At 39.4% G+C, this 72,089-nt stretch overlaps 2 protein-coding genes across 2 annotated transcripts; both read left to right on the forward strand.

The window, feature by feature from the left end:
- Nucleotides 1-9,361: 9,361 nt before the first annotated feature.
- Nucleotides 9,362-26,611, forward strand: LOC135473200 (acid-sensing ion channel 4-A-like). The gene is made up of 7 exons (XM_064753043.1): nt 9,362-9,498; nt 14,527-14,694; nt 15,649-15,765; nt 17,090-17,211; nt 23,813-23,997; nt 25,661-25,720; nt 26,537-26,611. The coding sequence occupies exons 1-7, from the start codon at nt 9,362-9,364 to the stop codon at nt 26,609-26,611; spliced, it is 864 nt and encodes a 287-aa protein (XP_064609113.1).
- Nucleotides 26,612-26,634: 23 nt separating this feature from the next.
- Nucleotides 26,635-30,674, forward strand: LOC135472190 (uncharacterized). The gene is made up of 3 exons (XM_064751569.1): nt 26,635-27,341; nt 29,118-29,209; nt 30,140-30,674. The coding sequence occupies exons 1-3, from the start codon at nt 26,704-26,706 to the stop codon at nt 30,241-30,243; spliced, it is 834 nt and encodes a 277-aa protein (XP_064607639.1). The 5' UTR covers nt 26,635-26,703; the 3' UTR covers nt 30,244-30,674.
- The last annotated feature ends 41,415 nt before the right edge of the window (nt 30,675-72,089 follow it).

A 72,089-nucleotide genomic window follows, 5' to 3' on the forward strand; every position in this document is an offset into this window, starting at 1 on the left:
GCTCAAGATGTGACGGCCTATGATCTTAATAGTACTGAGCAGAGTGGCAATATCGCTGATAACAGATGCACGCGCTGTATTACTTGTCTATATAGGGTTCTTTGCTCCACACAGTGTAGGTTGGCACATGTACCAAACGTTTATAACAAACAAATCAAACAAAGGGTTGCCAACAAGTAATAATCGTATTATATATATATATATATATATATATACATATATATATATATATATATATATATATATATATATATATAATTCGGTCCTTAATTGTGTGGTTTACTGTTAATTCCTGCCTTTGCAGGAAAACAGTGCTCTATCTAACTAGGACCCGAAGGAAAATTTTAACTTTTCTCTAATAGGCAAATCGACATGGGTATTTTAATTTTCCTTTATAAATACAAGTGTGTAAATCCTTACTTTTCATTCTTGTTGTTTATTTTTTAGATAATTGGATACAAACTGACAAGCCATTTGAGATATCTCTGCGATTGAACAATGAATTAACCCTACGCCCATATTTCTATATTCTAGAGCCTTTCCTTCTCGAGACGACAGATGCTGTTTATTTACTGAGCTTTATCGATATACCCGTGTAGACGAAATAAACCCCAACTCCATCAAGTCTAATACCAGCCTGGACAATGTACATTGTTAAATTTTTAACTGGCACTTTTTCTTCCCTTGAGTTATTACGAACTTTCCTTTAGTCGGCCCTCTTTATGCAAAAGGAATATTTACACCACATTTATCCCCACTTTGAGTGGGTTTTAGATAAAGCTGTTAACTTTATTCATTTTCATTCTGAAGTAAATGAGGATGTCACTACACATTTACCTATCTTTCAGTGATCACAATCCGAGACAAATACGTTGTCATAACAATACCGATTGAAGCTCCCCTGAGCGATGCAACCTGTCACCCGTGCCAACGGGCGGCTTAGCAAGGCGGCAGAGCCACCGTTTAACTGTAAACAAAATAAGCTATTCCAATTTTTCCAGGGATGACAATTTTGGCTGTCTGTTTGATGGCGACGACATGAGAAGAAGAGGGAGAGCTTTATTATTTGATGTATAGCGTTGGTTAAACAGGATGGAAAAACTCCAGTCTATTTATGTAGTTCTCATTCTCGGATTACATTAATACGAATTAACAAATGAGTAATCGCAAACGAAACCACACGTCCGTGGAAGCACAGCTTCACGTAGGTATTTTAACCTCAGTCAGGGTCTAATTTCTGCTGCATACTCATGACATAGTGGTCACAGTGAAATGTTTAACACAAAATGTAATCAGCACCATGACTTCAAAGGTATTAACAAAAAAAAAAAACTAACAAAATGCCTAGATTAAATACAACGAATTTCACCAGAAACCCAGATTCTTGTCTGTTGGTAACTTATTTTTGCATTGATCATTTGTTGTTAACTGTAATTGGTCTGTAACTGAATAATTGTCTCCTGGTCAGATGTCTCTTGGTTACGTATCTCCTGGTTACTAGTCTCTTGGTGACTTGTCTCTTGGTTACTTGTCTCTTGATCACTTGTCTCTTGGTGACTTGTCTCCCGGTCACATGTCTCTTTGTGACTTATCCCTTGGTCACATGTCTCTTGGTGACTTGTCACATGTTTCTTGGTCACATGGATCCTGGCCACATGTTTCTTGGTGACTTGTCTCTTGGTGCCATGTCTTTTGGTCACATGTCTCTTGGTGACTTGTCTCTTGGTGACTTGTTTTTTGGTCACATGTCTCTTGCTTACTTGTCTCTTGGTCACATGTTTCTTGGTCACATGTCTCTTTGTGACTTGTCTCTTGGCTACTTGTCTCTTGGTGACTTGTTTGTTGGTAACATGTCTCTTGGTGACTTGTCTCTTGGTCACATGTCTCTTGGTTACTTGTCTCTTGGTCACATGTCTCTTTTTGACTTGTCTCTTGGCTACTTGTCTCTTGGTGACTTGTCTCCTGGTCACATGTCGCTTGGTGACTTGTCTCTTGGTCACTTGTCTGTAACTGCAAAAGTTACAGACAATAGCCTTTACTGTGTAATATTTAGTAACTTGATTTTCATTGCTGAGGTTAAGCTTTGGGGATACATTCTTTCCAGTATTAGATGAAAAAAACCCGTCATCAAGCAAAGCTTTAAAAAATCTGTATCGAGCAGGACTCGGACTCTCGTATATTATATGTAAATATACAACATTTATATTGAGTTCTTTCAAGTCCATATACTACATATGCTTAATTTTGGGCCTTCCTTAGGCTCAAGCAGGTATGATTACTAGCGCGTAAAATTTGAATTTATGTATAGAGTTTGGGTATAAAATACATTTTATTCATATTTTTTAAATGTCACTTCCGAGATGACAAAGGCATGAGAACGTCAGTTTTGGGCTTTCACTAGCGTCGACTCAAGGTCAAACATTGCCATGAATGTAATCGCCCAGTTAATAGAGTGCTGATTGGATTAGATTACTAATACCTTCTCCGGCAATCCTCACGAGTAATACTGCAGAAGACTAATACTGTGCACCGGATGACCTCAACACCTGAAGGCTCTCGAACCTCATACCACGATCATCGCGTCACATACGGGCACTGCCAGCAATTAATATGCTAATGCGGATGTAGATTAGCTGTTTAAGGCGCGTTGATAAATCAAAAGTTTTAGCATTTTATTTTCAAACCATTGCACATAGAATATTGAATTAATCACTTTAATTTTGCAAATGTTTCTTGTTTTGTTGCTCACGCTTGAAATCCTGTGGCTTGCATTTGTTTGCCCTTTGTTTTTCTGTATGTATAGCGAATGGTAATATGTACATGAATACATGAGATCATAATTAACTTGTCATTTCCGTATCGTACGTGGGACTTCAATGCTAAAGCAATTATTGTGCTGACCAGATACCCACGAGGTCATTTAAACTACCGTCAATCCTATTAAGTGGGATTTGAATATTAATTAAAGTGATTATTGTGCTGACCAGATAAACTGATAGCCGACCTAAAAACCATAGTGTAAGACGATATATACATCTGGGGTGTCAGTCTGCTCTTGATATATCACGCAATTATTGTATATGAGTGTTCTGTCAAGCGGGAGATCAATACGTATGCATAGTTTTCTGGTGATTTGTCCTTATTGAAACAAATAGCTTAGTTAATTGTCTTCTTTCAATACGGGTATGAAAGCTGCGTTCACGCGATGCAATTTGTAGTACCATGCAATTAAGGTACAATCAACGGTATCGCAGCGTGTGAACTATCCTGGGATTTTAGTCACATCCTATGTAGATAGTATGAAATACCATTGGCACTTTGTTTCCATGTATACGACAAAGATTTAATATGAAACGATTTAATCCATTGATATGAAGTTTATGGGTGTGAAGACACTGCTCATAATTATGGGTGCGAAGACACTGCTGTCATTGCATTGAGATCACAAAGGGCTAACTGCAAATAGCGATTTTGGAATTTTGCCTTATAAGTGATGATAATAATGGCCATTGTGTGGTTCTTAAATGTTCCAAATGTGACGGTTTAGTTTTAACATAACACTTTTATATAGGTGATAGCAATACTCAGTTCACAGGAACTAAAAGTAAATGTTTAAATTGTGTATCAAGTTTTGACAGGTCTCAGGTCAAAATACTTTTAGGGAATTATTATCAGAGCTTGAGTACTCCCAGCCAGTTTTGACGCGCATGATCTAACATTGTCAACCTGTAAGTTAAGTTCAGACAAATTTAACATTATTTGGACTTGTAATACAAATATGGATATAATAATAAACTAAATACTGAAACTCCATTTTAATTGGTTAAAAAAATCCCTTAATGGATTCTAGCGACTACAGCGGACAATGTAGTCATACATAAGAATGGACACTCTGTTTAATTTCCTCTTATTAAAGAATGAACAAAATGTCGCAGGCAAGGCTGGTAAAGGAATTTTGAAATAAAACAAAAAATATCCACGGGTATGGTTGTCAACTTGCCGTTCTGTAAAGGAAGTGTATACTTTTCCCATTAGCTGTTTACACACCCTCTAGTTTTCATTGTATTAATATCTCTATTGATTTTTGAAAAGTGAACAGAAAATTTTAGAATATTAAAAATATTTTTTTTATTTAATTAACTGTAGGTAAAACATGCATTAATGTTTTAATGTGTTTTAATCCCATAGCGACCAGGTCTAGCGAAAAAGCTATGCCCGTGGGCGTGACATATACACTAAAGCTAACAAAGTTGGCAAATGACAAAAGTTTTTATTTTTTTATAAGCTCTTGGACTTAAAGCTATTTTAAACACATTCCCCTTGGGCACTGACTCTGCTTGAATGAATCGTGTCATGTTACTGTCATCTGTGGTTTAACCAAGTCAAATCTCGCAGCGCTGGGGTTGTGTATACGTCCGCAGAACGACATACAGTTCTCTTTGTCTCATTTTCACAGCCTGATTGTGAAGATCAACCGAAGCGAATAATCCCCTTTTCCTCTCAAAATACGTTTGTTCTGCTCTGTTCATCTCCAGGAATGTACCAGATCCACCCGCCCATCTCGGTCAGCCATTGCATACGGTGTGCATATACTGTCACACTAGATTACTGTGTCGAATTTTGCTACTGGGCCAAACTCTGCCACAAAGACCATCTGCAGCGTATGTCGCGTGAACCGAGGCGTCACGCCTGATATCCATATACGGGTCGTAAACCATGATGGTTCATTCCCAGAACAACATATGTAACCCGTTCCTAAAGGAATATGTTAGAAAGAATCACATGAATACTAAATGTAGCTGGTAGAGAGTCAAACATAAAGTAATCCAAGAGAGTATATACTCTAGACATGACATCCAAATACAAATTTAAACCCTTAGTGCGTGAATGATGTAAATGTGGAGTACAAATATAGGTATCTCAATCCCGTCTTGATTACAGCTGTTCACTAAAGCACCATCTTGATGTAATAAACATGGATGCTTATGTTTAGAAGGAAGGCCCAAGTGCTAGCCTATTGTAAAAATTCTATGAACAACGTTAATTTACATCTCGGTCATTGACCAGGGAAACGTTAGATGGAATGACATGGAATTTTTTTTCTTTTTCTCTTGTTTAACCAACCATATACACTGGAACAGTTTACTTATGCAGTGACGTACTTTTGATGTGGCGTATATTCTACTTATACAGTTACGTATACTCTACTTATACAGTGACTAATATTCTCTGAATGCAGAGACGTACACTCTACTTTTGCAGTGACGTATGCTCCACTTATGCAATGACGTATGCTCTACTAATACAGTGGCGTATATTGTACTTATACAGTGTATACGTATACGCTACTAAGGCAGTGACGCATACTCTATTTATACAGTGACGATTACTCCACTTATGCAATGACGTATACTCTACTTATGCAGTGACGACCGTTTTTCTTCATGAAGGCCTTCAATGGAAGTATAGGAGAATCTTGGAAATTTCCTGGCATAGAATGGGGTTGAGCCCATGTCTCGTGTGACTTAACGAGTGAAATATAAAATAAATATCAAAGACTGGTCGTGCCTAACGGGTGAAATACGACATCTTATCAATTTACCCAGTTAGGGTATTATCCTTAGTGTTCATGTAAATGCTTCCTGGTACTTTGGCTTAAGCAGGATTGTAGGTAAAAATATGCAGTGATATGTTAATCACTGGCCTAGAATTACTCATAATGCTGCATTGCCATCACATTTAATACACAATCACACTGAAACCAATTCAAAGGGCACAGATCGTGATCCCAAGTCTCGTGGATGCTTAGTCCACCAGAGGAATCCCAGTTGATGCAGGAATACAATATACAAAACTACGGCTAAAGAGAGCAAGGTGAGGGCAATGAGGGCAGTGTGATTTAATTTGCAAATCGGCACAATGTTGATGGTGTGGTTTATTCTTCATTTTCTCAATTTTCTTTACTGAACTGTATTCTTTCTTCTGCATGTGATTATCGTGGGTAAATTTCTGTTTATACCCATCCTAACAGTTAGGTTAGAATCTGCTTTAAACAGGAAGTATACGTACGTTTACCGCTCATTCCTGTTTTAAACTTTGATTTTTAAGGAAAACTTTGAAATGTTTGGAAACACGTTGAGTAAGGAAGCTTCATGGATTAGATATCTTATTTATGTTATTTACATGGTCATAAAAACTGTTTCAATAAGAAATACGCACAAGGTGAACGCTGCAGGATAAAGATAATCTCTAGGACAAAAACTCTTCCTCAGCTGATACTTGTTTAAAGCTCTCTTTTGCAAATAATAAATTCAAAACTCTTATATTCTGTAAATGGGTACTTTGATGTTTCTTGAATTTAACTGAACAAATACAGAAGTTTGTCAAGTTTGTGGATCAAAGAATTACAAAAGGCTTGCTTGGCCACCTGCTTTATTTACATATATGACATTTCGAGGTGCTAAAGAAAACTATCATACCGTGATTCGCAATGCAAAGAATGGATTTAGCTTATTGAAGCTTACAAAGACTGCCTCATTTTGCTTACAACTAATTTATTCGAAAGACGGAAGGCGGCTTGTTTGTCTGATAGAATGAGGCACGCATAGAGGTCAAGCAAGCAAACAAACCTTAATCTACCAAGATAAACCGATTAGTTCGAGTACGAAAACTCGGCTACACAAGAATGAACGCTACATACCATAGCACGTTATTCTCGGAGCAACCAAGCGAGACTTTAAATGGAAGGGAACAATTATTGTCAACAATCCTAATAGAATTAATGAGATGCAGAATTCGACATACTGAAAAGATGAAGCTGTATGATAAGTGTGAATAAAATAAACTTGGCTGTCTGCGTGAATGAAAAGCTAACCAAGCCTAAACGAATTTTGTTTATGTATGTAATTAAAATTTTAGAATTCGCATACATTGATTGCTCATCCAGGTATATGCGGTGGATCATTAAATATGTGTGTATTTTATTATTCTAAGGTTTTAAAACACAATTAAGCAATTGGATTTATTGGGTTAATTTTTCTAGTTAGAAGCCCAACATATTCACTCTTTAGTAAATGTTTTAAGTAAAAGAAAGAAGCTGGCTCACGCAGCACTACAGATAAAACTATAAGTTGATAGAAATTTCTTTTGACCAGTCGTATTAATGGTCTAGGCTAGGCGACTAGGCTATGTGTATGTACATCTCACCATAACTAAGTGCACGTCTTACCCAATTATAGAAACGCGCCTTTCCCTTGAGACGGCGCTTACAATATGGCATATTTAGCATTCTTGAAAGAAGTCAGTTCTACCAGGTATGTTCAAAATATCCTTTAATGTATAAAATATACTTCCATGTATAGAGTGGAAGTTTCATTCGACCCTTTTATTCGTTGGGCTGAATCTATGTTGACCAGAGAGGATATTGGTTCAACACTGGAGCATATACTCGAGGATCAAAAACATTAACCCTGAGTGTCAATCAAGAGATGCCACCAATAGTCATAGACCATCTGAAAGAGTAAATAAGAGGAAATGTTTAATGGTGAAAATAAGACATTTGGCGCTTATTATATAAAGTTCATATTAAAACAGAAAAGAACATATCCGGAAAATTTCATCGTAAATCATAAACGAAGCAAAAATTAATGTCAGGTGATCTATTAATCTCAACCGTTTCAGCGGAATTATATGATTTAAGGGATGTCACTCATTCCCTATATTCATATACCTCTAAGGTTATCTCCCCTTAACAACACCGCTAGTTAAAGTTTACGTGAAGATGGCGAGTAGATTCAATGGTGAATACATGTCTATTGTGTCTCTTTTAGCTGTTGGTTTCTTATTGCAGGAGTCTTTTGTCAGCTGTTGGCCTATACCTGCTCAGTACAGTGCTTTCATATATACAACACACTGATTCCCAAATCTCGTCATGCATTTCTTCATTTCCAGCGATATTTCTTTCTGTGTTTTCAGTTCTCTAAAAAAAACTCTACACAGCATGACCACTATGTTTTTGATTCGTGGTTGCTGAAAGTGAAGTCATAACATTTTCTTACCTTGGTAACCTTCATGGGGCTGGGCAATAAGCTTTCCGTTATATCCAACGCAAACAAGATTCTGATATATTTTTTCAAGATTGAAAATAGCAGTGCAGACATTTATCGTATATCAACGGTATTATCCAATCAGTACTCCGTTTCTCCTCAGTTCGGAGGCAAATCTTGCACCTAATTGCCCAAATTGCGCATATATAACCTCTAAACACATTGCCCTTCGTTGCCCACAACATAATGAACAATAGCATTTTCCTAGGTCCAACTTACTGTTTCTCAAAAACCCTTCAAAGGACTTTTAATCGAATTGCTCAACTAATCAAAGCATTTGTGCTTAAGTCAGGCAAAAAATAGATTCTCTATAGGAAATTTCTTCCACATACTCAGAGTATGTATGCAAAAATGGTGGAACTCAAATGATCGTTGGCGGAAATCCAACAAAAATGGAAAAAAAACACGCATCCTAAGTCAAAGGCAGAGCATTGACTGAACATATTTTGTTTCAAATACAGGAAGAAAATATAAGAAGAATGCAAAACTACACATTTTTCCATGAATATAGCCACATTTCTTCCAACGTTTGCTGAAACCACAAGATTTTTGCATTTGTTTATGCCATTATGTGATTTGTGCAAGCCTATCCCAGATTGCCTGACTCATCAAACGACACTCACAGATCTGTTCACTATTGGAACAGTGCGGTGTTTTAAATTGCTATTGGTTTACTTAAGGCGTCTTTCTATCGATCAGTGACCGTATTCACTGGCATTATGTTGTCAACTAGCGAAAATGCGGGTAACCAAGCTACCTGCCTCAGTAAACCCTCCAACTGTTTAAATGTTTACCTTACAAAAGCAAACACATTATAAAACATTATAAAACGCAGATTAGACACATTTTATTTACTGTTCCAGTCGGAGTATTGTTCGTAGTCATCCCGGTAATTTGCACCGCCGTTTGTTTTACTAATTTATAGTAAAGAATTCATCCTACCTTTCCTCTGTCTAATCCCATATACTTTTTGGCATGGCGGACAGTTTTTAATGTTTGTGTATTGCTAATATTACAAACAAACGTGAACACTGGGTAGTTGCGAAATTCACGTCAATCATTTGTGGTGTTGGCTAGATTGCAGGTGAGCGCACAGCAATGGATTATACTCAATAATAATAGATAGTCATAAACGTTCAAATCAAGGACAAAGACAGTGAAGGCCGTGTAACGTAAATAAGTGTGTGCAGAGGGTCAACTACACACAGTGCTGAGCACTTGGCTTCGAAACTTCGAAACGGAACAACTTTTACAAAATGACCAAGGCCAGAGTAGATGATTTGACTGTTGCGAACCCTGGAATATCTGGAGAGCCAAAAGTCTCCGTCTCTGAAAATGTCAATATTTCCGGTCTTAGGCAGGTATGCGAAAAGGGAACATCATTTGCCCGGAGGTAAGTATTTGTTTTCTTCTACACCACATTCACATCACTACTAACCACAACGTACATGGACTCAGTGCTGGTCTTAGACCGGTTATTTGTAGATTAATAACTTTCATTGTTCGTAGGGATCTTGGTGACAATAAGGGGTCAACAAGGCCCGTAATGTCGATTACGTAAACTTACGTTTGTTAAGGACTTGTAATAACCCAACATGGCATGCAGAACTATACACCACATTCGGGGGAAAGATTGATGGTTTACCACGGTCGTATTGATGGTTTATCCCAGTCAGATTGGTGGTTTACCCCGGTCAGATTGGGGGTTTATCCCGGTCAGATAGGGGGTTTATCCCGGTCAGATTGGTGGTTTGCCCCGGTCAGATTGGGGGTTTATCCCAGTCAGATTGTCGGTTTAACCCGGTCAGATTGGTGGTTTACCCTGGTCAGATTGGGGGTTTATCCCAATCAGATTGTTGGTTTAACCCGGTCAGACTGGGGGTTTACCCCAGTCAGATTGTTGGTTTACTCCGGTCATATTGGTGGTTTACCCCAGTCAGATTAGTGGTTTACCCTGGTCAGATTGGTGGTTTATCCCGGTCAGATTGGTGGTTTACTCTGGTCAGATTGGTGGTTTACCCCGGTCAGATTGAGGGTTTACTCCGGTCAAATTGAGGGTTTATCCCAGTCAGATTGGGGGTTTATTCCAGTGCGATTGGGGGTTTATCCTGGTCAGATTGGGGGTTTACCCTGGTCAGATTGGGGGTTTGCCCTGGTCAGATTGGTGGTTTATCCAGGTCATATTGGTGGTTTGCCCTGGTGAGATTGGTGGTTTATCCCGGTCAGATTGGTGGTTTATTCCTGTCAGATTGGTGGTTTGCCCTGGTGAGATTGGTGGTTTATCCCGGTCAGACTGGTGGTTTATCCCGGTCAGACTGGTGGTTTATCCCGGTCAGACTGGTGGTTTACTCTGGTCAGATTGGGGGTTTATCCCGGTCAGATTGGTGGTTTATCCCGGTCAGATTGGTGGTTTATCCCGGTCAGATTGGGGATTTGCCCTGGTCAGATTGGGGGTTTATCCCGGTCAGATTGGTGGTTTGCCCTAGTCAGATTGGTGGTTTATCCCGGTCAGTCTGGTGGTTTGCCCTAGTCAGATTGGTGGTTTATCCCGGTCAGATTGGTGGTTTGCCCTGGTCAGATTGGTGGTTTATCCAGGTCATATTGGTGGTTTGCCCTGGTGAGATTGGTGGTTTATCCCGGTCAGATTGGTGGTTTATTCCTGTCAGATTGGTGGTTTGCCCTGGTGAGATTGGTGGTTTATCCCGGTCAGACTGGTGGTTTATCCGGTCAGACTGGTGGTTTATCCCGGTCAGACTGGTGGTTTACTCTGGTCAGATTGGGGGTTTATCCCGGTCAGATTGGTGGTTTATCCCGGTCAGATTGGGGATTTGCCCTGGTCAGATTGGGGGTTTATCCCGGTCAGATTGGTGGTTTGCCCTAGTCAGATTGGTGGTTTATCCCGGTCAGTCTGGTGGTTTGCCCTAGTCAGATTGGTGGTTTATCCCGGTCAGATTGGTGGTTTGCCCTGGTCAGATTGGTGGTTTATCCCGGTCAGATTGAGGGTTTACCCCGGTCAGATTGGTGGTTTACTCCCGTCAGATTTTTGGTTTACTCCCGTCAGATTGGTGGCTTACCCCGGTCAGATCTGACTGATGTAAACCCCCAGTCTAGTTTGCCCCGGTCAGCCTGTTGGTCTACCTTAGTCAGATTGGGGCTTTATCCCGGTTAGCTTGTTGGTTTACCCTCGTCAGATTGGTGGACCGCTATTAATTTGAAGAGAAACAAAACAATCAATCAATCATACACAGACTAGCTCAGCAATTCATTTGGCAGTCTTAACCAACTGGAGAGTTCCAAGAGTTTGCAATAAAGCCCCGATAAATGTATTCCTACATGTACACGACTTACAAATACATGAAGTGGAATAGGTTTACACAGCAAACATTGTCTTCAGTTTCTAACAGAAAGACAAATACACTCACAATTAATGTTCTCATTTTTCTTAGTGTCGACAAACCAAAAGTATTTTGTATGTCAGCACACGTGAAAATAAATTTCCAGAGAGTTGATATCCCAGCTTGATTTATACACCAACTTTTAAGCTCTTTCCAAATTAAGTATTTATTTATTTGATTGGTGTTTTACGCCGTACTCAAGAATATTTCACTTATACAATGGCGACCTGCACTATGGTGGGAAACCCCCGACCATCCACTTGTTTCAAAAGTAACTATGATAGAATGACGTCATAAAAAATGGATGAGGCATAACCGTGACACGATGAATTGTACAAAAATCACGCCCTTGGATAGGATAAACATCAATAGCATTTTTGGGTTTCAGTTCTTCAATAATTTTGATAGTTTTCACATGTAATGTAAACCGGTATGAAAACAGGGCAGACTTCTAATGGAGTATTCATCATGCACTGGAACCCTCGCCACGTCACTGCTGGTCTTTTATCGTGTTTATTCTTGGGGCTGCAAAACCTAAGTGAAAAAATATTTAAAATCACATGTTATTTACTAATAATAATGCAGCAAGTTAGCATATATATACTACCAGGCAAAAGAAAGGTTTCGCCGTATTTTTTGTCATAAAAACAGTAAAAGCGCGGTTCCGGGTTTGATTCTAAGCAGGACTTAGCGTATGACTGCATCGTTTCCTCTACCAGAATGTATCGTCAAGAAAGCAGCAATTGGAATTGTGAAATTGCGACCACATGCAAAACTTCCTTTTGAGGCATGGCTCGTGATGCACGTGCGGTAATGTTGCATAAATACTCTTGCTGGAAAGAGCAGACATTCAGTGACCGAAAAAACACAAACAGTATGCCAAGACAACGCAAGCGCAACGAGACCAGGCCATCGGTATGTCCACCATGGGAGTCTCGCAAAGTCACATTGCAAGAACGTTCAACTGCAGCCAAACCACCATCAGGAGGTTGTTGATACGCTATCAGCAGACAGGCCAGACCCAAGACAGACCAAGATCGGGAAGACCGAGGGTAACAACTGCGGCTGAAGATCGCTACATCCGGCAGATCCACCTCCGAAACCGATTCCTTTTTTGAGAGAATATTTCACAATGATTTCTGTTTATGAACCAATCTTCTTAATTCTTATATCTGCCTTTGTTTTTGTTTTATGGGCTCAAGAAGTGGGTGAAACCTTTCTTTTGTCTGGTAGTTTAGTAACACCCCATCCCCCTAATCCAGCACACTGGAGTACCCACTGTTTACATTTCACGTCCTTTAACAGTAGCGTTGATGTTGATGTGGACATCATGGATAGGCTGAAAATTTTGTTTTAGATCAATTTTGTGGTTCCCACTGCTAGGAAACGTACAAAGGCTCGCTCAGAACTACATCTGTCTGAAGGAAGGAGACACCTTTGCCGCCAAAGTTATGTAGTCCCATTCCTGCATTTGCAATGATGTATTGTGGACAAACTGGTGACGTAGTACTCATGTGTTACAAGACAACAATGGTCAGTCCGGCTTGGACCTGAGTTGCCATTTCGCGGGAATATGCACCCAATTGAATTCACTATACCATCAACGAATTTGTGATAATATGTCCAGCCGTTTTACAGGACCATCTTGCCGGTATTACTCTTGGTCAACTCAGAACTGACAGCTCATATCTGCCTGAAGTAGCTAAATTAACAATATCGTTTACGAATTTTTATGAAGCACTTTGTATAATTGTTGTACAGAGCTATCTCACTAGTGTTGTTTTTCGCCAGCTCAGAACCATATCTGCCTGAAGTAGCTAAATTAACAACATCGTTTACGAATTTTTGTGAAGCACTTTGTATAACTGTTGTACAGAGCTATCTCACTAGTGTTGTTTTTCGCCAGCTCAGAACCATATCTGCCTGAAGTAGCTAAATTAACAATATCGATTACGAATTTTTGTGAAGCACTTTGTATAACTGTTGTACAGAGCTATCTCACTAGTGTTATTTTTCGCCAGCTCAGAACCATATCCGCCTGAAGTAGCTAAATTAACAATATCGATTACGAATTTTTGTGAAGCACTTTGTATAATTGTTGTACAGAGCTATCTCACTAGTGTTATTTTTCGCCAGCTCAGAACCATATCCGCCTGAAGTAGCTAAATTAACAATATCGATTACGAATTTTTGTGAAGCACTTTGTATAATTGTTGTTCAGAGCTATCTCACTAGTGTTATTTTTCGCCAGCTCAGAACCATATCTGCCTGAAGTAACTAAATTAACAACATCGTTCACGAATTTTTGTGAAGCACTTTGTATAATTGTTGTACAGAGCTATCTCACTAGTGTTGTTTTCGCCAGCTCAGAACCATATCTGCCTGAAGTGTCTAAATTAACAATATCGATTACGAATTTTTGTGAAGCACTTTGTATAACTGTTGTACAGAGCTATCTCACTAGTGTTGTTTTTCGCCAGCTCAGAACCATATCTGCCTGAAGTAGCTAAATTAACAATATCGATTACGAATTTTTGTGAAGCACTTTGTATAATTGTTGTACAGAGCTATCTCACTAGTGTTGTTTTTCGCCAGCTCAGAACCATATCCGCCTGAAGTAGCTAAATTAACAACACCATTCACGAATTTTTGTGAAGCACTTTGTATAATTGTTGTACAGAACTATCTCACTAGTGTTGTTTTTCGCCAGCACAGAACCATATCTGCCCGAATTGGCTAAATTAACAACATCGTTTACGAATTTATGTGAAGCACTTTGTATAACTGTTGTTCAGAGCTATCTCACTAGTGTTGTTTTTCGCCAGCTCAGAACCATATCTGCTTGAAGTAGCTAAATTAACTATATCGTTTACGATCTTTTGTGAAGCACTTTGTATAATTGTTGTATAGAGCTATCTCACTAGTGTTGTTTTTTGGTCAGCTCAGAGCAATGTCTGTCTGAAGTAGCTAAATTAACAATATCATTTACGAATTTGTGTGAAATAATTTGTCTAATTGGTTTACAGACTGATCTGGCTATTGTTGCTTTTGGCCGGAACGTCTTTCTTGGTCTATCAGGTGTACAGGACCGTTAACTACTTTCTATCCGGACCCACCATACAGACAACGTCCACTGTCTACCCCTCTGATGTGCCATTCCCAGCGGTGACAATCTGTAACCAAAACACAATCAGGTATATCAACTGTTACTCTTTACAATGATTCTTAAAGTGAAAGATTGCTAACAAATGAAGCAATGCTCACTGGGCTGTCAACCGAAAGACTGGTAAATATATTTTCATTTAATTTCTTATTTTTCTTTATATTCATATATATATATATGTATATATAGAAGGTGTTTAGGTACTATAATGTCAAAGTTGTTGTCTCACTGTAAACAAAGCTTTTACATGTATTATTATTACCCACGAGTAAAAGATTATGTAAATAATGTTGTGAAAATCGCATGAAGGTGAATATAAAGTGACACCAGAGTGCCCAGACACTATCAATACGGTTCATAAAACCTACCTTAAAATTCAAACATCTAATTCCATCTTAAAATTTCCGAAAAAATCAGTAAAATTAACCTTATATATATTTTACACGTCTCGTTATGATTACCCCCTGAACGTAGGACTCATTGTACAACACATGTGGGAAATAACCAGTTCGTGCTTTTAAAACGTTTGTGTTACATTTGGCAATCAAAAAATGGCCCATAACTTGTCGCTCCGATTTGAGTATGCTTGCTTTTAGGCTTGCTGTGTTTAACATGTTTTTTTCCAGTAATGCACAGCCTTGATATGTTGATATTTATTTATTTATTTCATTGGTGTTTTACGCCATACTCACTTATTTCATTTACACGCCGGCGGCCAGCATTGTGGTGGGAGAAAACTGAGCAGATCGGTTGTTGCTTTAGGTCACCAAGGTGCCGAGTTTTCAGAGTTTTACCATGTTACCTACACCCGCGAACTTTTGATCAGTCACTAAGGCGAAATGTCATTGAATTGGGATTATCATTGAATTGTAATTTTTCACAGGATAAGCACCACTTTCTTTTCACCGTATTTTCAAGAGGAAACGTCAGAAAGATCACCGCTCGTATATGAGTCTTTGTTGATGTTAATGGCGTTACTGAACAGGAATGCTAGTCGGCTGGAGGACGTTGACTTGAGCCAAATGTTTGGAGGTAGAACAGATTTCACATTAGAAACATTCTACAAGCAAAGCGGTCACACCATAGAAAGCATGATCAAACGGTAAGCTGAAGTATAAAGTAAGAACTACATTTAAAATGGTTACCATTCATTTAGGCGAATGTGTAAGAGGCATCACTAAAGTTGTTGTCAAAGAAAATATTTCCAACAATGTTAGATCATGTTACTGCAATGTTGATTAATCACTGTCTTTGACAGTCTTCTGTCCGTGGCCTCAATCTCAACATCCATCTGACGAGACACGGAAGGATATCACAAGCACATGAATGTGGACGGAAAGACTGGCATTCGCAATTATAGCCATTATAGGCTTAAATTATCTTAGATAATGGGCACACCAATGATGTTGCAGATTGCAAATGTCAGTGACTGCCAGAATTAAAAGCGGTATTGGATATACCAATGATATTGACTTTAGAGCGGTAATCTCAGACTTATGAATGGTAATTGATATATCAATGATACTGACTGTCAGACTTATGAACGTAATAGATATACCACTGTTTTTGATTTTGCATACTTCAGTTATTTGCATGTTTAATCAGATATATACATATTACTAACTGTCAAATTTCACAGTACAATGGATATAGTATATAGTGTTTGATTGTCATTTTTTCAAAATGTTGACGGAAGTACCAGAGGCCAAGTTTCTGAGGATTCATAGTATTGGTAGATATGCAACGATATTTTCAGATTTCATTGTTACAGGTGACAATGTTTATTTTCCAAGTTTACAACATAAAACCGTGCATGTAGTCACAGAGTCTCGTTTTTGACTCGTTCTACAAGTACGCCCAAAATAGCTAGACTGATGTTATAGACTGTTGTGATATGAAGTTGTGAAATGTTTATTACCACCTGTAACTCGTTCTTTAGATGAACGCACCCCGGAAGGCGTTGTGATCGCTAAACTGATGTTACACGCTGCTGGTGTTATAGTTTGAAGCTTAGAAATGATTTAGCACCCTTGACTCGCTCTGTAGTCGTGAATACCCCAGAAGGCGTTGTGATATAACGAGACTGATGTTACAGACTGATTACGTTATAATGTTGAATTGTGAAATGTTTTTACTGTCTTTGACCCGTAAATACCCCAGAAGGCGTTGTAATGGCTATACTGATGTTGCACTCGTTGTTTACGTTGTGGTGTAAAACTGTAAAATCGATCCATTTGTCAGCCACACCGGCATTATCGTGGCGATTGTAACTTTAAATCACACATATGGATTTTATGGTGACAGAGATATGTGTTATTTTAATAAGGATATCAGGATATAAGGATCTGGATAAAGTATTAGGTAAATAGTGCCCTGAAAGGCTGCATTAGGTGTTGTACTGTGTGGCATTGTGGTCTTGTCTGCAGCTGTGTGTTCAACGGAGTGCCGTGCCGACGTGAATGGTTCACAGCTCAACTCACAGACGCCGGTCACTGCTACACGTTCAATGGCGCAAACAAAGACGGCGGCCTGCGGACGGCTTTACGTGGTGAGTGTTTCTACATTACTATTGCAATGACAACCGTAGGTTCGCTATCAGAGATAAATATCCATCGGTAAATATGCACTTTCTATTGATTCTGGGTTTACAGAGTCGATTCTCACTGGCTGGTGTACTAGATAGGCAAGTCCAGCCTATGCCGTGCCTAAGTTGAATTTTAAGTATGATACTTTTATTCAACTGTGACCAAGGCTGCAAAGTTTAGCCCATATGACCCTGGTCTCCATTATTAGCCAGTCAATGTCGATTCTGTTCCTCTTCAATGATCAACTCGGGGTGGGATTTCCGTAACTGAGCACAAAGACTCGGGAGCCTCCTATCAATGCGGTCGCCGTGAGTTCTAGTCCAGCTCATGCCGGCTTTCTCTCACGTTGTGGAAGGGAGGGAGCAACCTGCACACGGCCTTGGCCCCCCCCCCCCATCTAACTCTGCACAGTTTCCAGCCACCATAATTCTGACCATTGTCGTACAAGTAGATAAATAAAACAATAAAATCACCGCCAAATCGCTACAACAGACGAATAAAGCTTGATATATTGCATCCAAAATATAGACCAAATGGTGACCTAGTGTCAAACATCCGTCTATGAGACAAAACTCCCTCACTGATTAGGAAAATGCAAAGATATGAACGCGTTCCATTCACAAAGGCAGATCAATTACATTAATGATGATATTTTAGGACCATTTGGTTTAAAGTGAAAGACAGCATCTGACTAATGTTTATGTCCACTGAAAGATGAAAGCTGTGGACTTCGGCGATGAGCGCCCCAGTGATAAATATAGCTTTCAAGGAAATTGGACATACTGGAGGAATATTTCTTCTACTGCTTGAACTGTTGATACAGCAGGCCCACTATATCATTCCCGGTTCAGGTCGTAGCATCCGGCGACGTTGTTTCAATAGCCTAGCAGATGCACGGCCGCGGTATTCCCGCTTCAGGTCGTAGCATCCGGCGACCTTGTTTCAATAGCCTAGCTGCAGATGCACGGCCGCGGTATTCCCGCTTCAGGTCGTAGCATCCGGCAACGCTGTTTCAATAGCCTAGATGCAGATGCACGGCCGCGGTATTCCCGGTTCAGGTCGTAGCATCCGGCGACGTTGCTTCAATAGCCTAGCTGTAGGTGTACGGCCGCAGTATTCCTGGTTCAGGTCGTAGCATCCAGCGGGGTGGTGCTGGGGATTTTAACCCGAATTAAATGCTTACAAAATTACAGAAGGATTGTTGTACAACTAGATTCATGCTCAATTCTGAAACTAATGAAAATAAATCAAAGTACCAATGAGGCTGACCTAGTCATTCGACTGTCGTTGGATTTTATGCTTCAATTTTGTAGAGGTGTCTTCTAAGATGAAAGGAGTGCTTATCGCGGAGAAGCACCTCGGTTTGAACACTGCGCCTCAATAATTTCGCTCTATTTTATAAAAGAAAACAAAGAGAACATCTCTTGTATGCGAGAAAGACGAAGGAACAAAATTTAGATTCTTCAATTATAATAAATTCAGAGAAAACACCTTATATCATAAGATTTTTAATTAATTTTTAGCGTTGTCGGGTGAGATGCTGTCTTCTCATTCCCATAAACCTAGCTTCGGCATCCCTCATGAATTTTGCACTGACCTGGATATTTGTTATTTATAAACTGCTGACTAAACGCTTAAATGAACGACAAAAAATGTAATTTGGGGAGATGAATACAGTTTGGGCCGAGACAGTATGCTACCGTCTGGCATAATATGTGATGCCATCGTTGAATGTTAAGTCAACAACTGATATTCACGGCTTGTAAATCAACTGATTTTACATCTGTGGTGGCACGTGAATGAGTGAATGATTATGGATTAACGCCACACTAGCAATTTTGCAGCCATATCGTGGCAAGGAGAAGTTTAAAACAGGAGCCAGTGAATGGTTTTCGATACAATAAAGAAACACTTGACATAAAACTAAAATAGACGAACATGTTTAAAACGACTCTATAAAAGAACCAAACCTTAGTAAAAATTCGAAAACCACAATATACTTATAACATTGTGGTAAAACCTATGAATATATGATATATTTGTACATATTTTTAAGAACTGAATTTTATGATATAGGCCAATGGCCTTAAATAATTTATGACAGCGTCGCCAGCAAAGGCGTCGAACACATCGAATATTGTGTTGACTGGGTAGAACTTTTCTCGAACTTGAGCAAAGAATACACAGTCAACAAGGGTATGTTTGATGCAATATTGAGCATCACATCCAACACACTGTGGAGCAGTGCGCCCATCAAGAATAAAATGTCAAACGAGAATGGCAGATACGGCACCTTGTTAAAACTACTTGGTCTCTGCGAGACATACCATGTGTATATTTATTTATTTATTTGATTGGTGTTTTACGCCGTACTCAAGAATATTTCACTTATACGACGGCGGCCAGCATTATGGTGGGAGGAAACCGGGCTGAGCCAGGGGGAAACCCACGACATTCCGCAGATTGCTGAAAACCTTCCCACTTACGGCCGGAGAGCAAGCCAGCATGAGCTGAACTAGAGCGCTACCGACTGAGCCACCATGTATATAAGAATTACAGCCAATGAGAGGTTGAATAGCGTGCAGTTTATTATGCACCTGTAAATCTCATTCAGCCTACCAAAGACGACGAACATATTTAAGAATATTAGACCTTTAATCAGTATAAGGGATTTTAATTTTGGATGTTGATTTATTAATGGCAGCTTTAGTATTCCTGTCTACGACGTTGTATCCCATGGATATCCAACAAAATATAATATATATCTTTACCTCTTTTAATTAGTTTAATTAGGTAAGGATAAACTTTCAAGAATTAAGGGATTTTTAAATTTATTATACTGTATTTCTGAAAGGCAGGCGAGTGAGTAACTACATATGAAAACATGAAAATTTTAGACATAGAAAATCTAAAACCGTTGGAAGCTGTCCATTTCTCAATCTTATTGAGACAAAGCTGCAGTTGCCGGTCGATGTTATTCATATTCTTAACGCGGTAGCATATACGGAAACCATTAATATACAAAGAACCCTACGTACCAGATGTAAGAGTTTTAGCCCAACTATTTATTTTGATGCTAAAAATCTCGCAGAGAATAACTCTCAGAAGATGACTTCTGGAATATTGTTTAAGCTAGTTTATTTGAGATATCATGAGGGGAGAATATCCTTAAGTTTCTGTAACATGTTCCAGACCTTATGCATGGGTGTTTTTGACGTAATGCCTGGAACAAAGTCCCGCCAACAAGATCGTCTCTTGGACTTAATTAATGCTAGCTCTAAATATACGAACCTGGTTTAAATTATTCTTATCAGAACAATGATTAAATCTGCGCTCTGCCTTTTTACGGTCCTTTATGGCTTTGCGACAGTCATCATCGTACCCGGTTTACTTTCGGATTTTGGATTTATCGAGGTCTAAGGTGTGGTTCTATCAGCTGCTGTTAAAATAAGTTCATTAAATTTTAACAAACGATGATCTGCAGCATAGTGATTTTCCGGAGTGATGTCGGCCTCACAGAACACCCCAAATGCCATCCATTCTGCTTTATCGAACTTCCACCTAGCTACACGTTTCGAAGAATTAGAAGTGAGATGCTCTAGGACAATAGGAAAATGATCACTACCATAGAGGTCGTCATGCACCTTCCGAGAAAATCCGGGAGAACTGATGGATTCGTGATAGTGAGATCTATAGCAGAATATGAAACATTACTGGATATAAATAGCTCTTAGGACCATCAGTGAAATAACACAGTTCGTCTTTAGATAAAAAAAATCTTCCCCTATTTTGCCCTTGTCATTATATTATTATCCCCAAAGGGGATTATTGGCATTAAACTCTCTCATAATTATAAAAGGGGTTTGCAGTTGTTCCTTTAAATTATTCAACTGCGAAAGTTACAGCGAAGAATGAGGAAAAACATAAACCGAACATAAAGTGATTGTTTCCGATAAAAAACACAGCGACAGCCTGAAGCTGTGGGCTATCGAGGGCAACAGGAACGTGAATAATATTATTATTCACGAAGATAGAGGAGCCGCCACAAAGTTGCTATTCCTTATTAGAATAAGTGGCGTAAGGTGTATAAATTTTAAGAGTTATTTCATCTTTGTCATATGTCTTCAGGTGAGTTTACTGCAGACAAATGGCAATTGGATTTAAAGATTGAACCAGCTGTGTTATTTCAGTAAAATTTACCGTAACACCTCAACAATTCCACTGTATAACTTTGTCTAAGGAAGACATTATGGAGGGAGGCGTATGGGTGATTTATGTTTAGACCGGGGACGACCCTTTTTGGGAGATCTGCTGGGAGATTGTGCAGCAGCAGATGATGTATCCATCACGTCTGCATCCGATGTTGAAGTATCAACGTCCTTCAATGACCCAAACCTATTAAAAGCTTGAATAGCATCCCTAGTGGCCTTACAGGGACGTTCCATGGGTCCAAAATGTTTATCTCTCTTATGATTTTTACCAGATTTATATTTGTTACCCGTTGAGTTCTATGAAGAATCAACAGTTTTGTGAGATTTCGATTTATTTACACATAATGTGTGGTCAAATAAAAAAACTGCAGGAGAATCAGGTAAAGTAGCAGGTTTCTAAGAAGATATAAATCGGGTTTCCTTACAACATTGGCATATGTAGATCTAGTAAGGCCATACGTGGCAGAGACTAGGTTCCGCTCTTCCTGTGATATATTATTTTTACATTTCAGAGATATGATTTCTTTTTTTTTGAATATAGGGCAGCCCTGGGATAGGGCTATGTGGGTTCCGCTGCAATTCAAACATTTTATTGGTTTTGTGCAGTCGAAGCCCTCGTGACCTGCTTCCCACATCTAAACCACACCAGTTTATTGTAACATTGACTAATGCCATGGCCAAACCTTTGGCAGGAGAAACACCGGGTGTGGTGAGGTATAAACAACTCCACCCTTACATATACGGCCAGAGAAAGATAAATGACGGAAGCAGATATATGTTCGTTTTAATAAGATTTCCATCTCTTTTAATTATGAAGCGTTTTACATCCATCATTCCTTAGTATTTACGTTCTTCAGTTATTTTTTGTTCCGTCATTTCGGCAAGGCCTTGGTCTCTGTCACGGATTTCGCCATGACAGCTGTTTAAGATGTTATAAGGAGAAACAGAGACAGTCTGCTGTCTTATTTTGTGAACTTTCAGTAAGCGTATATATTGTTGTTTTCTGGAACATTCCAACAAAATGTTACCAGATTTAATTTTCTTGACTTGTTTTAAAGTTCCAGCATAGTTTTCTGTTTTTTTTTAAACAAATGGATCTATTTTCATTTTGTCTTGATTTTTGTTTACTAGGAAAGTAGGAAAAATAATTGTTTCGTGCTTCAGTATCTAGCGTTATTCATTTCTTCTTTTCTTTCCAACGACTGTTAAAATTTGTGAGGAGACCATGATGTATTTTTATTAATTTCACCTTTCGTGTCCCCCATCCACCACGAAGTGCCACCAAAGGCGAATCCACCTCTGCGGAATCCACAAACGATATACTCCAACAAACTGCGTTTAACTAATGGTTAAGTTCAATCTACTTGATTGACCCAATGGCCACCGCCTTCTACACTGACCCAAAGAAAGAACATCCAAAGAAAAACCAACTTCACAACTTACAGTAAGTGAACAAATGACAAACGGGATCAAGTGTAAGCTTGACGCATCCAGTTGATTGATTGGACCGGGCCTGTCTGACCTCCCGTCCAGGAGAAGTAAGGGCCAAAGTGGCGTTTTGGGTTTGAGGGTCTCGTAAGACCAACACGCCCTCAGCCACCAGGATCCCGTCCTCTTCCATTACGGGTCGCAACCTACGGCCAACAGGTCGCTCCCCGGTTGCCTCTCACACAACAGAGATGATGTGAGCATATTATATTCACCGGGCCCACACTGTAGGTTAGCCGCCTTTCACGACAAGCTTGCCTAGAGGGCTAAGGTCCTATTCTTTTTACCCCGGAGACCCCACGGGGTGTACGTAAATGATACAGACGTACCCAGGAACACTTTGCGAAATGGCGCTTCGGTTACACGTAATTAATCGTTGTAAACGATGTCAAACTGATGTCCTATATTTTTGTGTTATTACATATCACTTCATGGAATGAATAGGTAAAGACTACGTCAACTTTTTTTACGCCGCGCTATCTGATAGCAACGTGTTTGATTGGATAATATTCTGAAGATGGCTGCCTCGATTCACCCCAGGCATTTGTGCAGTGTTGTCATTTTGTTCTACATGTTGTTCGGTAAAATCTCATTCAAATGATAAAGTATGGTACTTTTAGAAAGCTTGAATATCCTGCTTTCGATTCAAATATATTTTAACCAGGTGCTGTCTTTCACTTTTGGATGTCAGACTTAATGGTTAACTATTTGAAATCAAGCTTAATGGCTAACCATTTCATTGAACCTTTGGATGTCAGGCTTAATGGTTGACTATTTGATATCCAGCTGGATGTTATACCATTTGGTTCAATCATTAAATGCACAGCTGTCTTGCTGACTGTTTAACTTCCTTTTTTTTTAACAGGTAAGAATGGCGGACTTACCTTAGAGTTGAACGTGGAGCAATACGAGTACTCATACAGTCGAACAAACACCGCGGGTGTGTATCTTCTAATCCATGACCAATCAGAAATACCCAACCTCGTTCTGAATAGAGCCCTAGCCGTCACTTCCGGCTATCACACCTCTATCTCTCTCGGTCTCCTCAACGTAAGTAATCTGTATTTTAAGGTCAAGTATTCATATGGTGTCAAGATTGTGCATAGCTTTAAAATTGCTTACATGAAAAATTTTAAGGCATTCTGGTGTAAATTACAACAAAACTATCCGAAAGTAAGCAGAAATGTAACACCAGAAAATCCTTCATGAATTTGCCTAAGAACAATACGTAAAGCTGTCGTCGAGTATATATAAGAATTTTCCCACCAATTCCGTGGGGAGAGTTTAATAAATATTAGGCCTATTTGTTACCATAACGACAACTCTTGTTCACAGAGAACAAGTTATCAAAACAAACATGGGAATTGCGGAAGAAGCCAGTTGACGTACTTTCCGGTTGGGCAGCCATATACTCGGTCGGCTTGTGAACTTGATTGTCTTACCAGATACGTACGGGACACGTGTAAATGTATCTACCATTACATGCCAGGCTATCTTAACGGTGAGACAAACACCATTCCAAACACACATATAAGTAACTTCCCGAAAGTTTAAGGCCCTGTAGTCAGAAACCACTCAGAAAGATACAAAAACTAAGCAGCACTGTATGGCATATGCTCATTTTTGTGTGGCAATGGAGGTAATTTTCCGGTCTATACAGGTCCAAGCTGTGCATTTATTTGTTTACTTGGTGTTTTACGCCGTACTCAGCAATATATCATTTCTACGACGGCGGTCAGCATTATGGTGGAAGGAAACCAGGCAGAGTTCGGGTGAAACCCTCGACCATCAGCAGGTTGCTGAAACAGACGAAGCCAGCATGGTCCAAGCTGTGTAAAAATTTATCAGTCTACGGTGTTACGTTGCAGTGCTTTTAATGTACCATGGATTTTAGTTTGGTACTAAAGCTGCCAGAAGCTGTGAAGTACATGTATAGCAGAAAAGAACAAAAGAGTTCACCACGTGCATCACCTTGTCCAGGCATGTTATACACCCAATTTTATGTCGTCAAGACACTTCATTACTTGGCCTTGATTTTAAGCTAAACAAGCTTTTTTTAGGGCCGGTGGAGGACTTCAGAAAATTTCAGATTTTCCTTCGCCGTTAAAGCAGTATGTGAGTTTTATCGTCATCTGTAGCTTCCATAATCGTTTGTGTAGCCAGCTTTTGTGTTTAACTTTAAAATGGCTTTTAACACACCTTTGAGACATTCTGTTGTAAATATTGTAAGCTTTATATGGATTTACATCCAAACATTAAGCCTAAATCATGATCTGATGGTAAATCAAGGAGGAGTGTCTGGCCTGCTGTCAGTATTCCTGGACAGTCTGGATGATGTATGATTTTTCCGGCATGTTAAAAGCAAAGTTAAACCTATAGCAAACAGTCAGATTGCTGTTCCATCGTTTGCTGTCTTTGGGATCATTTCCTTCCGATCGTTTTATGACAAACTTGTCCCTATTATTAATCGAATAATAATAATAATCTGTTATCCTCCTGCACCGGTACAAAAATGTTTGGTGAAATAACCGAGCATCATACATAAAAAAACAGTATAATGATTTCGTCTTATTCCTATACGTAAAACTGAAGGAATAACTATTTTTATCTCGCATTATAGGCTCTGTTTTATTTCTGGATGAAATCATATCAGTTGTGAGTACACTGATGTTTAAAATGGGATGACCGCTTGTTGCTGTTCTTTCTGTTGCAGCCCGTCAGGAAGATAAATGTGATGTGTTCAAGACTGTGTCTTGTGTCTTCCCAGAAGCAGGTGATTGGTTTATTGAGATTCTTCGCTGTTTAGGGTTTTGTAGCACAACTGCTTTTTTTTTCACTCCGAATACAATATGTTTTGCTGAAATAACTTGCTGTTTTTCTCCGAGTAGACTTAACAAACGCCCCAGGAGTTTCACCAAAAGGTAAAAATAAAAAACCGTTTCACATAACTGGTATATCAGGGTACAATAACTGTAATTGTAGTCTATACCACGATAGCGAAACCAAAAATCGCAGCTTCTGACCGTCTCGTGGTCTCCTGGTCAAGGTGCTTGCCCAGTATTTACTACGCCACCGGTGACGTGGGTTCAACCCCAGCTTTGCAATGATATTTTCATGGTCCCGCTGGTTCCATCGTTCTCGAGCCATTGGTGGCAAGCAGTGCTCTTCTTGGATGGTCTTACATAAATTTCCCTATAGACCACATGCCTTCCACTACTTAGACATGCGTCACACTTGGGGAAGTTCACCAGTAACTCGCCACAGGTGAATGGTTTTTGCCAAGCACAGCTGTTTCCTGCACTAATAATACCGTGGGCCATCAGATAAGCGAATTATTTCTGAGTGTGACATCAAAATATAAACAAATAAATACATAAATACACAAATACAAACATAAAATGAAATAAATAAAACTTTATCATGTTTTTAACTTGTATGACGGCTGGTTAACTGACGATTCATAAACAGGCTAATGTGAATGTAGTGGAACTATTCAATACCCGTGGGAATACTGGTGTTTTTTATTTCACTGATGCAGCCTGTATGTTGGATCTTGGCATTAAATATTATTTTGTTGTATCTCTTGCAGACAGTTTTCCGACTAAGGCCATCTACTCGACTTATTGCCAATGTAAAACGCCGTGCCAAATCATCAGTTATTTGACATCTGTGTCTCAGGTGAAAATATCTGACCTGGCAGCGAATCTGTTTGTGTTGGAAGAAAAGTTTGGCGATGAGGTTTTTGCCCAATACGTCATGGGGATGATGATGAGAGACTGGGTCCTTCTACGAGGGACCAGAAGTACTGACCTGGTTGATGCCATTCACAGCGTGGTGTATAACTCTATCACACCTGTACGGGAAGCTTACAACGTTTTAATAGACTCCAAGACACACATGCATCTGGTCCCAATTGCTTTGTCATGCAAGACAAATAATTCACAACAATATTGTCAGGAAGATCTATTCTCCACTCTGGAGACATTGTCGGAGGGTTTCAAGGGTGAACGCCCTCTAAGCGAGTGGTACCGTCCCCACAACGTAATCCAGACTGTTGAACTGAACGTAGATTTGGCACATAAACTACTGACGAAATCGGAGTATGAGTTGACACTTGTAGCCCAATTAGGTCATAACTGTTCTGGTGCTGTATCAATTTTGGACGACGTTCTCGTGGACATCAGCGCAAACTGCAACACTAGCTCCGAAAACAGTTCTGACGTAACCTTGATTCTGAAGGTACTGACTGGTATACGCGAAGCGTTTGACAAAGCCCACGAATCGGTTGAGCATCAAAAACAAAGCTACGACATCTTATTGCAGCACGTCAGCACCAATCTTGGGAAGTGGTATTTACCTTGGAACGAGATGGCACTGGACGCTACATTTTACAGGTAACACAGCTCAAGCTTGTATACCATTAGATCTAATTGGCAATTCAATCAGTAAAAGTCTCAGTCACTCCAGAACTATGGCTACCGACGACGACTGAGATCTATTTATCGTGGTTATTCGCGGCCGATTTTCCCCGAAAGAAACCTAAGGCGTCGTTTGCAATCCCACATAAACTGACTCATCGATTCTTGCAATTTACCAGCGGCAGTCACGTGACTGTATGAAATCAAAGGAAGTCCGTGGCACAAATATACATATGATTCGTGGAAATCGTTTGCAGTGCTCGTGAGTAGCTCGTATGACAAAGCCACTACCAAGGAAGATTAGTCACAATTAGGTAGATCGTGGCTGATCACAAAATGAAAACCATGTGCCACCTCCCCGATAGCCTCGCACTCACTGGCAATATCTTCAGATTCGCCATGATCTTCATACGATCAATCCAAGATTTACGAAAATTAAATGATTGTTCAGTCAAACATTGTTTTAAGTAGTCATTAGTCTAGATGTGACCGAGATAAATCAATCAATCAGTCAATCAGCCTGTGCGAAGTTCGACGTCTTAGTTATACAGTGTCCAGAGGAACTACATAAACTTCCACAAAACTGTTGTTTTTTTTTTATCCATGACAAACTTAAAATATAATATAAAAGACTTACTGCAAAGAGTTTAAAAACACGATCTTGAAGTCCTTTTGGCTAACGGGTGTCTACTAACAACGCGACACAACTGGAGTACTGGTGTTGTACTATGGTCGTTAAGTGTACAGTGTAGGCCGTTCAATATCCGCGATTGGGACCATCTCCATACAGCCAGTTAAGTTGCGTCTTAAGCTCCTGTGAATGCCGAGCATCAAACACAAAATTGTGATAGGTTGTTGGGCGAGGTCTGAAGTTAAAGAGCTTCCGTTTTGTGTAGACTGACGGAGCCTGATGTTTTACATTTATACAGATGGGCACAATATTAAAGAAAAAGAAAACATAAAAAGATACCAAAATCAGATGAAAGCATGTGAAAGTTTATTTGCAAATTTGGGCTTTAATATATTTTTCGATTTTTTTTTCCTGAAAGTATTTGAAAATATGGGATCACATTTTGGTATTTATCGTCGTTGCATAATAATGTTCTAAATCAAGATGGGATGCTTGTCTAATAAACTTATTTGAATGTAAATTTGTTGTTTATAACACATGCATTTAATCTGAATTATGATAATATTTATGAAAATATTAAAACATAAATGTGATCAAATTCTAGGCTGAGAACATTTGTTAGCCGAAAAGACCAAATTCTAGTGTAAATTTATTTATTAAACATGTGTTACATCATTATTTATAACATTCTTATACAAAGACTATATACACCAAATGGTTGTCCCAAATACCCACCGTACAAAAACTGTCTTCAAGTCTCGTTTTCTGTTCAAAGATAAATCGAACAAAATATTGAGGAGCACATATACAACTAACTTTTAGCATTATTTCGTCTGAACTTCATGTAATTATTTACGTTTTCTCCACCTTTAATGAATTTATTTAATTATTTATTTGATTGGTCTTTCATGCCGTACTCAAGAATATTTCACTTATACGACAGCGATCACCATTATGGTGAGAGAAAACCGAACAGCCCGGGGGAAACCCATGCACGCTTATCCGCAGGTTCAATATTAATGGTGGTTTTGACCTTTTATTTCTGAAATTAGCATAATTGTATGACTATGACTGTATGTTTTAAATGGTATTCATATGATTGCTCGTCTGAATGTTTCCAGGGACAACTACGGGTCGGTTGATATATTCTACCCGGAGATAAAAGTTACTACGACCAGAGAGGACTGCGCCTATGATATTGTCGCCATGATGTGTAAGTTTTACATCTTGTCTTATATTCATTATTTTCAACCAGGGCAGTCCCAATGACGTATCAATTGACTTATACGTACTTTTTAATAATGCACTCAGAGAAATAAAATTTGTTATAATCTAATTTTGACAGAGCACTCTTAAGAGTTCACAAATATTTTAATGATATTAGTGGAGCATTATAAATAAACTGTAATACTAATTCTATTTTTACATCAGTGGACCTCCATGGCCGAGAGGTTTAGCATGCCTGCGCGGCGCAATAACCCAGCAGCTTCTCACCAGTGCGGTGCTGTTAATTTAAGCCCACCTCATCCCGGCTTCCTCTCCGGTCGTAGTCAGCCAGCAGCCTCGGGTGGTCGTGGGTTTCCATAGGGCTCTGTCAGGTTTTCTCCCACCATAACGCTGGCCGCCTTCGATTAACCGAAATATTCTTGACCACGGCGTAAAACATCAATCAAATAAATAAGTCAATGCTTTTCCACCATTATATTTCATTAATTTATTTATTTGATTGAAAGTTTTCAAATATATGATATATTGGAAGAATATGTCACGTATGCGACGGCTCCCAGCATTAGGGTGGGAGGAAACCGGACAGAGTCCGGGGGAAACTAGCGATCTTCCGCAGGATGCCACAGACCTTCACATATATGAATGAAGAGAAAGCCAGCATGAGCTGTAGTTGACCTCACAGCGACCGCATTGACGAGAGGCTTCGGGGTCATTGCGCCGCGCTGATACATTAATAACTCGACCACATTACTGGACTGTTATCATATTTCCTTTATTAAATAGGCTTTATTCTCATGGCATTAATTTACTGTTATTCCAATAACATTTTTCGAGATAATGACCCATGCTTATTGCGATAAGTATACATGTTCTTTGAACTAAAATTGTCAATCTGCACAATACGATTTTTTTTCAGGCGATGTCGGCGGAAGTCTTGGGTTGTGCTTAGGCGGAAGTCTACTCACTGTGTTTGAAATCGTGGACTTCTTTTTTCGCAAAATTTTTTGCTGTGCGCCATAATTATCCATGTACAAATACACCTGTCTAAGAATTTACACCTTTCTTTATAAATTCACAGCGATATTGCAAAGTCAAGTGCATGACGTCATGGACACGTAGACACGCTGCTTGTAAATAACCACAGAGGTGTCCAAGATATTTATCCAGATCAAGGCTTCGCAAACTAACAATTTTGTCACAATGTTTTGGACTGTGTGCTCAGGGCAGCTGGGATCAATTAAGTCGGATTGGCAGGGTTTTCATTTTACTACTAAAGAAAACTAGATATACAAGGAGAAATTAATGAATGAGGTTTATTTATCCTCCGTCAGAGAAACCGTTCCTTCAGCACAGTGTGAAGAAACAGTGAATAATGCCAGAGAAAAATAAAGGGAGATCACTCGACGGCACTTGGACATTAGCTTCCAAATTGAGTTTTCTCCCCTGATAATTCCCCCCCCCACCCCCCCAAAAAATGTCAAAATCTGTGTTACACCGAGTTCAAGAATTCTCCGAAGAATATTTGACGGTGTCAAGTCTCATGGAAGGAGAAAGCATGAGTGTCCGGAGTAAACCTCCGCCCATCGCTGGGTTCCTTACAGTAAACCACCGTCCCACTGAACTTAGGTCAAAATTTCAAAAACAGCTCCAATAAAAATGATTTGTTCCCGAAAGTCTAAAATTTGAACATTGATTCTTTACGGCAGAAAAAGTACTATTCTCGAGTACAGCCCTTTCCTATTATGACTTTGTTTTTAAGCAATTTATGACTTAAGTCTGAATCTTGATCCAGAGAGGATCCATCAACATATAGACCTATGCTGAATACTGTATGTCTACCCTGCTTTTGATCCATAACTGGTTGTTCCATGGTTACACCTATTATAAAATGGATATAAAGGTATACTTTGATGATATACTGATGCTCTGCTTGTTAGGAATATGGCGATAGCGTACGTGATGATTTCAACCTCCTGAAACCGCAAACCTATCAGTCAGCACATCAATGTAATGTTTGTATGATCTGAAATTCACAGAGCATGAAATATGTGAAGTATGTGAAATATGTAAAATAAAATCATCTATATCGTGGTTGTTTTTCTTTTCTGCCTTCCACAAACAAGCTGTTCTATCAAAACTCAGCAACCCAGCGTTATCCTGCTTTCAACTGACAGCAAATCATATCAGAGATTTTGGTTATTCATCAAATATCATTTGCTGTCAGAATTTGTTAACTGTTGATCACGTAGATGTTTTCCTTGAGATCATATATGTAGCTAAAAGTCAAGAAAGAGTTACATGTATAGACGTTTGTATTTTAATGTTTGTAAGTGTTGTTAAATCACTGGTTTGTCCACGGATTCATGATGATTCACAACAGATACGGAAATAAACCCAGTTTTCACTATCAATTAATGCGTTAAGGAAGGCCTAGCCTACTGACAATTTAGAGGCCGTTGTTCACCCCTCATATGAGAGACCATTTGCCACCACGATATGATGACTGTGGTCGCTGCTCTGCTTTTACTCTCCGTGCTATTGTCTTTTGGTATTAATTAACAAATGTTTGAGTGACACGACTGGAAATTTTCAAGCGAGGAGTGATCATTGATCATGGCGAACCGGCGGAAATAAATAATGAAACGACTGTTGTGAGTGCGTAAGCGCCGGCTGTGTTTGCCATTTTTACTGTTTACATTCAGTAGATGGGAAGACAAAAGATGTCGGCTTCACGGAAACGGGAAATGCCGGATTTATGTGGTAAATTTCATTGATCCTAAGGTGAAACAAGGTCAGATCACCGACTCCATTAGGTGAAAAGCTTAAGAATTCTGACTTTAAAGGTCAGTCATATTTTCACTCAGCTTTAATAAATATCAGTGAAGTTACGGAGTGAAACATGCTTGATGCGTAGTGTAAGTTAATATGGTAGCCGCGATCAAAGTTTGGGCAGTTTTGGTCGCGACAGTTACATAATTTTCCTCAGTCTGTTTTCCTCAGAGCATTAAATGTGTTTTTAAAATGTGTTGTTGTAGTTACGTCACTCCAAATTCTTATGTTAGTTCAGGGCTTTCTCCGCTAGACAGCGCCTTGAACGTAAAGAATGTAAGTAGTCCCTGTTTTCAAAAGATGCATATACGAACCATCCTATACAAAATTTATTTATTGATCTGATTGGTGTTTTACGCCGCACTCAAGAATATTTCACTTATACGACGGCGGCCAGCATTATGGTGGGAGGAAACCGGGCACAGCCCGAGGGAAACCCACGAAAACGCTGGACAAAAATATAGGATGAGTCTGTATCACGTGGGTAACGTCCATAGGTATATGATAATGGGTGCATGTGTTATTAAAAGACTTATTATCATCGGTTACCAGTCGGCAAATATTTGTACATAATTGGAGCCAACGCACTGCAGTAATGTATCGGCTGAAACGTTATAAGACATAACTGATTAACGCTCATTTCGATCAACAGGAAAAGCCAGAATTGAACAATAAATTTTCAGGAAAGGCGAATCACGGAAAATTATGGTAGACAACTGTGAATATCTTGCCGCACGTTGTGAAACTAGGACCCGTGTGAAAAGAATACCATTCGTTTTCTCTTTTTCGCAGAAAGTTTCATTCAAGCTTCCTTGTGTTTTATGAAAGTTATAGCTAGAGGTTCACCATCATGCAGGAAGGCAGAGGACCAGGTGAATGTGTACCCCCAAGATCTGTCTAGGACAAGAATTCGAACTCCCTGAAAGATAGACAAAAAAATGCACAATAAAGATCCAATAATATCATGAGAGCTGATCAAACTGAAAAGCTTTGCTATATGATTACAATTAGAATATGCTGGATGGAGCAATCCATTTTTTAATGATCACTAATCCCAATTTCGGCCGCATATCGTAAAAGGTTTGCTGCATGGGTTGCCAGTAATCCGATTCTAAACGTTTCTGCTTACAAAGTTAGACGAAGATCTGGAAAGGCCAGTGTATTTTGCATTTTAGTGATATTTCGGCTTTGTATCGATCATTTTCAGCAATTCGTTTGGCCCAAACTTAGTTGGGGTTATTGGAGAGCTGTCGGCCAGGTTATGATTTATACCATATTTCCACAAACAAGGCATCAAAACATCGAATGACAATTACTAACAGTAATCCTGGGGACTACTGGGCGGCGTATGAGAGATTGTCTCCAGTATGTGTTTGACCTGGATTTATACAGCATACACTTTTCCGTCTGAGCCAACAAAGCCTCTTTCCCATGTATTTCCAGAAATAAATGCCCATCGAAGTTATAGATCAATTTATAGCTTTTGAGGCCGAGCCAAGCATAAGGAAAAATTTGTTGAGATCACGCACTGCCTCCAATGGTGTCCTACCGTAACATATAAAATAACACATCTATTGGACCTTGTATTATGTAGAACTTCAATCAATAGCAAATTCGATGGATTTAAGAAGTATTAGAGTTATTCTGAAGGTCACGTGCTGTGAAAATGATTGGAAATAACAAGGCGTATCAGTTTAAGTTATTCTGACGCTAAATAAACTAAATTTCATTCGTCAGATTTTAATGACATTAAGTAAGCTATATTATCTTTGTTATCTTTTTTTTTTATCATATTGACATTTAACAATACTAAGTTTTATATTATGGACTGCGGTCAAATCTATAATTGCAGAAAACATACTCCACATTGCGTACAGCTAACAACTGCAAAAGCTTCTATATCTCGACTTGTAACATCCGATTTGAATAAACGTCACCAGTTATGGCTACAAAGACTGGTGTGTCAAGATTATTCCATCAAGTTTATTAATTTTTACAATGAGTATAATTGTCTTGTAAGTAACTATCTTCAGTGTGCACAGAATTTATGGCGTTCTGCTCCATGACTGGGGCTCGGGGCTCCCTATTTATCGAGTTGAATTCGTTGGATATATAAACAGTTGCAATTAAAGCACAGCTGAAATACGTATTTGAATTATACAACATATACCAGCATGGTACATGGTCTGAATACTTTTTTCATCCATTCGCGTAGAATATCCCTTGCGTCTTTCCATCATTATTGAAAGCTGTTGATTGCTTATCTTTGTGTGATTCCGTCCCAATTTCGCACTCTATATAGGCTCTTCGGTGGTATACGTGAAACGTCGTTTTGAGAATTGCCCTTGCGATTATTGTACTGGAACGTCCAATTTGGTTGACAGCTGATATACAAATGTCTCTTTCGACGCATTGGTTTTATTTTTACATGAACGGAGATGAAAAGTGTAAGAAAGCTTTGCGTTATAAAAGGTAATTGTCTTTAGTGGTAAATCAAAATCAATGTGGTCATCATCATACTGCTTTACCTTTCCCTGTGTTGATTGCATGCAGGGAATTGCTACGTGATGTTGGTGCAAAAAGTCGCCTGAAGATGTTTGCCTATGTGATGCAAACGACCCTGTAATGAGCGACTGTTCACTGGCAGACAGAATAATGGCTTCTGGCAACAATGTAGATTGAAATCCAAACCTCACGGCAAATGGTCCTCATTTTTGTAGAGACAGAAACTGCTATGAATTTCTAAATAAATACTTTTCGGAGCACGATTTACCCACATTTACCTTACATTTACAATGTGAGACAAACTGCTGAAATTGCTATGATAGGTATATTATAGACTATAGAACTGATAACAGACATACCAGTCTGTAAGTCCTGTCGCAGAAAACTGTGGAATTTAGATCCCATCGTGAAATTTATTTTATTCTGGAGATATAGATATGATTCCTTAGATATATGTGGGCGCCTCCGTGGCTCAGTTGGTCAGCGTAGCGTAAAGACCCAGTAGCCTCTCACTAATGCGGTCGGTGTTAGTTCAAGTCCAGCTCATGCTGGCTTCCTCTCCGGCCGTACGTGAGAAGGTCTGGCAGCAGCTCGCGGATGGTCGTGAAACGTAAAACACCAATCAAATATATAAATGAATAAATAAATAAATATGTGTGGAGGTGACATGCCAACCTCTGATTTCGAACGTGGGAAATATCACACAAAATGACGAAAAATAGGGTACAACTTTTGGAACAGGAATTCAGATGTTTTTCCAGAACCTTGAAGTCGTCAGGCAGTGAAATAAAATGATGTAAAGATTTATTCCCTTCTGGTGTGGACAGGTATTAAATGTAGTGTGTAAGGAATTGGGGAATGAAATCAAAGCGTAAGTATGAGCGAGAAAACATGGCCTGAGCCGCAGGTAATCTTACACAATATCTTCACAGGTCACGAGCAGGCCTGATTGTAATGGGTAATGTGGAGATAGCGCGTGAATGTTGGGGCCGGAAGTAGGCCGAAAGTAGGCCGGAAGTGGATATTCAGTTGCTTAATACTGCTAATCACCTTGAATATAACTTATCCCATCGAGTGAGGCGCGAATGTCCGCGGTCATTGTGGATGTCCTTAGAAGATAGATCTCATAGACACTTGGTGATACCAGGACGGATATTCTGGATGAAATTGAACTGTTTGAGCTGTGGACGAGGATTGCAGTCTGTCATGCTGGAGCTCTAATATTAGGCTTTTTAAACTGTTGCCTGAGTCTCTGTGCTACAACAGCTTTTTAACACTGGATGACCACAGACTTTTATATCTAGGGACATGCACAATATTTTAGCTGAAAGTCAAAAAGAACACAATATTAGAGGACACTGCACAGTACAGGTTGAATTTGATAAATATTGTTCACGTGAGAGGTGAAAATGATAACCCACCAGACGCGATTATTTTGAACCAAGTTTAAGCCATCCTTTTAGTTGTAGTCCTTCAGAGGCTTGTTTATATAGCGTGACGTAGCACATGACGTCTTGTATGACGCCCTGTCTTGTTGCGTGACCAGTGAAATGTTAAAGTTGACTGAACTTGTGTCCTGACGTTATTCTACTTAGCTCGGATTTAACGTCAAAAACAAAATGCTTCATTCTGACATTACGGCATCGGGGTATGTATTAACAAAAGTGATATTTAACTCTAGCCTGTGAGATATCAGATAATCAGGGTTTTTTTTTGCTAAACCAGTAAAGTCTTATAATTCCATCACTGCATTTTTTTACGTTGTTCTGCTATATCTATGTTGCCGGTAAATTTGTAAGTTATTACTTTTCGGGGCTAAAACCATAAATGACGGGGAAGAAAAAAGCAGTGACCAATGTGACACTTGTCAAATGGTTACGCGTAACCGGTGAAATACGGCCCTTTGTCAGTTTCCCTCGGTTAGGGCTTTATTTTAACTGTTCATGCAGTTTCTTAAAAACTAACAAATTACACGCCCCTCTTAATTCTTAAGGATAATTTGGTTATATTGTGATATTGCTGCTTTTTGTACAACGACGTTCCACGAATTAATTCTAGATTTCCTTTAGTATTAGTAATGTTTTTTTAGTCATCACTCGAGTTTCTCTATCCATAGTTATATTCCGTCATCACAGTTTTACCAGTAGTCAGAGCTTCTCTTCTTGGTGAATACTTCTTTCTCCAGGATTACAAAGTCTTCACAGCCGTAAACTGATGGCCATTCCCTAAAATGTCAGTGTATTCTCAGTGTGCAGATCCATTAAAATTCCAACGAAAATTCTCGAAGATGTTACAGATTAATGGAGTACAATGCTAACAGTGTTGCTAATTAACAGTACTACTAGCCACCAGTCCTCCTCTTTAACTCACTATAAAGATTATTTTTATTAGAACCGTGATTAAAATTGACAGGTAAAAGTTACCAATGTTACAATTTCGTCGTTCCATGACGTTTGTGCCGACTAAGCGATTGCTATAATGCAAACCATAGTTGTAAGAATACAGATCATTATGTAAATGTCTATGTCAGGTGCTATCTAGGATAGGAATGTCGACCTCACCTAAATATGAGGTTAGAGTTAAAATACAGAAAATACTGTAATGTTATGAGAGTGTACCGTCAGACTTTGTCTTTTAAGCAATTTATGACTTATATCTGAAGCTTGATATATCCAGAGAGGATCCATCGATATATAGACCTATGCTGAATACGGTATGTCTACCCTGCTTTTGATCCATAACTGGTTGTTCCATGGTTACATCTGTTGTAAAATGGATATAAAGGTATACTTTGTTGTCGATCCATTTCAGTGGTGAATTGATGCTCTGCTTGTTGGGAATATGAAGATCGTCTACGTGTTAATTTCACTTTACTCACCCCGCAAACATGTCAGTCAACACATAAATGTAATGTTAGTATGATCTGAAATTCACAGAACACTGAAATATGTGAAATATGTAAAATAAAATCATCTACATCATCCTTGGTTTTTTTCTGCCTTTCACAAGCAAGCTGTTTCACAAGAAACCCAGTTTTCACTATCAATTAATGCTTTAACGAAGGCCTAGCCTACTGACAATTTAGAGGCCGTTTTTCACCCGTTGTATGAGCGACCATTTGCCACCACGATATGACGACTGTGGTCGATGCTCTCGTTTCACCCTCCGTGCTGTTGTCTTTTGATATTAAATAACAAATCTTTGAGTGACACGACTGGAAATTTTCAAGCGAGCAGTGAACATTGACCATGGCGAACCGGCGGAAATAAATAATGAAACGACTGTTGTGAATATATGAGCACCGGTGTGTTTGCCATTTTTACGGTGTACATTCAATAGATGGGAAGACAAAAATGTCGGCTTCACGGAAACGGGAAATGTCGGATTTATGTGGCAAACTTCATTGATCCTGAGGTGAAACAAGGTCAGATCACCAAATCCATGGGATTTATCAACATGTGAATATTTACCCATGCTACATTGTGTTGAGATTGCTTAGGTGAAAAGCTTAAGGATTTTGACTACGAAGCTCAGTCATATTTTCACTCAGCTTTAATAAATATCGGTGAAGTTAAGGAGTGAAACATGTGTAAGTTAATTTGGTAGCCGCGATCAAAGTTTGGACAGTTTTGGTCGCGACAGTTACATAATTTTCCTCAGACTATAGGAAGTGTGCTTGTCGTTTCTTTGTGTGTTAAGACTAAGAGCATTAAATGTGTTTTTAATAATGTTGTTGTAGTTACGTCACACCAAATTCTTATATTAGTTTAGGGCTTTCTTCGGTAAACGGTGCTTTGAAAGCAAACAATGTAAGTAGTCCCTGTTTTCAGAAGATGCATATACGAACCATCCTATACAAAAAATATAGTATGCCTCTGTATCACGTGGGTAACGACCATAGGTATGTCATAAATGAGTGTATGTGTTATTAAAAGACTCGAAAAATTATAAGCTGATATCAGTCAGCAAATATTCGTACATAATTGGATCCATCGCACTGCACTAATATATCGGCTGACACGATGTAAGACATAATTGAGTATCGCTCATTTCGATGAACAGGACAAGCAAGAACTAAACCCTAAATTGTTAGAAAAGGCCACCCAAAGACCATTGTGGTGAATATCTCGCCGAACGCCGTGAAAGTACGACCCGTGTGAAAGAAACATCATTCACCTTCTCGTTCTCACAGAAAGGTTCTTTCAAACCACCTTGTGTTTTATGAAAGTCACAGCTAGAGGTTCACTTGTGTTCATCTATCATACAGGAAGGCAGAGGGCCAGGTGAATGTTTACCCCAAAGATCTGTCTGGGACAAAAATGTCGAACTCCCTTAAAGACAAACTAAAAACACACAATAAAGATCCAATAATATCATGTGAGCTGATCAAACTGAAAAGCTTTCCTATGTCATTGCAATTAGAATATGCTGGATGGAGTAATCCATTTTTTAATGATCACTAATCCCAATTTCGGCCGCATATCGTAAAAGGTTTGCTGCATGGGTTGCCAGTAATCCGATTCTAAACGTTTCTGCTTACAAAGTTAGACAAAGATCAGGAAAGGCCAGTGTATTTTGCATTTTAGTGATATTTCGGCTTTGTATCGATCATTTTCAGCAATTCGTTTGGCCCAAACTTAGTTGGGGTTATTGGAGAGCTGTCGGCCAGGTTATGATTTATACCATATTTCCACAAACAAGGCATCAAAACATCGAATGACAATTACTAACTGTAATCCTGGGGACTACTGGGCGGTGCATGAGAGATTGTCTTCAATATATGTTTGACCTGGATTTATACAGCATACACTTTTCCGTCTGAGCCAACAAAGCCTCTTTCCTATGTATTGCCAGAAATAAGTGCCCATCGCAGTTACAGATCAATTTATAGCTGATGATATAAGCGTCATGTCCGACATTCGTATATCATTCGTAGTCCGTAAAGGGCGTTCCAAGTCAATGAGCGCATGATCCATTTCCAAAACAATGTTTAACACTATCTCTCAAACACAAAGGTATGTAAGAAATTATACAAAGAGGAAATAAAGCCGGTAACACATAAGAGAGAAACAATCATCAGTTTTCAATGATACCGAGCAGAGTGTATAATCCAGGCATGAATTCCATATTAAAGTTCAAATTCGTAGTTCATGAATGAGTTCCATGTCAAATAACAATTGAACAAGGTATCTCAGTCGCGCTTTGATTGAAGCTGTTCATTAAGGCATCATGCAGCTATAATGAGCATGGCTGCCTTTACGGCCCCTAGCCTCAGGTTAAACGGTATTAGATACAGTTCGAAAATGATGAGCGTTACAGACCTTAACGGACAGATTGTGATTTAAAAAGTAACGGACGATTACGTCTTTCCCGTTAATATGTAGGAATCTCATACTACAACAGGCGCCATCTATGACGTTACACATGACATGCTGGTGTGTATAAAAGCCGTCTACAAGATAGACGGTTACACTCGGCAACCAGCGCCATCTGTGTTGTTAAATACCAAGCCGAACCAAGCATAAGGAATATACAATATTTATATATTCCTTATATTTAAATATAAATATGACATATTTACAATAAACAATACTAACTTTTATATTTGTGCAAAAGCGTCTATATCTTGACTTGTAACATCCGATAAATCCTATATGTTATGTGACGACTTGAATCGACGTCACCAGTTATGACTACAAAGACTGGTGTGTAAAGGTTATTACATCCAGTTTATTAATTTTTACAATGAATATAATTGTCTTGTAAGTAACTATCTTCAGTGCGCACAGAATTTATGGCGTTCTGCTTCATGATTGTGTCTAATTACGCTTAACCCGGGGGAAGGGGCTTTCTATTCATCGAGCTGAATTCGATCGCCCCGTTGGATATATAAACAGTTGCAATTAAAGCACAGCTGAAATACGTATTTGAATTATACAACATATACCAGCATGGTACATGGTCTGAATACTTTTTTCATTCATTCGCCTAGAATATCCCTAGCGTCTTTCTATCATTATTGAAAGCTGTTGATTGCTTATCTTTGTATGATTCCGCCCTAATTTCGCACTCTATATAGGCTCTTCGGTGGTATACGTGAAATGTCGTTTTGAGAATTACCCTTGCGATTATTGAACTGGGACTCCTAATTTGGTTGACGGCTGATACACAAATGTCTCTTTCGACGCATTGGTTTTGTGTTTATATGAAGGGAGATGGAAAGTTGTATGCAGGGAGTTGTCACCTGATGCTGGTGCAAAGTGTCGCCTGAGGATGTTCGCCTTTGTGATGCACAAGCATTCAGAGGTTTTTCCAGAACCCTGAAGTCGCCAGGCGGTGAAATAAAATGATGTAAAGATTTATTCCCGTCTGATGTGAATGTAATGTGTAAGGAATTTGGGAATGTAATCAAAGCGTAAGTATGAGCGACAAAACGTGGCCTGAGCCGTACCTGATCTTACCCAATATCTTCACAGGTCATGGGCTGGCCTGATAGTAACGGGTAATGTGGAGATAGCGCGTGAAGGTTGGGACCGGAAGAAGGCCGGAAATAGGCCGGAAGTGGGTATTCAGTTGCTTAATACTGCTAATCACCTTGAATATAACTTATCCCATCGAGTGAGGCGCGAATGTACGTGGTCATGTATGCAGCAATTTGTTTGACCTAAACTCAGGCGAGATTACTGGTAAGATGTCTGCCAGGGTATGATTTATACTACACTTTCTTAAACAAAGCATCAAAAGATCGGATGACAATTACAAATCGTAATTCATGGACTGCTCTGGCGGCGTATTGCGGTTTGTGTTCTGTATATCTTTGACCTAGATTTTATACAGCAGACACCTTTTCCGTCTGAGCAAGGAAAGCCTCTTTCAGATGTATTGGCAGAAACAAATGACCGTCGCGGTTACGGATCAATTTGTAGTTGATGAGGCTGAGACAAGCATAAGTATTAATTTTGTGAGATAAGGTAGTGCTTCCAACCGTTTCTTTCGGCAGTCATTATAAGAAGACATCTAAGGATCCTGTTATTGTGCAAAAATACAATACCAAATCAGATGGGCTTAAGATTTAATCCGTCAGATTTTAATGAAATTAATTTAGCTATATTACCTGACATAATATCTCGACTTGTAATATCCGAAAAATCCTGTGTGTTATGTGAGGATTTTAATCAACGTCACAAGTTGCATGTATTATGGGCAAACCTGGTGTGTCACGGTCATTCCATAAAAAGCCTTCACTCCCAAGTCTATTAAGTTTTCACAATGAGTATAATTACCTTGGAGGTAATGTCCGCGGTCATTGTGGATGTCCTCAGGAAGAACATCTCGACCACCGTTACCAGGAGGGGCACTCTAGATGAAACTGAACGGACTTTGGTAACTCCTTGAGCTCTAGATACGAACTGCAGTCTGCCTTGCTGGAGCTCTGATAACTTGCTATTTTTTTTATCTGCCTATGCGGTAGAACGGTTTTTCAAGATTTTAAGACCAGTATCTCGATATTCGCATCATCGCACTTGTACAAGCAATCAAAACTTTGAAATACATTCCTTAATACTTTATCGCATTGTGTTTATGGACACAGTCGTTCTGGCAGAACAGAGAAAATCCACAACATTTTATCGAGTATCTGAAACTCGTGCTGATTTGCTCTCAGTGAAACAACGAAATCCGGGATTGCACAAAACTCCGTCCAGGTGAACAGTGTGGAGTCTGTATGACATTTAACGAAGAACAGGGATGGCGATAAACATCTCACTGTTAAACAGATGACAGATTTAGTTGAACTGATTGAAATGTGCTAAATATTCCAACGTACTGTTTCTAAGGATATTAAATAACTCTGGCTGACCCATAAATCTTGTGATTTGCAATAATTTACAGATTTCTACTGTTACGACCCAAACTGTCTGTATTATAAAGAGATGGCTGGTTCGAAATACACGACAGTTTAGCCGCACAAAAAAGTAACCAAAACCAGCAGATTTTATTTTACAACAATTCATTAGGTTTAACAAGAACAGATAACAAGACTTTTACAAATACTAAAGTACTTAAGTTTAACAAGAAAGGATAGCAGTATCTATACAAATACTAAAGCACTTACATGTACAACGGTGTCAAGTCCAAACGGACGCATATACTCCACAATGCTTAACAATTGCACAGAGGCAATATTCCTAAGAGGGAAAGTCCACAGCATAACTGAGTGTATGACGAAATATACACAAAATTCCACACACAGGGTCCGTGTGCTAATAAGCACTGTGTACACAAGAGCACAAATTAAATATACTCCCTTCTGAAGTCTCAAGAAGATGAAAGCTGAAAGATGAAGAAAGAAAAATGTAATGATGTTAATTGTTATTTATTAGACGTACGAGACAGATTTGTCTCGTACATAAATGTGGCCTGTGTAAAAAGGCTATATACCGGTCAATAACTTTTCTTGTCTTGATTTTCAAAAGGGCTGTACAGGATAATAACGGTACAGGTAACAACAACAACATACGAAAACATGTTTGTTACATTTTTTTGAGACAATTGCCTAGCACATCTTTAAAAAAGGAATCGAAAAGTACTATCTAGCAGTCTATAAATGCCCTTGTTGGGTTTAGTGAAGTGTTCTCCTATTAACAAGCTGTAGGGGGTGCTTCAGCGTTGCCACTGTGCTGTATTTGTGTTCTGTGGGATGTGTTGGATCGTGGAGAGCCTCAACTGGTTTGACCAGTGGTCAGTAAGAGCACATGTTTGCAATTCTTTGACTCATTTGTGAGCGACGACATTTCTGGAATAACATTCAAGACTGTAGGACCCTGTTCAGAGACATGTACATGTACATAGCAGACTGGTTCTGGAGTGGGCTGGGCTTCTGAGGTCCCTTAAAGCCAGTGTACGAACTTTTGTCCCAAAAGGAATGGAAAATAATGAAAATACACCATGTTAAGTCTGCTCAACTGATGCCCATTACACCAATATGTGGTTCACAGTTAGATGATATACGTCGTTGACAATGCTACAGCTGTCTCCACAAGCGGAGCCGCTCATTAGCCGGTGGTAAAATAAACCAACTGGCTGTTGAATTGGAGTCGGTAAACCATGCGACACACGTGTATGTTCCAGCAACATTGGCGAGTGGCAACAGCCGGGTGTTTTGTGAATACGATACTTTTTGGAACTTCGAAAAAAATGTTCCTTGGACTCTAAATTTAAATGTAACAGTGTACTATGTGTATAGTGATAAAATGACTGAATTTACTGTATTGCGTTTACATGGGTACGTGGTTATTGGTAGGTACTAAGTGTAGTGTTGCAAATCTACGATGCATCGTACGTATTGTGGAATTGTTAAATAAGTTAAATACATTGCTGCAGCATAACTTGTGTTTGACTTGCCTAACCGACCATCATCCCTCGATCATCCGGCGGCAAATGTAAGCTAAGGCTACGAATGAGATCTTAGTGAGTTACAGTTAACGTAGGTTTACTATAATTTATTTCCATCAGAAGTAAAAAGACAGCTATATATCGTCCCTACAGAATGTGTGAGCAATGTTTTTCTGTAGTATATCAGGTTGCGGTACATCAGCACTGCTTAAGCAATGTCTCTTACCGAGACAGAATTTATTCCCCTCTAATCGCGAACAATTGCAGCATTTGCTCATTGATGACAAACCGATCGCAGTCTGCGGGATTTATCCCCATTCAGTTGGCATTTTTCATCGTACGTAACTGCGCCGCGAAACGGTTATGTGTCTGAGACGTTAGATAAATTTTCATCGGCCTCTCAATTAACACATCTTTCTCCAAGATTACCACGTCTTCACAGCCGTATAGTCCATCTCTTCTGGTAAACAATGTTCCTTTTTCGATGACCACAGATCCGAATTTCAGCTGATCTTCGTAAAAGCTTTGCTGCATGGGTTACCAGTAATCAGATTTTAAAGGATTCCGGAAAAGGTCAATGTCTTTTGCGTTTGACGGATATTTTTGCTTTGTGTCAATCATTTATAGTAACATGGGTGGCCTGAGTTTGGCCATGGTTTATTGGTAAACTGTCCGCCTGGTTATAATTTATACTACACTTCCTTAAACAAGGCTTCAAAAAATCGGAAGACAATTACTAATAATAATTCGGGGACTGCCGGGCGGCGTATGGGGATTGTCTTCAATATATGTGTGACCCAGATTTTAAACAGCAGACGCCTTTGCTGTATGAACAAACAAAAGCCGTCGCGGTCCAGGATCAATGTATTGTCCATACGATTGATCCAAGTAAACGGAACAATTTTGAACCATCAAGTGCCACTTCCAGCCGGATCGATCTGTTACTAATGAAAGAAAATATCTAAAGGACCAAATTGGATAGGTTTACGAATTATTAAGAGTTATCCTCACGTGCTCTCAAAATGATTTGAAATAAGACGGATTAAATTATTCAGGTGTAAGTGTAATTAAAGAAATTCATCACATTTTAGCGAAAGGTTTAGCTATGTGTTGCTATTTAAACAATTTGCCGACACTAATTGGTTAGAAATTGGTTGAAACATTTTATCATTGATATATGGACATTACAAACTTACTTCTATTGTTGGCTGTAGTGAGGTCTATGATGGGCGAAAAATGCACAGTAGGTAAGAAAGTACGGCACCTGAGAAATTGTGGGAGTTGTATTCAGTGTAACGCTTGCTGGATAATTCATTGGCAGCGATCTCAGATATTGCGTACATGCAGTGGGGTGTTTCGTCATATTTTATAACAGTTATCAACTGCAAAATGTTCTCTAGCTCGCCTTGTAGCATGTATTAAATCATGTGTATAATGTGACGATTTCAATCAACGTCACAAGTTATTACTGCATAAACTGCTGTGTTAAAGTTTTTCCATCAAACGCCTCCGCTTCAGGTTTATTAAGTTTTCACCATGGGTATGATTTTGTTGTAGGTTAATGTGGACACCGTCCATGAGAGCAATATGGGGAAGCGTCCAGAATCTCTGGCACTCTGCTTCATGATTGTGTGTAACTTAGCTCAACCTTTGGCTAGGGTCGATCTATTCTTCGTATTGAATTAGATCTCCACGTTAAATAAATGAACGGCCTGACAGCAACCTGCGGATGGTCGGGGGTTTTCCTCGGGCTCTGCCCGGTTTCCTCCCACCCTAATGCTGGCCGCCGTCGTATAAGTAAAATATTCTAAAATACGGCGTAAAACAGCAATGAAATAAATAAATAATAAATATATGAACAGCTGCAATCAAAGCAGAACTGAGATTCGTATTTGACAACATATACTAAAATATTACGCGACTTGAATACGTTTCTGATTCATTCGCCTAGAACATTCCTTGCGTCATTGAAAACCGTTGAATTCTTCTCTTTGTAAGATTCTGTCATAATTTCACTCTTTATATACCTTCTTTGTTCTTTGATGGTTTGTGTTAAACGTCGGTTTGAGATTATTCAGGTGGAAGATGTCCACGTCATCAGACTAACAGCAGAATTTACTATCTATGCTAAATACTCAAATAAATATAATAACCTAAATGATATCACTGTTATTTGAACAACTTAGCCTTAAAAGCAAATTGATGATAGCTAATACAAAACGCTGTCTCAGAATACAAAACTATAATCCTAACGTTTATCCTTTTAGGTGTTGTTGCGTTATAAAACATTTTTCTCCGGTGGTAAATCAGAATCAATTTGTCTTCCTCACTGTGTTATCATTGACTATGTTGATCATATACGGGAAATTGCCGCCCGATGCTGGCACAAAGTGTCGCCTGAGGATGTTCGTCTTTGTGATGCAAACGACCTTGTAATCAGCGACTGTTCGCTGGCAGACAGAATAACGGCTTCTGGAAACAGTGCGGAGTAAAATCCGAATTTTATGGCAAATGGGCTTCATTTTTATACAGACAAACAGTCCTATGAATTTCTAAATTGATGCACCCCGGAGTAAATGTAACCCAAGGCCTAAACCTGTTTTGTATTGTGGATGATTTTCGTATAGCTCTCATTACTGGATAATCCGAGAAAACCTGCTAAAGTCGGCATACTGGTTATATTATGAGCTGTGGAATTGATAACAGCTTTTACTAGCCTGTTGGCCCTACAGCAGAAAGAAACGTCTCCACTGTGTATATTTGATCCCATCTTGAACTTTATTTTGTTCGGCAGATGTATATATGATGCTTTAAACATGTATTAAAGGCAAAGAAATAATGAAGTATTTGTCAAATGAAAGACCACTAATTGATGTCTAATAATTGATGTGAGAAAGGTGAGAAAAGGCCACAGTAGAATCCAAAGTTTTAAATGCATTTTTCTACGTAGAAAAATATTCTTAAAAATAAATCAAACTATTTTCCTGGACAATATTTAATGGTTTTTCATCTGACATTTACGCCATACTAGTGTGTTCTTTGCCTTAAAGCTGGAATTTTAAGCAAGAAGCTTTAATTTCATGCTAGTTTACGTGATGCAAAGGACAATTTAGAATTGCTTTGCAAACTGAATCGCTCAGATGTTTTCTCACAGCCCAGAATTGTGAGATCGGGCCGCGAAGGAAAATAGGGTACAAATTTAAAACCTCATTAGCATCTTCTCTTCAGATGTTGTTGAGACAGCTCCGCGAAGGCTGTTGTGTTTAAAATGTATCATTTTCTGGTCCCGTGAAGTTCACAGATGTAGGCTATGAACAGACCATCCTTGCTTAACAGGTATCTACAGCGGTTAGACAAAATACCGAAAAAAGTCATTACAAAATAATTTCATAACAGACCACTTCATACTGAAAAGTGAACTAACTGGAAAGAATATTAAAAGCAATCTGCAAAGAATTAGCAAAGCGTAAATGGGGTCAACAAAACAAGGGCTATGCCATGGGCGATCTTACACAATATATTCAGATGTTTTGAACAGCTCTGACTCTAACGTGTAATGTGGAGATTGAGCCACAGGGCTCTGACCGGATAATACGTCATCGGAAGTGGAGGTTTTGTTCATTAAAACTGCTAATCACAAGGCTACACTCTTACCCCATTAAAGGAAGCGCTTGTCCGGTGTCATGTGAACGTCCTTTAAAGGTAGATCTTGACGACTGGCGATATCCTAAAACACCATCCCAGGACGCATATTCTGGAGGAAATTGAACGGCCTTTGGTAACTGGTTTTTACTGTACATACCTTCTGCAGTCTCTCTTGCTGGAAGTCTAGAACAGATAACACGCTAAGATTTTCTCAGGGACTTCCTTCACTGTCGCTTGGCGATCAAGCTTGATGTACATGTATCCTGACAGAATAGAGTAAACCAACCGCACATTACCAAGTCCCTGACGGTACTGTTGCGGGGAGCAACAGCTGAATAATAAAATCTGGATTTGCGCAAAATCCTTCGTTCCTGAAGGGTTCTTCTTTCATTGAGTTATGTACAGGGCATTGACGCACCTGTTGGAAAGTCATGGCAATGTACAATTTAATAACAGGAAAGATTAGGCTGGTCTTTCAGAAAGTGTGTAAATATGCCCATCTCTAGTTATTAAGGGTAAAACAACTTTGATCTACAAGTCATTGAATTCAAGGATTTTCCAAAAATGACATCCACCCCCACCCCCCACATTAGTTAGATCTCCTCTTGTCTAGATGGTTAACTGAAGGGTTTGTAAGACAGATTAAAAAATAAGTAACGGTGAAGTTTTACATATATGGCTACGGGCTGTATGTTCGTGTTGAATCAGGTCGCCACTTTGGATATATCAGTAGTTGCAATCAAAGCGCAACTGAGGTACATATTTTACCATCAAAACTTATATTCTGGCATCGTACACCGTTTGAATTCTGATTGCACACAGTCGCCTAGAACATACATTGCTTCTTTCCGACATCATTGTTCATCTCATTGAAAACTGTTGACTGCTTCTCTTTGTGTGATTCCGTCCTGTTTTCGTACTTAATGTACTTTCTTAATTCTTTGGTAGCTTGTTTTAAACGTTTTGTGAAGTGTCCTTGCGATTATTTACCCGGAACGTCGTTACTGGTTCACGGCTGGTATACGAATGTCTGTTTTGACATAGATTTAAATGTTGACGGCCGTGCCTATATCCAGGAGCATATCCATAGATGTACATGGATATACTGCCAACGTCAACAATGTTTTACCAGTGCCTTTTAAACTGCCCATGCTAGTGTCAAGAAATTTCCGGTATAGTGTATTTATTGACCCATTCATGCACCATTGTAATATTTTATTTCCACCAAAAATAAAAAGACAGCTACATGTATTTGTAGTCCCATGGAATGTGAGAGGATTGTTTGTAGTGGTCCGGTACTGTTCAAGGGATGAATCCTGCGAAGATTGTGTTTTATGCCTTTCTAATGGCAAAGAATTGCTGTGTGTCGACCATTTGTTCACTGACGAACAATCCTGTAATCTAGAATTGTTCACCGGCAGTTAGAATAACGGCTTTTGGCAACAGTGCAGGGTGTAGCCCGAATCTGACGACAAATGTTTTTATTCAGTCTTAGAATTGTCAAAGGTTATATTCTCGACAACAAAATATAACCCAAGGCTCATAGCAGTATTGTAGTGTTAAAATGTTGCCAGACTATTTGATTATTGGTCAGCCTGAGAGAAACTGCTGAGATTGCCATACTGGGTACATTATGGTTTATGGAAATGATATCCGAATCTGTAGGCCCTGCAGTATAAAAATATTTCCAGTCTGTAATTTCCATCACGTCTTTTTTCGAAAAGTCCAAAATTATGTGAGTCAAGAGATGTAGATATGATACTTAAAACTGTATGGAAGTGAAAATTTAAACCTCCAGTTTCGGACGTGTTTTTGTAAGGATCTAGATTAAAGAAAGTTTGAGTAGATGGTTTAGATGAGTTTTCAAAAATCCAGGAGTGAAAGAAGTTGATGTACAAATTTATTTCCTAGCTAACATATTTACCCCGACTTATGTAAATATCATATTTAGATGTTTAGTTTTCTTTACCCGTAAATATTTCAAATGTATAAATAGAATATCTGTTCCTCCATGAATCCACAGCTGTTATACAAATATCGAAAAATGTCATTTTTTGCAATCATTATTTTCTTTTGTATACAGAGACTTGCACTATGATATGAGAAAGCACAGGAATTTGTGTAAATTCTACTGTAGTACAATCAACCAAAAGTCGATATGGGTGTTTGATATAATCAAAGATTTACAGTATAGAGAGTAAAATAAGAGCAAATTGGAGTGAACTTGTTTCCATGAAACTTAACATACATCTTCCCTATAATCTAAGATTGTGTATTCGTAAGTTTAATTGCAATCGGGTAATTATTTTCATGATTACTTTCACAATTACTCACGTTCGGGTGCTTAGTACAATAATTCATTTTCATGTACATTATATTCACTACTGAGTGCTACATTTCTTCAAGTAAAGTGAATGCACCAGTAGTGCAATCATTGCAAGCGACGAATGGCTTCTTTTAAGGTTTTGTTAGTTTTCTTTCTTTAACTCTTGGAAAAGTTGAGGAATGGTAGTAGGGTATGTCAGATGTGCGGATTCTAGTTGTGAGTTTGTATCAAACAGTGATCAGGTAGTCTTCCTAGTGGAGCAAGGAGAGATTACTGCGCCTGGAAACTTAACGGATGATCCTGCTGATGTTGCACAAATAAACAAATGGATACAGGATTTGGACAAATATATACAAATATGCCCATGCGTTGGGGGCAACAACAGAAAAAACAGTACATAACAGTTTCTTACATATCAGCATTTCAGTATTATGGATACATAAGTTAGCCACAAACAGTCATCGTCACAAAGCTTTTTATGTATGGCTTGATGCTGATAACGTCAACATTGTTTTCGATATTTTTTTCTGAATCAACCATGAACGTATCAAGGAATTTGTAGTATTTCTAGTTCGATGTTTGTTTATAGTACATCCGCGTGCAGCACATCAGCACGTTTTAAGTTATGTCTCTTCTAATCGTGAACAATTGCTTTGTCTCGAATATTTGTTCACTGACGACCACTTTTTCACACCCTAACGGGTTTGGCCCCAAAGAGTGACCATTCTCCACCTTACCCAACTGCACTCTGATGCCACAGAAGACGAACGGTTATGTGTCAGATAACTTAGATAAATTTCCATCGGTCCCTTAGTGAACACATCTTCACACTTACCACGTCACATCTTTCTTCGGAGCAGTGAATGAACGGGATTTGCATATGGAGCACTGGTAATTCTCTCAAGTGCTCGCGTTTTTTCCGTGAGCCATTTTATACAGGTTTCAGGGTATAATTCCTTATTTACATGTAGCAGGGATTACTGAGCACAGTACTGTAATGGTCGCCATCCATGCCGAGCTTAGTTCTAGGAAAGCAGAGCCATTTTTATAAGTGTATTTATTAAGCAGGTATCTAGTTTTAGAATATCATACTGCCCTAAATATAAAAGTTAAAGAAAAATACATGGAAATACAATCTTATTACGCGAGAGTGTACGGGCCAGATTAAATGTTGCTGATGATTCATTTCTTGAAATGCGTTTAGCGTAATAGTCCATCTCTTCTCATAACCAATCGTCCTTTTTTGATAAAAACAAATCCCAATTTGAGTTAAATATTGTAAAAGGCTTGCTGCAAAGGTTACCAGTAATCGGATTCGAATGGTTTCTGCTTACACGGGTAGCGGAAGGTTCGGGAAACGGTCGCTGTCTAAGCCGTTTTACGTATGTTTTGGTTTTATATCGATCATTTGCAGCTGTGTGTTTGGCTCATATTTAGCCGTGGTTATTGGAAAACTGTCTGCCATTTATGATTTATACCGTATTTCCACAAACAAGGTATGAAAATATCAGACAAGAATTACAAACAGTAATTCTGGGAGAATATGTTTGACCCAGATTTTTATACAATAGACGCCTTTTCCGTCTTAACAAACAAAAGCCTCATTTATGACCAGAAACAAATGCCCGTAGCGGTTCTGAATCAGTTTGACTACAAAAAGTCGGTCTGGGTGATAAAAGCATAGACTATATTTACGTGTTACCAAGACTTCAAAAATTAAAAGGCAGTCATCATTTATACGACGACGGCGAGTGTTATGGTGGGAGGCAGGCGGGAACAGCTCAGGGAAAACTACGACCATTCATTGCCGGTTGCTGGCAAACCTATATACAACCGGAGAGGAAGCCGGCATGAGCTGGACTTAAACTCACCGCATTGGTGATATGCTCCTGAGTGAAGACATTCATCAGATCTTATGACAATAAATTAGCTAAAATAAATTTTTCCGTTTATTGCTGTTTAGAAGAATTTACTTTTGTTGATCCGGTTATATTAGAAGTTGGATGATTTGGGGGAAAAGGATGCCTTAAAATAAGGCATCAAAATGCACCACTCATGATCATGTCACAGCTTTTTAAGTTGTTCTTGCATTACAAGGCCATTTGGGGACACAGTTGTATGAAAACTGGTTGAAAAATTGCCCTTTTGATACATTGGCATTAAACGCAACCTTCCCTTATCTTTCTGACTGAGGTCAAGAAAATACTCCACCTGAGGAATTCCTGGCGTAAAGCCACAGCAAATCCAGACAGATCAAACAGTGTCATTGGCCATGGTTCAGTGGCCCTCATTGTGACACTGCATACTTAAATGCCTGCAATTTTAGGTCCTGCAGATAATGTACTGCTTCATCTCAACTGCATTAGGCTCTTTTCCAATACATAAAGACAACAGCATACAGAGTAAAACCAGATCAGCGACGAGAGTGTGATATGTGGTACATGGTCTATGTACTTATCCACCCTTTGTCATTGTCACGCTACAAAAGTTAGAAGGCGTCCACGTGATGTTATGTTGTGTCCACGTCAGCAGGTAAACAGCAGACTCTACTGTCTGTACTGAATACTCAATTAGGCAAGCATATTAACGTAAACGGTGTCACCGTCATTTGGGCATTTTGGTGAAAACTTAAAAAGCAAAAAAAGGAAACTGATCATAGATCTCAACTTTTTGGTATGAGCAAAACATTGTTTCACAAGGACGAATAGATGATCTATAACCCTAAAGTTTATCGTGTTAGGTGTTCTTGCGTTATAAAAAAACATTTGGCTCTGGTAGTAAATAAAAATGAATATGCCATCATCACACCGTGCTATCAATGACTATGCTGATCATATAAAGCGGATGACCGCCTAATGTCGGCACAAAGTGTCGCCTGAAGGATTCTCGTCGTAGTAATGCCAATGATCCTGTAATCAACGACTGATCTCCGGCAGTGAGAGTAACGCTAAAAGGCAACAATGCGAACCACAGGGGTAATGGTCCTCATTTTCTAGAGACAGACGGTCTTGTGAATTTCCAAATTGATGTTCTCCGGCAAAAACTTTAACCCAAGGCCTAAGCTTTTATTGTTTTACGGAAGGTTTTCCCACTTATTTGATTACTGGACAATCTGAGACAGACTGCTAAAATCTGTGGGATTGATAACAGCCATTACTAGTCTGTCCGCCCTGGAGCTGAAAAAACATCTGTGCTGTGTAATTTACATAAATCATAAAATTTAGTTCATTTTGGAGATGCAGACATGATGTGCTCATTAGATACTATAATTTCGGTCGCGTTTGTTAAAAAAGAAAAGTTGCGCTAGAATTGTTTAGTAAAGCAAATCATTTAGATGCTGTTACGGAACCCAGAATTATTATCAAGTGTGAGAAATGGGGAAAATTTACCGCCTGTCCAGCACCTTCACTTCAAATAATGTGGATTGGTTGTGCCGAAAATATACCAGTCTTGTCCTGTGAAAGTCAACTGTTAGGCAAAATACGGAAAAGGTATCAGTCTTGTCCAGTGAATGCCAACTGTTAGGTAAAATACGGAAAATGTATCAGTCTTGTCCTGTGAATATCAACTATTAGGCAAAATACGGAAAATTTATCAGTCTTGTCCTGTGAATGTCAGAGGTTACGCAAAATGCGGAAAATGTATTAGTCGTGTCCTATGAATGTCAGCTGTTACGCAAAATGCGGAAAATGTATTAGTCGTGTCCTGTGAATGTCAACTGTTAGGTAAAATACGGAAAACGTATCAGTCTTGTTCTGTGAATGTCAACTGTTAGGCAAAATATGGAAAATGTATCAGTCTTGTCCTGTGAATGCCAACTGTTAGGTAAAATACGGAAAATGTATCAGTCTTGTCCTGTGAATGTCAACTATTAGGCAAAATACGGAAAATGTATCAGTCTTGTCCTGTGAATGTCAGCTGTTACGCAAAATGCGGAAAATGTATCAGTCTTGTCCTGTGAATGTCAACTGTTAGGCAAAATACGGAAAATGTATTAGTCTTGTCCTGTTGATGTTGGCTGCTACGCAAAATACGGAAAAAGAAGACGTCAGAAAATCGTTACACAGTAGACTACTGTAAACAGGAAAGTTGGTTGAAAATGGTATTAAAAGAGATTTGTAAGCATGTCACCAAAGCGTACGTGTGAGCATTAAAACGTGGCCCGAGACGCGAGGGATCTTAAACAATGTCTTCACAGGTCATCAGTAGCTCTGATTGTATTGTGTCGTGGAAATTGGGCCACTAGGGGATACTGGAAGGAACCTGTCAGGGTGGAGGTGGGTATTGGTTGGCTAACAGTGGTAATCACCAGTCTACATACATATCCCACCGAGGCACGAGTTTCTGCGGTCATTGTGGAGTCCTTAGAAAGGAGATCTCCACGACGGGTGAAAGCCCAGAACGCCATCCCAGGACGGATATTCTGGAGGAAATTGAACGGCCTTTTGGTAACTGGTTGAGCTGTTCACACCGACTACAGCTTGCCATGCTGGAAGACTGATAACAGACGAAGCCTTTGTTTGCTGATGTCTGGCCTACAATCACTCTTTAAGAGGACCAAGACTACATGACGAAAATTCACAAAAAATGTCTCACTTTTACATGCAATCACACAAAGTATGAGCTTGAGAGAGGGTGGGGATGGGGGTAGGGGTGGGGGGCTCGGAAACAAGTTTTGGTTTGAGTCTTCCGGGTAGAACAATTAGAGGTTGGAAAGTCAAACAAATGGAAACTGGATTTGGGTAAATATATACACCTATGCCCGTGTTTTAAGATCAAGAACTTTGTTTACAGATCAACTTTTCAGTATTAACGAAACTCCAGATAGCCAAAAACAGTCATCTTGTCATCGCCACGAGGCTTATTTATGTAAGGCTTTAGATGCTTATAACGCCAACATTCTTTTCGCTGAGTTTTCTGACTCGGCATTGAAACTGGAAGGGTATATGCATTTTAGTTCGATGGTGAATGTTTGTTTGTGGTACATCAGCTCGCTGTACATCAGCACCCTTTGACTGATGTCTCTTACAAAAACAGGATTTCATTCCTTTCTAATCCTGTACAGTTGCTTTGTCTCGATCATTTGTTCGCTGAAGACCGCTTCTTCACACCTTATCGGACTTGGCCCCAAAGAGTGGCCATTCTCCACCTTACGGCACGGCGCTCTGCTTCCACAGAAGACGAGGGCTTATATGCCAGACACGTTAGATAAATTTTCATGGGTCCCTAAGTTAACACATCTTTCTCCACGATTACCAAGCAACATCTTTCTCTGGAGCAGTGAATGAGCCAGCTTTTCTTATGGAGCACTGGTAATTTCCTCAAACGCCCGCGTTTTCTCCATGAGCCATTACACGGAAGTTCCAGGCTATAATTCTTCATTTACATGTACCTTAGAAAAAAAGTGGTCCAGTAAGCCACACCCAAAGTTTTAATGGGGTAGACCCAGACTGAGAAATTCCTGAGTACAATACCACAATGGAATCTATCAATAGCGGGCTCAATTCCAGAAATGCAGAGCAATATTTATAAGCGTATGTAAGCAGGAATCTAGTATTAGAAAAGTCAACCTCCCCTAAATATAAAAGATTTAAGTAAACTACAAAATACAATAAAAAATACAATGTTATTACCTCTTCTTTTTGATGAACACAAATCCGAATTTCAGTTGAATATCGTAAAAGATTTGCTGCATGGGTTAGCAGTAATCTAAATGTACCTGCTTACAGGGATAGGTCATGGTCCGGCAAAGGCTAAATGTCTTTAGCGGTTAAAGGATATTTCGACTTTGCATCGATCATTTGCAGCAATTTGTTTGGCCTATACTTAGCCGAGTGTATTGGGAAATTGCCCGCCAGGTTACGATTAATACCACAGCTCTTTAAACAAGGCATCAAAAGATCGGACGACAATTACAAACGGTAATCCAGGGACCGCTAGGCGGCGTATGGGATTGTCTTAAGTATATGTTTGACCTAGATTTTAAACAGTAGACATTTTTGGCGTCTGAGCAAACAAAAGTGAGACGGTGTGTGCGATGCAAGCGTAAGCAGCAATTTTGATCGGTGACTTGCTGCCTTGGATGGTCGCGAATCAGCACCATTTCTTTGGAAAGTTAGTCAAACAGAGGATAAAGACCATATCTGTAAGATTTGCTATTTTTCAACAGCAGATCAGTTTGTTTTCACATAAATCACTAGGCAGTTATCGTCAGTCTGAATAACGTCAATCACTGTAAATGTTTCATGCGCTAATTAAATGAATCTGAATGTTTGTAACAACCATTTTGCCTGAGTAAAGTCTTATGAACATCCAACGTATTACGTACACATGTACCGCTTATTCCAAAGTTATTGAAGTTACTTTGCTTTTTCGAGATAGATTTGTATAGAAATTGGTTTGAAAAGAGTACTTCCAATACATTGGCAAGAAAGGCACCATTCGCTTCTTTTACCAGTTGTAGCAAAAACAATGAATAAAAAATAACACAGCAGAGTAGGACTTCTGCACCTTGGAAATCTCTGATGTAAAGCCATAGCAAATCCAGCAGGAACATACATGCGAAACCACTGGTCATGCTTCATTTCCAGAGGAAACGCTCGTTGTTACTTGAACATGTGTATAAAAGCCTAGCTTTCAAAGCAAATTTACAATGGCATTCACTGCAGCTGATATCAGGCATTGTTTCTGGCGGGGTAAACAAAAATCATAAATATTGCGTTTACCTTTCTGGGTGTTTTTGCTGTTTAAAAACATTTGCCCCTGTGGCAGAGAATCACTCAGTCGCCATCGCATTGTGAGACCCTTCACTACATTGATCATATACACGAAATTGCCGCCCGAGGGTGTTCATCTTTATGATGCAAACGACCCTGTAATCAGCGACTGATCGCTGCAGACAGAATAACGCCTTCTGGCAGCATTGCAGGATGAAAATCCAAACCAGAGGGCAAATGATGTTCGTTTTTGTTTTCACAAACAGACTTCAAGCTGTCCAAATTGATTTTCTCTAAAGCAAAATTTAACCGAAAGCAGAAATCTAGTTAAGTTAAACTATAATTTGATGATTTGAAACTCTGTGAAAAAGAGGTACGATTGCTATAATGGATATACCATGAACTGTGCAAGTAATAATAGCAATTACTAGACATACAATTACATACACTCCACTATGTAATTTTAATCCCATCTTCAAGTAGTCCAAAATTTTTTCACTCGAGGTATTTATACCTCCAGTTTCGTACTCATCTCAGCAGTTTACTTCAGAACAACGATACAGAAAGGCTATAGCAGGACTTTTGAGTAAGTTTAATTGTTTGCGTATCTTTACCAGCGCCATATAGCTTTAAACAAAGGGTAGGAATTTTCTTACCGAATAGAGTTCCTGTATCAATTCCATCTCATTCAAAGGGGAAGCATCCCCTTTGCTGTTCACTTGAAAGTGTACCATTTCCTTGTTCTTTATATGTCACAGATGGATAAAATGAAGACGGATTCTTTACAGGAGCCCTCAGCCAACAGACAAAATGTCGATAAAAATCCAGCAAAAAATATTCAAACTGAAAGGGGGCTTCAGAAGGGCTTTTAAGGAATTGGGTAGTACAATCAAGACGTAATTCTGAAGAACGCGGATTGAGCCGCAAGCTGTATTACACAATGATCCTAAACAGCTCCGAATTTTACAGGTAATTTGGAGAATGGGCCACAAGGGGGATACCGGAAGTACCCTTATCAGTTCGGAAATAGACATTTGGTTGTTTAGCAGTGCTAATCACAAGTCTAAACTCTTATCCCATCCAACGAGACGCGAATATCCGCGGTCATTGTTGAGTTCGTTTCAAGATAGATCTTGACGACTGGTGAGTTCCAAGGACGCCATGCCAGGACGGATATTCTGGAGGAAATTGAACGGCCTTTGGTAACTGGTTGAGATGTACACATGGATTGCAACCTGTTTTACTGGAAGGCTGATAACAGGTCAAACCTTTGTTAGCTGTCACTGCCTTTTAAGGTCAAACATGTTTCCACAGAACGACTCGCTGAATGGTTTAACAGCAAGTGAAAAATTGTAAATAAAACTTTGTTACAGAGACAAAAATAAAATATTTTTGATTTTATTATTGTTGATATATGTTCAAGCGCGTAGACACAGCTATCCTGACAGCAATCTTAGTACCTGACAACTGCGATACGTTAAAGAAAAAGATCTCTAAAATCAAAGTAGGCATAATTAAATAGACCATTTAAATCTATGCGTAAATATACTGTCACTATATTTTCACACTGTTGTGAAAAGAGTTTAAGGCGTTCAAACATTTGAATTCTAGGGTGGACTTTATGGATTCGGTTAGGAACATGAAGTTTTCTCAACTCTAGTCACGGTACTGAATGTTGGAATGACTCTTTTTACCCTTGAGTAAAAGATTACTGAAACAATGTTCCCCAAAACTCCTTCCTTCCAGGGAACATCAGAAAAATGGGATGTGACGTCAGACTTTTTAGATGTCGTCATTATGGCTCATAAAACCCACCGTAGTATTCAAATATTTAAATGTCTTCCAACACTTTTAAAAAATCTGAAAAAAAATAAAGGAAAATATTTTTGCGCAATGTTGTCAGTTGTCTGTACGATGAAGCTTTCTTCATATTTTAATTTTCTTTCACTTCAATGAAATGTGCACTTGAGCAAGAAAGTCTCCTTACTCTCTAGACCCGACTGATCTATAAATATAACCCTGAATAAGCATTTGGGCACCAATCCCTATCTACATATTACTACCACTATGACATATTTCTACGACTTTCATAATTAGCTTTCCTCACGTCATCACCAGCAAAACTTAGGTTTCCTGTCGTCATCATCAGGTTTCCACCAGACATAGTCAGGTTTCCGCAAGACAGCATCGAAACAGTAATATCTGTTGCTAAGACAGGGTTTATTCCCATCTAATCAAGAACAACTGCTTTCCTCCGATAAGACGACGGTCAGTTCACAGCCTCCCGGATTTGGTTTCACTGAATTGTCGTTACCCAAATGTACTCTACATCTCCAGAAGATGAATGATTCTGTGTCTGAGGCGTTAGACAAAGTTCTATCGGCCACTTAGTACACATATATTTCTCCAGGATTACAAAGCCGTAAATTTTACGTTTCAAACAGAGGCAATTGCTCTACATCTCAGTCTCTTCCCAGAAAATCATCCCATTGAACCTTTAACGTATAAATCTTTGCCTAGATGTTACAGTGCTAACAGCATTAGTTCATCTAACTTCGTACTGGACAGACCCATTTGCGTGAGGCCATTACAACCGACCATCAATCTTACCCTCACCTTGCCACCCTTACTTGTTAAATGTATACCAAAGCATTATTTTTATTTAGCAATTAGATTAAATTGATGGGAAAAGATAAGGAACATTTTTTTCAACTATCCAGGGCATTTTGTTGTTAGACTAATGCTTGGTAGAAACACAAAAGTTGCTTCTGGCCTTGTACGCGGTACAGAGAAAGCTGTTACCTTTATTTGTAACCTAAACGTCACTTGTCAGGTGTAGAGGTAGAAAGGCCTCTATGCCCTTATGAATTCCGAAGGACATAAATATGGCCTTACCCTGGCTTACCCTGGTAAAAAGAGACCGTATTTCACCGCTATTGTGTGACCATTTGCAAGCTACCACACTCTCGTCACTGCTCTGGTTTTACTTTCTATGCTGTACATCTTTAATTATAACAAATTATAATATATTACATCCAAATTTTCAAGTTATTCAAATCTTCGAAAAACTGTTTTAGTAGTGCGTGATGTAATAGTGATGTATTTGGTAAAGGTCCAAAAGCTGCAATGGGAGAAGAAAATCGTGGCACCACAGCTTTGGATTACTTAGAATATGGCAATACCAGTGTTCTGTTGTCTTAAATTTAAACTCATCTATTAATGAAATAATAACAAAAAAGAGATATCAAAATAGAGATGCGATTATTCATCCAGAGTGACAAATACTGATGTGTGAAATACAACTATCATTTATACTGGTCCATCCAACTGTAAGTTGCTTTCATACAGGTGGAAATAAACGGGTGGACTTGGTCAAACATGGATACACAAATGACACCCCTTTCCTTTAGAAACTTCTTAACTTCAAAAACGTTAACCTCTTGATTTTGATTCCATCGTTCTTTTTTTGGTAATAGTTTTTGGTGGAAGCTTTTTTTCCAGGTGCACTTGTTTTGGTAAATGTATTCCAAAATAGTTGCTAACGACTTCTGAAGGTCACATGTTTCTGTAGGACATACAGCGATCAAATAGTGCGAACTCGAAGCTTGCCAACTGCATCAGGTGATTGAGGAGATTGGCTTAAGGCTATACAGTACGATACATTATTGCCTCATTTGATTCTTGTTTTGTTTATTCCAATATAAATGCAACATAATTCACTGAGCCGACAAATTGTAAGCCAAGGATGACTTCAGTGTGCAATCGACCGAGTGTAAAAGTAGAGAAACCAGTGTTTCAGAATCCGATATGAATCGAACGCCTGTCTTTATAGTCTTCATTGTTTATTTGCGCGTTAAAATGATTTCATTTTTATTTTCTGCATCAAGCGAAATGGGGCTGTGCAAAGCGATAATGAAGGTAATAAAAAAGGCAAATCTGCGTTATTGTTGGCGATGTTTTCTGCAGTATTCACCCTATGCAATAATCTATCTCCCTTACATCATTTACAATGAACACCGACTTAACAGCCAGTAAAATAAACATTCCCTCCCTCACAGCCTGAACAATGAAATTCCTGTCTTTCACAGATGAAATTAACTAACCTGTATCGATCTTATTGCTGTTATAACGCCCCAGAAAGTTGCAAACACCTTGAAATATACAGAGATGTGAATATCATGGCCAAACTGTATGTGGGCCGTAAGATTCTTCCCATTGGCAGCACAGCTGTGTGTCTTGATGGATAAATTCGGAATATTGGATTGTTTGCGAACAAAGCAGACTGCTGAAAAATCGAGAAAGAAGAAAAGAAACAAAAACCTGAACTAGCGTGTGGCCTAAAACAATAAAAGGCTGAAAAGTTACGCTATTACTCGTATTTAAACCAGGAATGATCTGACTTCCGCTAGAGAATTACTGACTGGCCTCAGGCGATGGTTCGGTAAAACAACATCTGGCCTGCCACACAAACTCCAGTTTGCTCGGGATAAAGCTATGCGGCGTTTTGTGATCGTAAAATTAGCCTTTCTTTCCAGACGCTGGAACGCTTTTACCCAAGATAATAGACATAAACCGCTTTCGGTAGGTGATGGGCTTGTGCAAGGCTCTAAACAATTACTACTGACAAGAAAAGCGGAAGTGAAACTACCTAATGCACTTTCGGGAATTCAGAAAATTTCACGCCACTGATTTCATTGGTCATGTGATCGATGGCTAATGAGACCTACCGTATGAAAATAAAGTTCCTCGTAAGAAATGTGTGTATATGTTATAGGCACGGCTTATAAAGTTCAGTGGCCCTGCAAATAAAACTTCTACTGTTAAATTTATTTGTTTATTTATTTGATTGGTGTTTTACGCCGTGCTCAAGAATATTTCACTTATACGACGGCGGCCAGCATTATGGTGGGAGGAAACCGGGCAGAGCCCGGGGGAAACCCACGACCATTCGCAGGTTGCTGGCAGACCTTCCCACTTACGGCCGGAGAGGAAGCCAACATGAGCTGGACATGAACTCACAGCGACCGAATTGGTGAGAGACTCCTGGGTCATTACGCTGTGCTAGAGCGCTAACCAGTTGAGCCACGGAGGCCCACCTTTACTGTTAAAAGACCATCATCTATTTAAAAAATGTACTTTAAACACATAGTCCAGAATGGCATCATTCATTTCGTTTGCTGAAGAATAAAATTTAAAAAAGACGAACAGATAAAAAATTTCTGCACCTCAGAAATTCTAACGTAAAGCCATAGCAAATTCACCAGAAAGCAGGCAAAACCAAAGGTTATGGTTCATTGACTTCAAGTGGAACACTCTAGTTCATACTGTAGTGCCGTTCGTATATATTGTGTAGTGCTTCGTTACATTCTAGAGCAGCTATCAACTGTAAAATGTATACTGTATCTCGTCGAGTTAAATACAGACTTTTATGCTGCGAGTGATTAATATTTATTTCATTTTTACTGGTGTTTTTAGAGCGTATATATACTCAAGAATATTTCACTTGTACCACGGCGGCCAGCATGATGGTGGGAGGAAACCGGACTCGGAAACACACGACCATCCGCAGGTTGCTATCAGACCTTCCCACGTACCGTATACTGAATACTTGAGTACAGATCATCACATACTTAAATGATACCATTGTTATTTGGACACTTATATGAAAACTTTGAAAGGAAATTGACAATGACATTCACTGCAGCTGATATCAGACATTTTCTCAACGGTCAAACTAAAACATAATCATTGCGTTTACCTTAATGGGTGTTTTTGCTTTATAAAAACATTTGCCGCTCTGGCTCAGAATCAATCTGACACCATCAAATTGCGAGGCCCTTCCTTAGATTGACCATATACAGGAAATTGCCGCATGATGGTGGCGCAAAGTGTCGCCTGAGGATGTTCGTCTTTGTGATGCAAACGACCATGTAATCACCAACTGTTCGCTGGCGGACAGAAAAACGGCTGCTAGCAACAGTTTATGATGAAATCCAAACTGGATGGCAAATGGCCTTCGGCCTTGTTTTTACAGACAGACTTCAAGGCGTAATTCTAACCGTGACGACGCAGGTGGGGTGGCTAGCTGTCTCACACATAGTCTTCACTGATCAACAGCTCTGAATGCAATAGATAATATGGACATTGGGCCACAAGAGGAATACCGGAAGTAGCCGTATCAGACCAGAAATAGACATTTACCTGTTTAACAGTGCTAATCACAAGTCTAACCTCTTATCCCATTCAATGATTCGTGAATTGCGCGGTCATAGTGACGTCCTCTGAAGGTAGATCTTGAGGTACGGTGGTGATCCCCGAATGCCATACAAGGACGGGTATTCTGGAGGAAATTGTAAATAAACATTTGTCATAGACACAAAAATAAAATTGGACTTTATTATTATCTATATATGTTCAAGCGTATAGATACGGCTATCCTGACAGAACAGAGAGAAACTCCGAGTGCCAAGTCAATGGATGGAATTTGAACTTGAGCAAGAGTGAGTGAGTGAGTGCTTGGGGTTTAACGTCGTACTCAACAATTTTTCAGTCATATGACGACGAAGGAATCTTTAGGGTGCATGTACGTGCAACGTGCCTCCTTGTAGCACGACGGATTTCCACCGCTCTTTTATTTAGTGCTGCTTCACTGAGACGACTTACCGAAGGCAAGTAAGCCGCTCCGACCGGGCCATTACACTGATACGGGTCAACCATTCGTTGCACTATCCCCTTCATGCTGAACGCCAAGCGAGGAAGTTACAACTTCCTCTTTTAAAGTCTTAGGTGTGACTCGATCAAGGATTGGTCCTGGATCTACCGGTCCCGAACTTGAGCAAGAAAATGTCCTTGGTTTCCGGTCCCCACTGAGCCATCAATATAGTTTCGGGTACCAGTCGCGAGGTACATGCTACTGCCACCATGGCAGTCAAGCCCTTTCCAGAATCTTTATTTGGACTAGGCGTTCCTCTTATTTTTCGTCACACTTTTACAAGTAGAGTTCAGTTTGAATCCTTACGGCCCTATTCTTACATATATATGTGACCTTATTGATAAAAGACCTTCCATACTAATAATGTCAACAATGTTCCCCTTAAACTGTTTGAACCTGCATAGCACTGCCCGGGAATTTCACTTATGTTGAATTTATTGACTCATTTATGGACCATTGCAGTATTTTATCCCCTCTGCGAATAACAAGACAGTTATGTGTTGTTCCTATGGAAAGTGGGATCAATGTTTGTTCTCAGTACATCAGCACCGATAGGGTAATACCTCTTGTCAGTGTTCATTCTCATCTAATTGAAAACAATTGCTCTGCTTTGACCATTTGTTTTCTGACGACAGACCAATCACAGCCTAACGGATTTTGTCTCATTGAATTGTCCATTCTTCACCTTACGCAAGTGTGCTCTACAGCTTCAGAAGACAAATGATTCTGTGTCTGAGACGCCAGACAAAAATCCACCGGCCACATAGTACACACATCATTCTCCAGGATTACAACGCCGTAAACTTTACATTTGAAGCAGAGGCAATTGCTCTAGATCTTCAGTGAACCATTCCATTGAAGCTCCAACATATAAATCTTTATTTAGATGTTACAATGATAACAGTATTAGCTGATTTACCTTCGGATCGGACAGAATCATTCTCGCGGGACCACTATCTTTCCCTCACTTTGCCACTCTTGATCGTTAAGCTCAACACAGAATATTGTTTTTATTATTGCTGAGAAAACCTAACTAACGTTTTATTTTCGTTAAAAAATTAAAGAATAAGCCAAATCATTAGTAGATGTGTTGGTTTAAGGCTTGAATATCAATTCTAAAAGTGAAATATTGTGAATAATAAATGGTGGGTTAAGTTAATCTCGCGAGGTTTTGACCGAGTAGTTTAAGTTCAGTGTATACATCAAATCACGGTTGGTATTCTGGAGTATTTAGGTCAGGAGAGGCATGATAGCGGGATTATCGCCAATCACATCAGTCAGAGCCAGCCACAGCCAACCACAAGCAATCAGTGACCCAATGAGTTTCCTAGTTGACCCGAACCCTGCTCTTGTACCTGAAAGATGCTGGTAAGACAAACTATTGTGAGAATTCGGGTTACATGTCGTTTTGTGTTCTACAATGTTATACTAATATATAGCATAACAGCTGTCAGCGACGACGGCAGCGATGCATTGCGAGATGCATAAACACTGGTAAAGTAGAGTCAGAAGGCATACAGTGTGTCTGTTGGTGTGCTCATGTTAGCGGCAATCGGACGTAAAAAGCCACAGCAACTTTCGATCAGAAGGCATACAGTGTGTCTGTTGGTGTGCTCATGTTAGCGGCAATCGGATGTAAAAAGCCACAGCAACTTTCGATCAGAAGGCATACAGTGTGTCTGTTGGTGTGCTCATGTTAGCGACAATCGGATGTAAAAAGCCACAGCAACTTTCGATCAAGATATAAAGAAAAGTGCGGTGTTTCTAATTCCATCCGAGTTGATATAATCTCTTTTAAATGGGTAGAGGTCATAATTGTGTGATGTCTAATCATTTCGGGGTACAAACTCCTTACAGTGCAGGCGTCGCTTTCTACTTTTCACTTTACATCACTGCCACCACCGCTCACTTTTGTACAGAAATCTTGAACAACGCCGAGGTCACTAGGGTCACGGTGATGAGGCAGGAGGTAATGTCAGAAAACACAAAGAATCCGTCTCAACCTGTGCCTGTAATAATACTTTATACACATGCACTCTCTTTATCTAGAGTATGTACAATATGATTCTAACCAACACCTAAAACAATTTTACTGATGAATGCTGATTAAATAGTTCCGCGGAAGGAGACAAGTGATGAGGCTATGGTGGCCATATTTGTACTCACACCGTACAACGTATCAAAGATCCAGAAATAGGCTACAGTGGACACGTAAAGCTCCAGTGGGAGAGGCCACCACATTGTGATTAAGTGGGACATCACAATGCCAGTGTTCTGTTGCTTTAAATTTAAACCCATCCATTTAATCAAATAATTACAAAAAAAGGATATCAAAATAGAGATGCGATCATTCAACATCTAGAGTGACAAATACTGATATGTTGTCACATGTACACAACTAGCATTTACACTGGAAATGAACGGGTTGGCTTGGCCAAACCTGGATACACAAATGATACTTTCCATTAGCTTTCCATTAGAAACTTCTTAACTTCAGATAGTTAAAGTCCTAATTTTTTTCCATTGTTCGCATACTCTTAATAATACTCTTTTTTGTGAAAGTTGTTTTTCAGGCGCCCATGTTGTAGTAAACGCGGCACTGTCGGACATTAGAACAAGATAGTCACCACCTGCATCAGCTGACTGAGGTGATTGGCCTAAGTCTATAAAGCAGGATACATTATTACCCCATTTTATCATTGTTTCGTGTATTTTCATATAAATGCAATAAGATTCACTCAGACGACAAGCTGTGAGCCAAGGATGATTTCACCATGAAATCGACCGAGTGTAAAACTAGGGAAATCAGGGTTTCAATATCCGGTATGAGTCGATCGCCTGTCCTTATAATCTCTACTGTTTTTCATGCGTTAACGTGATGCCATTTTTATTTTCGTCATGAAGAGAAAAGAGGTTGTGCAAATATGCATTATTACTGTCAATGTTTTATGCACTATAGAGCCTGTGAAATAAACATTTCCTTTCTCACAGCCAGTAAAATGAACATCCTCTCCCTCACAGCCTTAAGAATGAAACTTTCGTAATTCACAGATGAAATTAACTAACCTATTCGAACGGCCTTACTGCTGTCATGGTGCCCTGAAAACAGCAAACACGTGGAATGTACACACATATATGTGTATAAAGTTGCTAACCTGTACGTGGGTTGCTAACGTACCTAAAGGTTCTTCCCGATACAATACACTGTTACGAATTCCGCCTTTAAACATTGTATTATATTGTGTGTTCGCCACTGGCTATTTTTTGATATTACTTTGAAGCTTGTATCGCTCATTGTCTCTTTGTGCGATTACCTACATTTCATTCCAGTTTACCCTGAAAGAGACTCTGAGGAGTGAAACATACATCGCCAGCTCGGCAACACGGACGTTACTGTCAACACGTCCGCCCTGAGAAGTTATACCTTCAGAGGCAGTTGTGATAAACATCGTCAGCGTGCCGTGCCCACTACAGCTTGTTACTTATCGGACTCCTTCGATTGGAGAATTCATCTTGACTGTGGATTCTATATTTACGTCGACTGATTCGACTTTGAAAGCTGGAATATACCGTCCGGATTTGGACGCCGTCATCAGTAAGAGACTACATATTTTTAGAATTATTTGTATTGTTTTTGTATATTATTTTCAGTTGTCCGTTTTGTTAAAATATATGTATTCACCTTATTCAAGCGCCTTCGTGTTTCTTTGATCTTGTGTAAGGCCTGTCGCTTATCTGAGAGTTGAATAAGCCAGTCGTTTCTCATCTTTACTCTCCCCTTAGTGGTACCCTTACAACATTTGTTCACAATTAACCGACAGACATGCTCAGATACGTGGGACCAAAGATTGGCAGGTGACTCGGGTAACTTGGTTCGTAGGTGGACAGTCTTGCCTTGGTTGATGGGATTTCACAGACGTGTATCAAGTGTAGCTCTGTCTGACTACATGACTGAAGGCTTTTGCTATCTGAGCCGCTGAGCCTTTGCTGTCACAGTCTGACACTATGATACTGTCTGTCGCTTACACACAATATCCTATGTCTCAGATGGAATCTGCCTCTGACATAAGTTTGTTGGAAGGATATATGACCGTTTGCAAATAGCGTAGGCTGCATAAAAACCGACAAAAAAGGAGAAGAAAAAAGAAATATGACCTAACGTGTGGTCTAGAACAATAAAATGCTGCAAAGCGTCGCTTATACGCGTATTTAAACCTGGAATGATCTGACTTCCGCTAGAGTATTACTGACTGTCCTTATGCGATGGCTCGATAAAACAACATCTGATCTGCCACACAAACTCCAATTTTTTCTAGATAAAGCTCGGAGGCTTATTGTGTTCGTGAAATTATCCTTCCTTTCCAGACACCGCAACACTTTTACCCAAGATAATAGACATAAACCGCGTTCAGTAGGTGATGGCCAGGCGCACAAACAATTACTGCTGACCTGAAAAGCGGAAGTGACACCGCCTCAGAGACTGTCGGGAATTTGAGAAGTCTCCCGTCACTGATTTCATTGGTCATGTGATCGATCAGTCACACTGTTTAAAAATATTCCATTGGAATGAATATGTGTGCCTACTGTGGATAAGGCTGAGAAAGTTTAGTAGCAGTAGTAAAACCTTGGTTGTTGACAGCCCACCATCTGAAACGTTTGTCAGAAATGTTCCCACCTGACTACTCTCTTGTTTTTCCCCACAGCAGTGGATAACCTAAAGTTTTCATGAGCTGTAAGTGTCTGTATCGATTCCAAATCGACATTTTCTTTGTTCAGAGACATGCAGACATGGAGCTCGCTTGCCTTCTGCCAGTTTTGTGTTCACATCAAGGTTGGCAATGGGAAGAAAACCTGTTCGTCATGTAAGGAATATTAGTCAGATATAAGCCAAATATCAGAAGGTTTCTCCGTTTTTGGTGGTTTTCCATGTGAAAGAAGCAATCTTGAAAATACTTATACTCTGCCATGTGTGTGTATCACGTTCATCAGTCCTTTCTTATCCAAGTTCTCTTTAGACATGTAAGTACCGACCCTTATCTTATATGATTAGGCTAATGCAGAATAGCTAGAGCAGCATTTTTGAATTTTACAATTTAGCGTTCCTCTATCATTTTCATCTCATTCGAAGCGGAAACATCGACGTAGCAGCTGTTGACATGAAGATGTTTACGTCTAATAAATTGCAATTAACATCATTGAATTTTTTACTTAGCTCTGCTTATGTCAAGGCGTAGGGGGTGTCATAATTGCTACTATGTATGAATTTACATGAGCAGTTCGAGTAAAACCCTGATAGAGGTAAACTGACAAGAGGCCAGATTTCACCGATTACGTGTGACTATTTGCCAGCTGTCACACTGTCGTCGCTGCTCTGTTTTTCTCTCTATTCTGTACGTCGTTAATTATATTATATTACACAATGCCAGCACAGGCCCTGAACAGCTCTGAATGATACGGGTAATGTGCACATTTGGCCACAAGGGGGATACCGGAAGTAGTCTTACCTGACCGGAAATAAACATTTGATTGTTTAAATGTCCCAGCCACGCGTCTAAACTCTAAATCCCATCCAACGGGGCACGATTGTCCGCGGTCATTGTGGACGCCCTTTGAAGTCAGATATCAACGATGGGTGAAATCCTAGGACGGTTATTCTGGAGGAAATTGAACGGCCATTGGTGATTAGTTGTGATGTATACACAGACTGCAGTCTGCTTTGTTAAAAAACTGATAACAGGCTAAACCGTTTTTGGCTGCCACTTGCTAACGATCACCTTTTAAGACCTTACGCGTTTCCACAGAGAGACTTGTTGAATGTTTTAACAACATTTGAAATAATGTAAACAAACATTTGTTCTACACACCAAATAAGAATAAAACTAAGTTAAACGGTTAGTGCATGAAGAATCTAATGAGGACTACAGTAAAACGTTTTGCTGGCGATGAGTAAGCTAATTATGAAAGTCGACGAAATACGTATGTCATGGTGGCAATAATATGTACATCGCGACTGTGGCCCAAATGCTTGCACAGATTTATATTAATAGCTCAGTGGGGCCCAGAAACCAAGGACATTTTCTTGCTCAAATCTCGATTCCCTTTCTTAAGCCTTTAGCAGTAAGATTAAACTGATGGGGAAAAGTTTACCAATGCTCTATTTTCGTCTTTTCAAGGTATTTCGATGTTGGCTGGGTGCATACTAACAGCACAAAGTTTACGTGTAATGACTCCAACGTCCCATGAATGAATGTGCCTGACCTGTATTTACCTACATCCGCAACCTAAATCGCATTGAACCTTAAAAGAAATAAAGCATTCCGTCAATAAAGTATAAAAATCAGCACATTTGCTAAAGGCTTATCACCTGGATCAGTTGTGCTTTTGATTTTTTTTTTATTTGATTGGTGTTTTACGCCGTGCTCAAGAATATTTCACTTATACGACGGCGGCCAGCATTATGGTGGGTGGAGACCGGGCACAGCCCGGAGGAAACCCACGATCATCCGCAGGTTGCTGGCAGACCTTCTCACGTACGGCCGGAGAGGAAGCCAGCATGAGCTGGACTTGAACTCACAGCGACCGCATTGGTGAGAGACTCCTGGGTCATTACGCTGCGCTAGCACTTTAACCGACTGAGCCACGGAGGCCCCCCGCTTCCTTTTGACATAAACCGGCCCGGATAGCACAGTTGGTAGAGCGTCCGCTTCGGGACCGGTAGATCCAGGATCAATCCTTGATCGAGTCACACCTAAGACTTTAAAAGAGGAAGTTGTAACTTCCTCGCTTGGCGTTCAGCATGAAGGGGATAGTGCAACGACTGGTTGACCCGTATCAATATAATGGCTCGGGCGGGGCATCTTGCTTGCCTTCGGTAAGTCGTCTCAGTGAGGCAGCACTAAATAAAAGAGCGGTGGGGGTCCGTCCTGCGGCAGGGGGGCACATTACACGTACATGCACCCTAATGATTCCTTCGTCGTCATATGACTGAAAAATTGTTGAGAACGACGTTAAACCCCAAGCACTCACTCCTTTTGACATATGTGTACTAAATGTAATAGACTGAGTAATTTCTGGAGCGCAAACTGTTGCTCTGCAAGGCTTTTCTCTCAGCAAATATCGTCAGACAACATGGTGGTTTAACACAAGAAAATATGCTGTCTACACACGCATGTTTAACTTACATCGCCGTTGATTTTGTAGCCGGACTACGAAATCAATTGCAGTATAATGAACGGAGGAAGTTTTTATTGTTGAGGATGGTGAATACTATGAACTATAAATACTGGATTCAATTTACCTGACGGGGTATTGACCGAATATTTTAGGTTTTACCATTTGTTTTCTGACAACCGCCCGTTCACAGCTTAATAGACTTGGTTTCACTGGATGTTGCATTCTTCACTTTCCACAACTTTGCTATAAGGCGGGCGAGTCTGTGTTTTAGACGTTAGACAAAGTTCCACAGGCCGCTTAGTGCAAACATCTTTCTCAAAGAGTATACAACGCCGTAAATATGACATTTGAAACCGGGGCAATTCTTTTAATTGTCAATCTTTCCACACTGAAGTTGCAACATATACATTTTTAGGTAGATGGTACAATGCTAACAGTATGAGCTTTATTACCATAGTATCAGACAGACTCATTTGCGTGAGGTCACCACAATTGACCCATCAATTTTACCATCACCCTGCTAATCTGTCTTGTTAAATTCTACCATTTAGCAACTGGATTAAATTGATGGGAAAAGGTATCCAACGTTTTATTTTTGTCGTTCCGAGCTATTTTGATGTTAGTTTAAGCCTAACCACTTTAACGTCCCAAGATGCAATGTTCTTGCCTAGTATTTATGTGTACTAGTCATCGCAATCGCATTGAACCTTAATTGAAGGATACCGTCACTCAAGTCAAAAACCAGTACATTTGCGAAGAATTTTCAATTGTATCAGTCCTGCTACCCATTCAAAAGCCAACAGACGTGCGCATTAAATGCAATAGACTATCTACTTTTAGGGGCGCAAAGTCTTGCCCGACGACAAAATGTGTTACGATCTGCGTGGCTTTCTCTCAACAAATGTCGTCAGGCTTGATGGTTTAAGATAAGAAAAATACGCAAACCTATGTTAAACTTATATTGTCGGAGTGCAAAATGATTTGCAGTTTAGTCAAGGGAGCTTTATTCGTGTTGTTGTCGACGATGGTGAATACCGTGAACTACAAACGGTCGATTAAATTTACCTGATGGGTTGTTGACCGAATATTTTACGTTAAGTGTGTATATGAAATCACGATCAGCATTCTGTAGCATTTAGGTCAAGAGAAGTAGTATAAAATAGCGGGATCCTCACCAATCACATCAGCCAAACACAGAACCAGCAGGTCACAACTAATCAGTGAGTGTCCCAGGTCATCCGAACCAACTACTTCTCTGGTCCCTGAAAGAAGCTGTTAAACCACGCAGGCTTCTATTGTCAGAAAACAAAAGACAAAATTAAGAAAATTAGTACAGAAATTGTCGCAAATAGCGAATAAAACTGGGCTAATCCCTAATGGACCAAGGGGAATTATCCCATTAGTGGATATGATTTTACTAGGTAAACATTGCTAATGGCTTCAGATAGCTACAAATTGTTTTCCTATTTATCCATTGTTACGTGGTATTGACCAGGAATTGAAAGCTTAGGTCAGGCCCAATCTGACCCAGTCTCGATATCCATGTGCTTTTGTGTTCTTTTATGTA

Source organism: Liolophura sinensis, chromosome 8 (genome assembly GCF_032854445.1).
Source record: "Liolophura sinensis isolate JHLJ2023 chromosome 8, CUHK_Ljap_v2, whole genome shotgun sequence".
Lineage (NCBI taxonomy): Eukaryota > Metazoa > Mollusca > Polyplacophora > Chitonida > Chitonidae > Liolophura > Liolophura sinensis.

Coding starts and splice junctions, on each gene's coding strand:
- LOC135473200 (XM_064753043.1), top strand. CDS start 9,362: ATGACCAAGGCCAGAGTAGATGATTTGACTGTTGCGAACCCTGGAATA. Junction 15,766..17,089: donor ATAGAAAGCATGATCAAACG/GTAAGCTGAAGT, acceptor TCTTGTCTGCAG/CTGTGTGTTCAACGGAGTGC. Junction 23,998..25,660: donor TCTCTCTCGGTCTCCTCAAC/GTAAGTAATCTG, acceptor TTTCTGTTGCAG/CCCGTCAGGAAGATAAATGT.
- LOC135472190 (XM_064751569.1), top strand. CDS start 26,704: ATGGGGATGATGATGAGAGACTGGGTCCTTCTACGAGGGACCAGAAGT. Junction 27,342..29,117: donor CTGGACGCTACATTTTACAG/GTAACACAGCTC, acceptor GAATGTTTCCAG/GGACAACTACGGGTCGGTTG. Junction 29,210..30,139: donor TGATATTGTCGCCATGATGT/GTAAGTTTTACA, acceptor ATTTTTTTTCAG/GCGATGTCGGCGGAAGTCTT.